This window comes from Babylonia areolata, chromosome 8 (assembly GCF_041734735.1).
Source record: "Babylonia areolata isolate BAREFJ2019XMU chromosome 8, ASM4173473v1, whole genome shotgun sequence".
Classification (NCBI taxonomy): Eukaryota; Metazoa; Mollusca; class Gastropoda; order Neogastropoda; family Buccinidae; genus Babylonia; species Babylonia areolata.
Window position 1 is genome coordinate 22,263,092 of NC_134883.1, and position 60,241 is coordinate 22,323,332.

Genomic DNA, 60,241 nt, shown 5'->3' on the forward strand with positions numbered 1-60,241 from the left:
CGGCTGCTTACAGTTTTAATTGGAAATTTTTGGCAAGGCAGATCAGTCAACAAGACGCTAAGGAACATCAGTAACATACAGAGAACCGTCAACGCTGTGAGCTTTTCGATAAGCGACAGTGACGCATCAACAATGATATCCAGTTCTGCGACAACAGCTTCTGCTGTGGTGGGCCAGACTAACAGCTCGGAGTATCTGGAGGGTTTAAACGAGGAGTTTATATCTGAGGTAACACCATACCTTGTCTACCTCGTGCTGCTAATGCTGTGTGGTATGTTTGGGAATTCTGTCGTGTTTCTGGTTCACTACCGGAGGGTTAAGTATAATCCCACAAGAACATATATCCTTGTTATGAGCGTTTGTGATCTTCTAACCAATGTTGTGGCTCTGATAGTAGAATTTCCTAACATTTACTTTTATTACACGTACTACTCAGATTGGGCTTGCAAATTTTCATTGACTTCTTTAAATGTGCTCACAGTTTTCTCTGGTTTTATTCTTGTAGCTGTGGCCGTGGAGAGGCAAAACGTTGTTTGTGACCAACCTTCAAGAAGGCTGCACAACGTGAAGAGGAAGGTGAGAATCACTGTGTCCACGGGCTGTGGTCTGGCTGTGGCACTTTCTGTGCCTCGTGCTGTTCTGTGTGGAAGCGAGGTGCATTCCAGGAATGGAGGGGTTGTTTGTAGAAATCTGCAATTTTATTCGGATAAAGCCATACCGGCCATCTACCATCTCATTCTTAGTATAGTTTTTGTAGTTTGTTTAATCGTCATGAGCATTTCTTATGGACGAATCGCTCTGCATCTCTGGCGACTGAAACGACGCAAAGTAGACTTGTGCTCTGGAAAGAGAAACAAAGAATACTTCGATGCTGACACTTCAAATGCTAATGACATTGAAAGCACAAGACCCCGTGATATCCCACTTGTCTCGATGGCTAACCAGGCATGTACTGTTCGAGAATTGCACTCCGACAGTCCAGCTTGCACCACACAGACACCAGCTCCTTCAGAGTGTGACCAACACGACAGGTCAGAGGGCACGAGGGGAGCATCGTCCTCCACCACCACTACTGCCGCCACGGCCTGTGTTCCGAGGAAACCGATTCCAACACGTACCACGTTGATGCTGTTTGTGCTGACCGCTATATTCGTAATCAACTACCTTCCTTATTTGATCCAGAGAGCTCTGGTAGTGTCAGGGACAAAAAGCGCTTTATGGGATACAAACAAGAGTCTGTACTATGCCATATATCGTTCTTTTTATTTGAACAGTGCCATCAATGCCGTTGTATTTATTTCCTGTTCGTCAAAATTCCGGTACGAATGCCGATGTCTTTTTCACAGGACAACACGCTGATATACCCAGGATTCAAGCAAATCGTTACTGTACCAAGCACCGAGGAAAATTGCAATGACTTTAGCTGTCTGTTTCCCTTGTCATTCATGGATCCTGGGGGAGCTTTCTCCAGGAAAACTGATCACTCCCCGTGAAATATTTCTTAAGGACTCTGGAACATGACTTTGTTTCTCTTCTCTGTCGGTCTACCTGTTTTTTCTCATTTACCTTACCAGAGAGACAGAGGCGCATCAGACAGAATACCTGGACTTTGTGCTGGTAGCTAAAGCTAAAAGGAGAGGGGGAAAAACGTGAAGTGAAAACGGAATGTTTTATTTGCTTTGACATTGCCAAGACAGTGACGGATACATACCAGTAGCAGTTGTTAGCAATACTGTTCGATAAAAAACAGTCAAAGAACATTAACTTCAATCTTGTTTGTGGTCTAAACATAATCTAACCGTTGAGTATTTTCCCTATTTTAAATCGTCAAGGACAATGATCCATGCTCTTGAGTATTACGAATAGTCACTATTCAAATATGATAATCATCATCATCATCATCATATTTATTTTTACACATCTATTTATGTATATCTGTTTATTTATGTATACTTATTTGTATTTAACGTTTACAAGACAGTTACACTCAACGTATGTATGTATGTATGTATGGGTGGATGGATGGACGGATAGATTGATGAATGAATGGGCCGTATTGTAGCGTAACACTGCATAGAATGAACGCATGTATTCTCTTATCAAAATCATATGTGTTACAGATACTGTCGACTGCTGATTCTTTTCTTCCCTTTCTACGCGAACTCCCATTCTTGTTGTGCTCATGTTCGTCATATTTGTAACTTGCTAACTAACTTGTTTGTGAATGCGCGAGAGTGAAAGTGTACACAAGTGTCAGGAGAGATATGTGTACGTGTGTGTGTGTGTGTGTGTGTGTGTGTGTGTGTGTGTGAGGGGAGGTGGGAGTGCGGGGGGAGGTGGGGTAGAGGATGAGGTATGTGAGTGTATGCATGCCTACACTGTGGGAGCAACAGGATATTGGAACGTATATATATATATATATATATATATATATATATATATATATATATATATATATATATATATCTTTGTATGTACGTGTGTGGGGTTGGGGGTGGGAGATATGGGCGTATGTGTGTGTGCTTGTACAAGTAAGTGTTCATCTCTGTGAGTGTGTGTTTGTGTGTGTGTGTGTGTGTGTGTGTGTGTGCCGTGGAAGCTGCGATACGTAGACTAGAAATGAGTGTGTGGAGGAGGGGGTAGAGGAGGTGCAAGGTAATGTGTGTGTGTGTGTTGGAGCTCATGTACGTTTATATGTATTTGACTGTGCTTTCATATGTGCTTGTACAAGTAAGTGTTCATCTCTGTGAGTGTGTGTTTGTGTGTGTGTGTGTGTGTGTGTGTGTGTGTGCCGTGGAAGCTGCGATACTTAGACTTGAAATGAGTGTGTGGAGGAGGGGGCTAGAGGAGGTGCACGGTAATGCGTGTGTGTGTGTGTGTGTGTGTGTGTGTGTTGGAGCTCATGTACGTTTATATGCATTTGACTGTGCTTTCATATATGTGAAACTGCATGTTTGGTGCATTTCTGTTATGCATGTGTGGGTGTATGTGTGAATGTGTGTCTTCATATTTTACATTTATTCGCTTATTTATCACCATTGTTGTCTTATTTATTTATTTATGTTTTATTATTATCATTTTATTAGTATTACTAATATTATAACTACTACCTTTTTCTATATTATAATTATTTATTTATTTATTTATGCAAGCTTATCTATTATTTATTCCCCCGTTTGTTTGTTTTTGTTTTTGTTTTTTTGGTTTTTTTTGTTGTTTTTTGTTGTTTTTTTCAAGGCCTGACTAAGCGCGTTGGGTTACGCTGCTGGTCAGGCATCTGCTTGGCAGATGTGGTGTAGCGTATATGGTTTTGTCCGAACGCAGTGACGCCTCCTTGAGCTACTGAAACTGAAACTGAAACTGTAACTTGCAATAAATTAATAAATGAAATGGTTTTCAAATGTTGATATCATGCGCATAAAATGTAATTATTGATTGTCAGAGTGTTTCGTTTTGCTACAGACTTTTGTTGATATATTTTTTTCACTCCAATACAAAATGTGGCTACTCGATCAATCTGTGTTCACAAATGCTTGTTCCATGTTACAGTAGATTATATTCTATTATTCTGATAAGATTCCCCCACCCCCCTCCCCCCACATTTTTGTAACTATGTTTGTAGGGAAGCATTTACAGGATGGGATTTTGTTTCATCTTTTTCACAATCTTGTATTAACTCTCTCCATACGAACGGCGAAAGAGACGACGTTAACAGCGTTTCACCCCAATCAAAATATTACAAGCGGAAGGCTCTTACACTGAAGAGGTGAATGTTGACAAAGAATACCACAATTCTGACGACGGAAGCTAAAGGTTGGGTCATTCAGACACCCATTGGACATCCGAGGCGTCTGTGTAGAGGAGAAGAGAGGACTGGCCGTACTGAGTGAGTTAATAAAAGAAAAATTCATCATCTTAATTTCACGTGTACCAGGATTTTATTGTGTAAACTCATGACTAATTTGATTTAGTGGTTTTATTGAGTAACATACTTAGCAAACACAGGTGTAGTTTCATGTCGGAAAGAATCAAAGCGCGCGTGTGTGGGGCTGTGTGTGTGTGTGTGTGTGTGTGTGTGTGTGTGTGTGTGTGTGTGTGTGTGTGTGTGTGTGTGTGTGTGTGTGTGTGTGTGATACGTATAGCATACATTCATTACAGAGCATATCGTTTACAGATGGATTAAATACATTCATTGACATGCTCGTGAAAATGTACGATTGTGTCCCAAGATACACCATCTGTTCCCAACATTAACGAAGTCCTTACGTTTGTACTCATATCTTGACTCCCCTTCCCCCCCGCCCCCAACCCTCCTCCCCCCGCCCCCCAAACACCTTCCTCCCTCACCCCTCCCCCCCCCCCTCCACCTCTCTCTCTCTCTCTCTCTCTCTCTCTCTCTCTCTCCTGCTCTCAACCTTTATCTGATTGTCGTATGTTCTATTTGTGTCTGTCACGTACTAACAGCATGTAATCCGAATGCACAATGTGTGTTAAGCCAATCATTGATTTTGTTCATTCCTTTTGTTTTTGACCAGAGGTCTGTCAATTAAAGCATTAATTTTTTTTACTTTGATTCTGGTTTTGTCTCTCTCAGTGTCTGTCTGTCTGTCTGTATGTATGTATGTATGTATCTCTCTCTCTCTCTCTCTCTCTCTCTCTCTCTCTCTCTCACACACACACACACACACACACACACACACACACACACACACACACACACACACACACACACCACGAGAGCAAGACATGAAAGATCACATAATTTGGGGCTTTTTTTCATATTGCTGATTAAGAAGGAAGATGACGATGATGATGATGATGATGACGATGCTGCTATGGAGGTCCATTTAGTTTTTGGACTACGTGACAAGGCTGTACTCTAGGTTTCCTGTCATAATGATATTTCAGCGTCAATCAGGCCCGAGAGATACAGACACGTGCAGTGTTTGTCAGGAAATTAGAGCAACACACCCAAAGATGCATCCATGAAGTGGATGATACTCGATTGTGTGGTCCCAGTCTTCCCATTTAAGCCCACAGCACACTCTACTGGTTAGGAGCCGTCCGCAGGCCCAAAACCCCACCTCCATTGGGATTCGAACCCGCGTCCTCCCAGCCGTCAGTACGCGACGCTAACCACTTCGCCACGGCGGTAGGTCACTCTCCCCTTTTTTTTCTTTTTTTTTAACCCAGGTTTTGATGGCATCCACCTTTGTGCCCTGGCAAACTGTATTTCAGTTTCGTACACACACACACACACACACACACACACACACACACCTGTGTGTGTGTGTGTGTGTGTGTGTGTGTGTGTGTGTGTGTGTGTGTGCTGCGTCTGTGACAAGGCATGAGAAACTAGAGCCAAATACGTAAAATGTCCTTGTTCTGAACAAATACGTCCATTCTTCCAATGAATCACCAGGAAATAAAGTTTCGCTGGGTTCGAGATGACAACACATGGAAACATAGACTAACCAACGACAAGCAACAAGACATGTAGGATAGGTATAGCTTATTCACAAACGTAATATTATGCCCCACGACGAATATGTTCGGTTTAGCACTTAAACTTCATAGGCCTACATGCATACAACAACAACAAAATAGGCAAGGCCTTCAAGACTCACTTGTGGTACACTTTTTTTTTTAAATTCTTAATAAATTCAATCGTTAAAATGTGTTCTGTGTTTGCTATTATAAAGCTTCACGTTACTTTTTTTTTTATTAAGAAAAAAAGGCCTGAGCGCAGATTCGAACTCAGCATATTCGAGTGGGAAGAAATTGTCTTCGTCACTGCACTCTTGCGGATCGACTGCTTCTGTTAAAAAAAATTATATTTCAGCATGCTTTTTTCAGGGCAATAAATCGATTGCGGTATTCGAAGTATAACCTGACGCTGTTGAAATCATAACATTTTGGTGTATCTCGGGCATTTAAGAATTCTTTAAAGTCCGCGGTAAACTTGGAAGACGTTGCTAATACCGCAATCACACTGCAACATTTAGCCGTTTTCTCTGGATCTACGTAGGTGTACAAGTATAGCTACACTCGCCGGGAATGTACGATACTGTCAATTCAGTTTCTCTTTTATGATTCTAGTTGATTGAGTATCCACTTTAAAAGATTCATATGCAGTAAACACGTCAGTGATGTAGTGTGTCACTGTATGTGTTATGTCCAAAATTTGTATTTCTTTCATTTTAATTGCAAGCAAGATAAACAGGGTCATGCTGTCTTTTTATCAAGCATCGCCAGTCCTACTGCAACTGGGACGCCGTACTGTGGTGTTTTCGGAATCCCGGAAATGGCCTCATCGAAATAAACCGTTAATGATACGAGAAACACGGCTTTATTCGGGAGACTTACAAACTACCATTGGTACGACAGTGAAAAATGTTTTCCTACTATTTTTAAGCCAAATTTGGTATTGACGGACAAAGTATTTCCAGAGAAAACTAGTGGCAATGTTAAAGTTTAGTTACCACGGACACACACACACACACATACACACACACACACACACACACAACCGAACACCAGGTTATAACATAGACTCACTTTGTTTACACATGGGATTCACTAGTGAAAAAAAAAACAAAAAAAACCACGTTCCCTTCCACTTAGTAGGTACATTTACTGCAGCCTGGCACTGAGGAGAAGGAGTTATAATTATATGTAAAATTTCACAACAAAACATAATTCACTCCCTTTCTGCCTTCAACAAAAGCCATGAACCATGAACCACTGCACACATTACTCGAGGCTTTACCCAACAAAAATAGAGACCAGTGTGACAAAGTATAGTGCCCGTATCACCAAGTAATGAGGGAAATCACTTCATAGCTGTGTTTCGCGTTTTCGTTTAGATCATGTCTTTTTCGGAACGCAATATTTCGTTTTAATCGAGACCACCGGAACTTGATAAGATTCATCTGCATTACGTCAAACATACAGATCTCTCTCTGTCTCTGTCTCTCTCAGTCCCTGAGTCTATCGTATGTGCGCCGCGTTGCGTGCGCGTGTGTGTGTGTCTCGTGCGTGCGTGTGTGTCACGCGTGTGCATGTGCCTGTGCGGTGTGTGTGTGTGCGTGCGGTGTACGGCGGAGCGTCAGTGTTCTTTGCGCGGCGTTCGTGGTCTGCACATTGTTGCACGATAAAGCCAGTGACAGACACACAACTGAGTGACCGCCACCTAAACTGAGGCGCACAGCAATACATAACAAGAGAGGCAAGGCCTTCAAGACTCACTTGTGATACACTAAAAAAAAAAAAATTCTAATCGTTAAAATGTGTTCTGTATTTGTTATTATAAAGCTTCGCGTTAAAAAAAAAAAAAGAAGAAAAAAAAAGAAGTCCTAACCAGATTCGAATTAAGTCCCCTAGCATTAATTACAGAGTAATTTCCCTTTTTTACTATCTGCACCAAAAACGTTTGCAAAAATAAATAAAACTTCCATGCTTACGGCAAAAGAAGTTCCTGTTTGAACAAAAAATGATAATAATGACTGCTCTTTTTGTTGGGTCAGAATATGAGATCAAAGTGCCAAGTTTAGAGAATACAAAAAATATAAATATAACAGTAAATGCAGTTAGCATATAATTAGCTTCTTTTTTTTTCTTTTCTTTTTTTTGTGCCCATCCCAGAGGTGCAATATTGTATTAAACAAGATGACTGGAAAGAACTGAATTTTTCCAATTTTTATGCCTAATTTGGTGTCAACTGACAAAGTATTTGCAGAGAAAATGTCAATGTTAAAGTTTACCACGGACACACACACACACACACACACACACACACACAACCGAACACCGGGTTAAAACATAGACTCACTTTGTTTACACAAGTGAGTCAAAAAATAGATGTAGCGAAACAGATGTAGCAACAAATCTGTCGCCATACTCCATGAACCCAACCGAACAAAAAATCCTTGCTGGTTTCCGCGCCACATGAAAGGCAGTCTCAAACACAATCGCTGGTGGCCATGATTACTGACTCATTTCCACCAATTTAACACTTTCTGCCCAGTGTCTAGCGGCTGTTTCCTGACGTCTCTCTGAAGTTCCGACATCTGCTTACAACTTTAAATGCAGAAACAGGAACATAGATGGCATTACATTATACGTTACTTCATGATACCATGCGATGAGTGCGTGCCGCTGAAGGGGCCTCGGTTTATCGTTTCATCCAAATGTTTAGACGCTCATTTTGATTTACCAGTCCAGCCGGCTTGGGAGAAAGGGCGGCGAGAGCGGGATTCGAACCCAGAACCTCGTCCTCGGCCGCAACAGTATCCCACAAACAACCTGGAGAAAGTACAGCGCAGATCAGCTCGGCGAATTATGCACTGATGACCGTCTTCCGCGGCCGCCCCCGCCTCCAGTGCAACCGAGCTTATCACCAGGCTGGAACTCGACCCCCTCAAACCGCTGTGCCGCACTGCAGCGAAGGCCACCATGAGATCATGGGCGGTTTGGTTCAGGTGGCACCCCGGGAAGGTACTCTAGTGCGGACAAGTAGAACTGTCCGAGGCCACCCAGAGAAACTACAGGTCCCCTTCTCCCGCACTGACTCTCACAGACACTCCTTCTTCCCTTCTGCTGTCCGCCTGTGGAACCAGATTCCAGATCATGATTATAATATCAGCCATTTCCCCTCAGTCTTTCAAGACCAGGACTGAGGCCTGGCTGCGAGCCTCAGGCTCAGTATAGGTACAGGACAGGGTTGCTGGGTTTTTTTTGTTTTGGGGTTTTTTTTGTTTGGTTTTTTTGTTGTTGTTGTTGTTTTTTGTTGTTGTTTTGTTTTGTTGTTGGTGGTGGTGTTGTTGTTGTTTTGTTGGGTTTTTTTTTTGTTTTTTTGTTGTTTTTTTGACTGATGCTGTGTGGGGCCCGGGTTCCCCTGGCTGAACGAGGGGGGCTCAACGGTCGTACACAGACATCAGTCACCTAGAGCGCACCCCTCTATCTATTGTGGACTGTTGCCCTGTATAGGGATTACCACAGGATTATAGACAAAACAATACAAAACAAAAACAAAAAAGCGTCGCTCCAACACATACATAACTCCGGCATTCACACAAGGGAAAATACGGAATTCCCATCAGTTTAATGGACACACACGCACGTACGCGCGCACTACACACACACACACACACACACACACACACACACACACACACACACACACACATACGCACGCACGCACACTAACACACACACTGACACCCACGTATGCACTCTCACACACTACACACACACACACACGACGCGCGCGCGCACACACACACACACACACACACACACACACACACACCGGCACGCACACACACACACACACACACACACACACACACACACACACACACACACACACTGACACACACACTTGCTGGCCTCCCACCCATCAGAAAGGCAATACCCTTCCCAACAGATTTTACAAGATGAAGCTGAATGAACACTGCTATCATACCAGTCGCCCGTGCAACACGGTTCATGGCTGGAGTGAACAACTGCTAATTGGTCGGAATATATAGGAAGCCAGTGACAGAATAATAACTCCCTTTTAGTCCTCATGTCAGTCACATGAACCGCACCTTCTGCCTCCCCTCCCCCCCCCCCCCCCCCCTCCCACCCCCCTTTAACCCTCTTGTATTCGGATTCTCTGAAGTGAAACTCCCCTTATTTTGTCATCTTAATTTGCAGTTATACTCTATAAAAACGGGCGTGTATGAACCCGCACTAGCTACATACATACTGTGATGTGAACCTCTAGAATAATTAAATTTGGCAGGTGAGTTCATACAGCCAGGTACTGTATATATAATCTGAACCTTCCGAAGGTCAGCGTCCTGCCCAGCTGTACTGTACCCCTAAGTAGCACAAATTAGAGTTTATTTTCTTATTCGGCGAGTGGTGATTTGCCGTGCACAGTTTTGTTTTTGATAGTCAGTGCCGCATCAACTGACGTCACGGTTTGGGCTTTCGCTGGATTGAGAGGAAGATCTCACTCAGTGACATTGTTTCAGTTACTTCTGGAGTGTCTCAGTGCAGTTCGTCTTTCCAGTTTTTGAAAAATTGGCCATCGAAGACCCCCCTGAGAGAAAGTGGGTCAGGTGTGTGCCCTTCCGAGCGTAGCTTGTTTAGACTGAGCGGGCTTTTGCCGTTTGTTTGTCCGAGTCTGTTTGTTTTTCGGCATCAGTTTGACTGAAGAAAAACGCGAAGAGGAAAAGAAAAAAATCAGTCCGTAGCAGTGTCCGGCACTCAGCCGGTGTGTCGGGTCCGTTCGTATTTGGCAGCAGAAAGTCGGTGACATCGGCTGGCCGTGTTTCAGGTCACCGGGCCACATGTCACACAGTGGCTCAAGTTGCGGCGTGGCGAGGCGGCACGTGGTGTTCGGCGGCACCATTCCACCTTGGCAGTCTTCTCAGTCGTGATGACGGGTGCCATGCTGAATTCTCACCCGAGTTTCCATGCAGAGTTCGATCATCCCCGTTGCAGCTCAGTGGTGGGTGGAGATTGTTCCGATCTCCTGGGTCAACATCAGTATGCGGTACGGCGGACCTGTTAGTGCCTAAAACCTCTTCATGTATAATATATTAGTACTACGCACGCAGAAGATCAAATCCCTGCTTCTGTAACCCATGTCAACGTTCGGTGGGTTATGGAAGCAAACTAGTGATGAACATCCCCAGCATGCACACCCCCGTCTGAAAACGGAGTATGGCTGCTTACATGTCACTCGGGGTAAACAAAGACGGTCATACACTGACGTCGATAAAATGCCGGTTACGTGTCTGCCGGCGCGCGCGCGCGTGTGTGTGTATGAAGTGTGAGTGTGTGTGTCAGTGTGTGTGTGTGTGTGTGAAGTGTGAGTGTGTGTGTGCGTTCAAGGTCTTATCTTACATATTTTTCCACTAATTGCAGTAGCTGATCCAGTTCCTCTTAGATATCAATCATTCTGTCACTGGTAAACTCAGCAACAGAACATAGCCCACAACCGCCAAAAGTTGTGATATTTGGCCAGAAGATAGTTGATGACGTAGAGGAACCCTGGCACTTCTTTTCGCCACAGCGCAGACTACGGAAAGTGATCCTGGCCGGCTGGCTGTGTGAAGCGGCCACACACACCCCCCCCCCCTTCCCCGAGTGCCATCAGTGCTGCGCGGAAGGGATTGAAAACTGTGACTGAGACAACAGACGTGATGAGACTGAGACAACAGACATGATCGGAGACTGAGACAACAGACGTGATGAGACTGAGACAACAGACATGATCGGAGACTGAGACAACAGACGTGATGAGACTGAGACAACAGACATGATCGGAGACTGAGCAAACAGACGTGATGAGACTGAGACGACAGACGTGATGAGACTGAGACAACAGACGTGATGAGACTGAGCAAACAGACATGATCGGAGACTGAGACAACAGACGTGATGAGACTGAGCAAACAGACGTGATGAGACTGAGCAAACAGACGTGATGAGACTGAGCAAACAGACATGATGAGACTGAGCAAACAGACGTGATGAGACTGAGCAAACAGACGTGATGAGACTGAGACAACAGACATGATGAGACTGAGCAAACAGACGTGATGAGACTGAGCAAACAGACGTGATGAGACTGAGACAACAGACATGATGAGACTGAGCAAACAGACGTGATGAGACTGAGCAAACAGACGTGATGAGACTGAGCAAACAGACATGATGAGACTGAGCAAACAGACGTGATGAGACTGAGCAAACAGACGTGATGAGACTGAGACAACAGACATGATCGGAGACTGAGCAAACAGACATGATGAGGCTGAGAGAACACAAGTGATGAGACTGAGACAACAGACGTGATGAGACTGAGACAACAGACATGATGAGACTGAGCAAACAGACGTGATGAGACTGAGACAACAGACGTGATGAGACTGAGACAACAGACGTGATGAGACTGAGACAACAGACGTGATGAGACTGAGAAAACAGACGTGATGAGACTGAGCAAACAGACGTGATGAGACTGAGCAAACAAACGTGATGAGACTGAGAAAACAGACGTGATGTGCTGCGTTTCTGATGTCCAGACGCACTTATGTCATTTCACTCGTCAGGACGCCAGTGTCATCATTGATATTACAAGGCATGGTGGGCCCGGCCATTATACAACTGAGTCCAGTCACAAAAACCGTGACGACCCGATCGACATCCGAAATTAGCGTGGACACCGCTACTGCCGGATCAGCGTCAGTGTCAAAACAGAGACTCGGAAAATCCAACCCACCCATCCCCCGGTGCCTCTCATTTGTAATAATAATGCGATGATGATGATAACAAATATAATAATAATGATAATGAAATTATGAATGATAATCGTCATCAGTGATGATGATGATAAGAACAATGATAATGATGATGATGAAGAAAAGGGACTGAAATGATCCCATACTGTTCAGTTTAGAAAATGCAAACTTCAACACTTGTTTGTTCTTCTTTTAGGTGTTCTGTCGTGCAATGCAAAGCCTCAATCTGCCTGGCTGAGAAAGAAAGCAGCTTCTTCGGGTCACTAAAAGAAATATTTGATGAACCTTCTTTTATCAGTTCAGTTTGTTTTTCACACATTGTTAAATCAGTAGCAAACCAGTTTCATGTCATTTACGTGTTTCGGGGTTTTTTTTTATCGGTGTAGTTTGTGAACTATCAAATTATCTCTTTCACACACACACACACACACACACACACACACACACAATTTCTATTTGTGATCCATTTTCATCTCATTTACATTTTCTTCATCAGTGTAATTTGTGAACTGCCAGATTATCTCTTTCACTGACACACACGCGCGCGCGCGCGCGTTTTCTACATGTGATTAAAAGCAAGTAAGACTGACATCTACGTTTCTAACGAAGTCGAAATGCTCGCAAATTTAATACTGAGCCACAAAAAATCCAGTAGCGGTGCTTTCCGCACGAGCGTGCAAGTTGTTCTTTTTAAACTTACATAAGTAAATGTCTTCAGGAAATCTGAACAATAGCCTACATGTCGGGGTTTTTTTTTTCCATTAGAGTGTGAAGTAATAAGATACACAACAAGCACTGCCGCCTCCCATCAGTTGTTACCATCTTCTCAGTCATGCGGAAGGGAAGCCGTCAGCCAGCAATAACACTCTTAGTGATGGGGGGAGGAGGAGGGGGAGGTGGGGGGGGGGCGGGATGATGGTGGGTTCGCAGAGCCACATTCCGCAGTTGGCAAGTGGCCATTCTTCATCAGCATTGGCTGCTGACGGTGTGACGGAAGCCACAGGGTTCAGTGCCAATTCTGCAACCCTCGTTTTTGCTCCTCACACTCCAGTAACCTCATGTCGGTTCCCCCCCCCCCCTCCTTCCGGTCAGTGCCGAATGTAAGGTCAGAACCGTGACAACCATCACTCTCCATCGCCACACCACCTCTACTCTCTTTCAGTCCATCATATCTAGGTGACGCTTTGGTTGGCTGTTCTGCTGGAGCAGCGTCGCTAACGACACATAGACACATAAAATTCCCGTGGCGCAGACCATAGACACTAATAATAGTGTTAGGGTGCAGACCATCATGGAGGTGGAAGTGTCCGTTGCCAAGGTACCTGAATAATGTCTGGTCTGCTGGGACTGATCGAGTTGCTGCGCTCCTGGACAGCTACTGGACTGAGCTGCCTTCAGTGCATGTTCCTGCCGGCCAATGTAAACCACCACGTTTGTACTTGCCATTGCCCGCACGTCGCATGCACATAAGTAAATAGATCTCGGACGACGAACAGGCCCTTAACGGGGCCTAATAGTCAAGTCTTTCTGCGTACCCATTTGTGAGTCTTCAGCTTCCTCCACCAAGACCACATTTATCGGTTCGTTGAATCGATCGCTGTAGACTGCTGCAGGGAAGGAGAAAGGTTTGCGATGCGAACTCGGTTGTTCACCATGATGTCCTTGGTGCAACTGCTTCTACCGCTCTGCCTCCTTTCCGCTCTGTTGGGCGGGGCGCATGGTGACGTGAGTGTTCATCGAATGTGATGTGTGTGAGGTGACCAATGTGACGTGATGTGATTTTCATTAATGAGTATTGGTTTTGTAAAGTTTTGAGAGATTGCGTCTATTGGGGGGAAAATATATCTAAAAATAAATGAATGAATGAATGAATGAATCACGAATGAATGAATAAATGAATAAATAAACATTATTATTATTATTGATTAGTGGTATATTATTATTGTTGTTGTTGTTGATCTTCTTATTATTATTATTATGTTGTTGTTGTTGATCTTCTTCTTCTTCTTCTTCTTCTTATTATTATTATTATTATTATTATTATTATTATCATGGTCATCATCATCATCATCATTATTATTATCATCATCATCTTCTTCATCATCATCATCACCATCATTACTTCTACTACTTCTGCTGCTGCTACTACTACTACTGCTACTACTGCTGCTGCTGCTGCTATTATTATTATTATTATTATATGTGGTGTGAGGTCTGACAGTGATTTGTTGTGCTTTGGTGTAGTGTGGTGCTGTGTTGTGTGATGTGGTGTGGGTGATTTGATGTGAAGTCTGCCTTCTGTTGCTTCATCTTTGTGCAGTAGTTTACATTCATTGCTATGCAGTGAATATGTATTGCATAAAAGTATTGAGGCATAATGTGACTGGAAGATACTGAGCCACAAAAACAAACCACTTACTGTAGTTTTAGTGCTGGCCATCAGAAACGTGGGAGTGTGTGCATGTGTGTGCTCTTCTGCATATATTCTGTGGTGTGTGTGTGTATGTGTGTGTCTGCGGGTGTGTTTGTGTGTGTGTGTGTGTGTGTGTGCACGTGCATATGGGTGTGGGTATGGGTGTCTGCGGGCATGTTTGTGTGTGTGTGAGTGTGTGTGTGTGTCTTTTGTTTGTTTTTGCTCTTTTTTTTCTCAATTTTTTTGTTGTTAACATAAAAAAAAATGCAAAAAACAACCAGTTTGTGTGTGTGTGTGTGTGTGTTTACATGTGTGTTTACATGTGTGTGTATGTATGTGTGTCTTTTGATTTTGCTTTTTTTAGGTTGGGTTTTTGTTGTTGTTGTTGTTTTTGATTTTGTTTGTTTGTTTGTTGTTGTTGTTTTTGATTTTGTTTGTTTGTTGTTGTTGTTGTTTTTGATTTTGTTTGTTTGTTTGTTGTTGCTGTTGTTTTTGATTTTGTTTGTTTGTTGTTGTTGTTGTTTTTGCGGGGGCAGGGGGGGGAGTTGTTGTCAACATAAAGACAATGTAAAAACTAGCGTGTGTGTGTGTGTGTGTTTCATGAGGAATAACACAGAATAAAAAGTGCTGAACAACGTGATTTCAGGCTGAGGGTGATGCTGAAAGACGGCTGTGGGGAAAGAGTCCCCTCCCAGTGTTCACCAAAGTGCAAATAGAACACACCAACTACAATGCCACAGTCATCAATGTGCGCTACAAAACCAATGAACGTCCCAACTACCAATGGTTTATAGATGATGTGCCCTTTGAAGGTCAGCTCTCTCTCTCTCTCTCTCTCTCTCTCTCTCTCTCTCTCTCTCTCTGTCTCTCTCCCCTCTCTTTCTCTCTCGCCTTTCCTTCACTTCCCTTTTTTCAACTTTTAATTGTGTTTTTCAATAATCTCTTTTGAATTCATTATACAATAGCATGGTTCTGTTTTTGTTATTAGTTCAAATAAGCTTCTCAGTTTCTTCTTCTTCTTCATTTGTGGGTTACATCTCCCACATTCACTCGTATGTACACGAGTGGGCTTTTACGTGTATGACCGTTTTTACCCCACCATGTAGGCAGCCATACTCCGTTTTCAGGGATGCCTATCAATTTAAATGGCACCATTGGTTAAGATATGTAGCTATAAAATTCTTATAAATACATACATACATTCATTCATACATACATACAGTGCCATTGGTTAAGATGTGTAGCTATAAAATTCTTATAAATACATAGACATGTTTGAAAACCATTGTTAATACAACGTCATATACTCACTTTATATTCACTCACATTTCAGGAGGCGTGGGAGATTTTGTGGTTGATAATCACTACGATGGCTTCATGCTCTGCATGACCCGGATTTATGTACCAGACAGCATGGGAACACGCTTTTCTGTCTGTCTGCAAACTCGTGATGCCCAAAACTGCCTCCACCTGCGTCCTCTGATTGCCCCATTCGATGATCAGGAGGAGTTCATAGATGTTCCCTGGCCTTTGCTTGTTCCAGGTAAGATGTAGTCCAGTGCAGTTTGGTTTTTGTTGTTTTTGTTTTGTTTTTGTTTTTTCTTTACTGCGCATCCTCTCTTCACAGAAGCAATTATTGTGTCATCATAATGTTTTGATTTCTTTTGTTTTATTTTAGGGGTTGGGGGTTATTTTTACCCTGCAAAGAAGGTTCTTTTCTTTTGAATTTCATGCATCTCAAAAATCAAATAATTTCTTACACGTTGTAAAGTGAAACAAGAAAACGGATTTTACATTAGAAAACATCAAATGGATCTAAAGCATTCGATAATGAGAAATTAATAACACCTGCAATGAGAGAACATGAAATGCTGAAAAGAATGATGAATTTTCCTGACATATTTACTGACACATATTCAGTCACTTGATCTCTCGCTGCTCCAGTTGGTTCAGTGTTTATGTCCACCACCTCCTCCTCCTCTTTTTTTTTCTCCCTTAACAGACATTCCATTTTATAGCATATGCATCTGGCATGAGAGAGAGTACTTATCATTCTAAATTCAGGGTACAGGCAGACTTTTGTTGCTCATTTCACTTTCTCCTTGAAAATGAAAGCTGCATGCAATATATGGAATGCAAAAATTATATTTGTCATTTAATGATTATTTTCCTGATCCAGTGGCTTTAAAGAGGGTTTTTCTGGGGTTTTTTAGACACGATTTAGAGAGACGTACAGAAACAGGGAGAATCAAGACTTGATCAACATTCCAACTTGTTTCAGCCCCACTTGCACGATACTACAGAGGGCGAAATGTCACAATATATGCCCCTGAAATGGACACTTGGGACTACACCTATTCTGGGCGTTTCATCTACCTCCAACCTGGGCAGGTGAACCAGCCGCAGCCTTTGAGGCAAATGGAGTACAGTCTGACAGGTGGGGGTCAGAATGGGAATGTTGTCACCATGAGACCAGTGACGTCAGGCTCTCCTGGGTGGTTTCTGCGAGTGAAAACCAGCATGGGAGAGTATGAGGGCGAGTTGTTGTTTCAGACAACATATCAGCCTTCACAGCAGGCATCAGGTGAGAAAATATTTCCCCCTTTTTTGTTCTTTTTCAACAAACTGCAATGGGCAAAATGTAAAATACATCATTAACAACTGTCACATAATTATGATTCCGACATATTTATTCTTTTTCATCATCTTCCCACTTCAGTTATTTCTGATAGTTGGCTTTTGCCTGTATGTAGCACTGTTGCAAACATACTGTTGTTGTGTTTTTACTTTGATGAACATATGACTGTCTTTCAGTGCTTGTCCATCTCTCTCCCTTTAAAAAGTATGCTGCATTTTTGGGAGGTACTGTTTGTTCTTAAAGTTTCAGAGAATTGATCTCTCAATGATCTCTCTCTCTTTGCTTTTTGCTCTCTCTCTCTCTCTCTCTCTCTCTTCGAATTCAGACAATCAAGTCCAGTTATAAGAAAATGGAAGCAAATTTTTGAGTTGTTTGTTTCTTATATCTGATGTTTCTTCATCCAAATACCATAGATACAAGAAAATTCTTTTAAGTATGTTTTCTTTTTACAGAGGTCTTAACTTTGTATTTGAGAGTTCTCTCTGTCTCTTGCTGTCTGTATGCATGCTTTCTGATTTATTTTTCAAAATGAAATGTGGTTTTCGTTATTGTAGAACAACCCTGTGACTACTATTATTAATTAATGATGAAATGTTCACATATGTGTTAAATATTACATGTTCTGCCCGATTACGTGATTTACTAGTTTGATATTTATGGTCTCTTTAGGGTATTCACGATTGTATATGAACATATTTAATGTTTTAAGCAGGACAGCTGAACAATCAGAATATAACCAAAATGCTTGGATCACACCTCTCTCTCTCTCTCATATGCACACATATGGAGTAAATTAAAACAGTCGTTTCAATTGAACCCTTGAACTGTAAGGGGTGTTGCACACGCACTTTACCACTAAGCAATTAGCGAACACTGTAGATATAGATCTGACACTAATAAAATGAATTTTCAGCTTCAGTCTTTCTAAACCAGACCTTAGCCAGGAAATTAGGTAACCAGAACCACATAATGCTTTAAGTCTTGCCACACATTTCCATGTATTGTAAACATGCCTTGAAAGCACCCACATCTGCTTTTTGCACCGAGTTCATCCTTAAGTTGGTGGTGGATGTTTACTGGGTACTTTACCCTTTGTGGGAGACCATTCCCTTTCATCATGCAGCACTGGCAGGGTTGGGAGTGATTTAAGACAAGACACAACAACATGAAATGTCATGTTCTTGTTTGGTTTTTAATGACACATCAAATTATCATGCGGGTGGTGTTTTCTTTATCTCTGTATCTAGATCTACAATCCTTTGTAAAAGAAACAAAGATCACAAATAGCAAACTGAATTTTTATTAGTGTATGATAATTTTCTCTTCTTTTTTTGTTTGTTTGTTTGTTTTTTGTTGTTGTTTTTTTCTTCAAATTTTCTTTAACTTGGAGCTGGGTGTTTACAAAGTATTTTACCCCATCAACAGTTTTTAACTCAAAATGGCTGGGCATTTACTGAATACTGGGCATTTACAAATTAGGTAGTTTCCAGTACGTCTTTTCCAGACTAACCTCTGCTACAGGTATTTAAGGGCACCTGGAATAGCAGCCAATTCCTTGAGGTGTCTGTCACAGCAGGTTTTGGAAACATGAATGGTTGGTTGTAGTAGCACTGCACAACATAAACCTGGATATCTGACCCCAGTGGTGTGGCTGCAGTTTTGTGAAGTGTTGCGTCATCTCATATCTTGGCCAAGAGCTTCTTATTTTCCCTCTCTGTTTTTTTGTGTGTGTTTTTTTGAGTAGCAGTTTACGTGCACATGCACACATTAATTTATAATTTCACGTTTTTCCAGCCATAGTGGAACGATGCATCTCGACTCGACCCATCCACATCTACCAGCGAGGCCATTTTACCCCCTTCCCTGGTATTTCCGTGGCTATGTTGCCACACAGTGGAGATGCTCTCTCTGTGACCTGCCGATCACAAAGCAACCTTTTCTGCCTCATTGCCTGTCCATTTGCCTTCAACGGGGACGTAAGGGATGCAGGATTGAGTCTGTCAAGAGTCGAAGACGATGGCGTGACAGAAACCCGTCTAGAACTCACCAGTCTGTCTGCAGAGGCGCGGCAAACTGGGCAGCATCTGGCAGAGGCGAGGTTTGTAATGAGTCCCTCTGATGATGCCCAGCCTGGCCTTTTCCGATGCTCTGTCACCTTGGCCAGTCAAACAGCTAGTGCTTTAGTCCGCTTAACCATTATGTGACAGCTCTGAAAAACAGGCCCTTTGTGGTCATCTGGGTTATTAACCATAAGATTTTATTTGATCTGAACCATTGTGAGAATGAACACCAGAGCTTCAGCAAACATATTTTTTCATGTTCTGATTACATTTTATATAGTTGCAGTTTATATAGTTGCATAGTCGTTTTAATTGCCTGCCATGTCTTTCTTCAGTTTTTATGTTGGTTTATTCGATGATTTTGTTAATCCAGTTCCTCCTGCCAATTTCTTCCCTCAGTGTATCTGTGACATCGGTTTTCATTTTAGATTCTTGGACAGTGAGAACATACTTCAATATAAATCTTTATATAATTGTGCTTATGGTTGTATTCTTTCCTGAGTGTGTGTTGAATGTGGGTGCAACAGACATGCAGAGCATGTCATTGTGCAATGTCACAGGTCTGATGACTTCCTTTATCCCCGAGTCTGACAGTGTCTGACAATGTGTCCTGCTGTCAGACATCATGTGTGCAAGTTAATGAAAAAATCCCACCATTTTGTGCACATTGGGCAGAAAGAGAATTACCCGTTACGGTATCTCCACAAAGCTGTTTGACTGTGTGTGACATTGTGTCCTACTGTCAGAAATCATGCATGCAAGTCAATGAAAAAATCCCAGTTTTATGCACACTGGGCAGACAGAGGATCACCTATTATGGTACCTCTACAAAGCTGTCCTTCCACACAATTTTCCTTTGGGGTAAACTCCTTCACAAAATAAAATCTGTGGTGAAGAAGTTTTATTTCATTTACAGTTACATTCTCAAATTGTTGATAGGCTTAGGTATTGACTGAACCCCTTCTAAGATCATGTTTTTGGAAAGGGGTAAGGGAGAAGGGAAGGGGGGTGGGGTAGAGACAGAGAAAAAGAGCGTGAGTCTGTGTGTTTGGAAAAATGAGCCTGCCTCTGTATTTGTGATCTTTTTATTTTCTTAGAGATTTCTGTACTTCCACCTCTCACAAGCAAGGATACAAAAACTACACCCATTTTCAATAATTTACTGAAATATCTCGGAACAAGACACAACTTGGCCCACCACATGGACACAGACAACATTGTGCACACAGGTACATAAAACACTTGGTCAAATCTGAAACTCACAGACGATGTTCTGTCTCAGTTGCAGCTCAGAGCCAAAGTGGATTGACATGGCAGTTAAACATATGGAAACTCAGTCCCTCTGCAAAGTATTAGTCCTTCCACACAGGTGATAATCAGTACAACACAACAATGCCTCCAATGCAATATTTTAGAACTGCATTTTGTGAGCAAAGCGTACATGGCTAAACGAAGGTGGGTTTGATTGTTTTGTGAATGGGTTTTTTCCCCCATCAAGGGGAATGGAGGGTACTTGTAAACCAAAAAAAATTTTTTAAAAGCTGGTGAACTGAAATTTTCTCATGAGCTGGCACATGATGATGAAATGGTGAAAATAATGTCACAGGTCAACCTAATAACATTCTTGTTCAGTATCAACCAAGACAAAAAAAATACAAAAGAAAATCGACAAGCTATTTATGCTGATTGTGATCAACTAGCAAGATATGTAGATATTATTCAAAACACTGAAAAATAATGATGAAAGAAATCAAATGATTACCTGTACTTCTACTGATACCTCTACCTAAGAACTTCATGTGAAAATAAGAAACCAGAAGATAAAACAGCCATTACTGTTATTCATTGGGAGTTGGGCAAGGGATTAGCATTTGATATATCATAACGGTAATATTTTCAACAACAACAAAAAGTGAAAGACCTGTAAAGCATAGAAGCTTTATTGCAAATTATTACCTGAAAAGCATAGAAGCTTTAGCTTTATCCATTGAAAATCTTTATTCATCCGTCATTTATTTGCAAATTCAAGAAAAAGTGTACTTTTAGTGCATTTTGTCTGAGATATTTGAAGCAATGATGCACTGTTCTTGAATAAAAATCATGCAACAAGTTAACTGTGTCTAACAAAAAAGAATGAATTGGAATTATACTTTAATTTTATCTACCTCCATCAATAAAAAGAACCATCATAAATAACAATAATTGCAACTAATATGATTTGCAACATAATACAGCCTTTCACCATCAACAACAACAAAAAAAGGTTTCTTGAACTTAAATCAACAGCCAAATTCCTCAGAACAAAATTTTCAAACGAAAATCTGAAGATACTGGATCTGGATGAATTTTTTGTTTTCTTTTCTCATTGCAACTAGCGGGGTATTCGAGGGAGTGTTATTTTGAACATTAATGGAATCCCAGTATGTCATCTGTGCACTCCTGAGTTTGAGTAAAGTGTATGTGAATAATTTTTTTTTTAATCAGCTTTTAATGAATATGGATATTCTAGCTTAAACAGGTATGCACAGTTAATAAAAAAAAAAATGTCAGAAGATCGTAGCTTTAAATGTGACACACTGCTTTCAAATATTACTTCTCAGTTCTGACAGTTTGTAATGTTCTACAATTTCTAGTGCAGGGCAAGGTCTGGATAAAAAGTAAATGACTGAATGAACAAATGAATGAATATGGAGGAAAAAAAAAAGACTCATTGTTGAAGCTTTTTATTCAATATGACAGCAAAGACTGATCAATTTGAAACAAACTGCAAGTGCAGAGAAAACGTAATTACAAGACACAAGCTGAAAATATGGAGGGATAAAACAAACTGCTGTACAACAGCTAAACATAGCAAAGAATTGCTGTATCTCTCACATTATCAGACAGCAAACTGTAATTCAGGCAAACCCTGCATTTCAAGTCTTGAAGTCAAACATGATAATTTTGACACTCCTCCATGCCGGAACATTATCCTTATGTAAAATGATATCCTGCATCTTGATTGATTTTACATGTTTCTCAAATCACAACACATACTAGCATTAGAGGTTTACAGTTTTATTTTCCATAAACTCCTTGATGAGACACCCTTTTGAATTCAGTCAATTAAGTCTTGCACTGAAACAGGAGTGGGTGAAGAAGAGGGAAAATAACAATGTCCCATTAAACATTACAAACACGGCTTCTCTTTTATCTGAATTAAACCCTGAAAGACCTAAAGACAGGCAAATCCTGTATTGTATATCTTGTGGAGAGCCTCTCCAAACATCCGTCAAAATGACACGACCATCTGTTGTCCCAGTGTCCAGGCAATAAAGCTGAGAGTTCTCTAGACTGGTCACTGAGAAGCAGGAATATCCTGTGCTGAAAAACTCTACTGCTCGACCTTGTTTTTCTTCCCCTGGGCCTCTTTGTGTTTTTTCTGTTTCTTCGTCTCCTGCTCATCAATCGGGGCTGGCTTCACAAAAGGGATCTTCTCATCCAGTCCTGAAAGAAAAGCAATATTCAGATGATCAATATTCCAAACTGGCATCATGACAAAATCTAAAATCAAACTGCAATAAGAAGAAATGTACTTGGACTCTTTTTAAAAGACTATAAGACTGATAACTGCCCACCATCTTTTTCTAAACACCTGAGAATTTACATTCCTCAAAAGTCTCTGGGATGAGCTATCAAATGAATTTTACAGTCACCACAAAATTACATCACATTCCACAACAACACCAAAATACAATTTATGAGAAATCTCCTTTGAGTTACAGCAAATCCCACAAAGATATCAAGATACATTTGTTTATGAAATATCTCCTTTCATCTTGATTCCTGTTTCATTTTGAAAAGAGAAAAAAAAAAAGCCGTGCAATACAAACAGCATGGTTTAAAATGTCTCAACTTAGGTAAAACCATCTAACACCAAGGTCTTTCTTGGTATTCCCCCCCTCACCCCTCTCCCCCAGAGTGATTTCCTTTCCACACAACTCAATATGTGAACTAACAACAAGAGACTTAATACCTGGAGGCATAAACGGTCGCAGAGGCTCTGGAACAATCACGCCATCCTCAGTCTGATTGTTTTCTAGGATGGCACAGATGACACGGGTTGTGGCACACATGGTGGCATTCAGCATGTGCACATAGGGTACCTGGAGCCAACACAAATATAACTCGTACTTACAAGTGTATCAATATATATATATATATGTTCATGCCAAAATGTATACCATTACTGCAAACACACACACACCCACACGCACGCATGCACGCACGCACACACAAAAGTCTACTCTCAGACAATCACAGATCTACTGAGTGGTAAGGCAAGCACAAAACCAGTTGTCTTTTTTTCTTCTTCTCTTTGAAATCATATCCACATTATAGCCACTTCTGTATTTTGTCACAAAAATGGTTGTATTTGAAAACACTGGTGATGACACCAAGAACATTACCTCCTGCCCCATCTTCTTGGTCTGTCCATAGCGGATGCGCAGTCGGCGTGACTGGTAGTCTGTACAGTTTGAACATGAGACCAGCTCCTTGAATGATGCTGATCCTGGGAACCATGCCTCAAGATCCAGTTTCTTTGCTGCAGCATTGTTCAGTTCACCTGAAAACGGAAAAAAACCCATTCAAACACAGATTCTAAAAACATTGAAACTCCATGTTCAAAAGACAGGTGATCATAAGCAGATACACAGGTATTCATTACACCAACACATGAAGACACTTTTTTTTAAACTTCTGCAGTAAACTTTTTTTCATCACTACTTTTCACTTCTACAGAACTGCTCTCAATTCACTCCTGTCAGACTTTCACTTCATGATAATCGGAAGAAATTCTCAGACAAAAATTAAAGAAATGTAACTAGTCTCTACTGTTAAGCATAATCATCCCTTAACTAGTAAATTCCTTAAGCTGGCAGACCAATGTGATTCAGTTTTGAATCTTTATCTTCATGTGAAGACCTATGGCAGCAGATATTTCACATTGTCAACTTCTAAATGGCACAATCCTTTGTCTGCTACGTGCCAGTGCCTTGTAACAGAGAGGAGAGAACCTTTGCTGACATTCATCAACAGCTGATTTTCTGCCATAAACAACATTCTCTGGCCAACATATACCTGATGGCCCTCAACACAATGGAAGACCATACTCCATCACAGCTTATGTCCTATCTTCAAGCAATTGCTGCTGCTCCCTTTTGTTTTCTCTGCTGCACCCTCCACACAGCAGACTGATTCTTCATCTTGGGAATTATCCACCATTCCCTCCTTCCTCAACCACATGTTCGAAGTATCTAAAGGGTGGCCAGATTCCCCCCTCATGTGAGCCATGCTTGGTATGATGGGGTCCACAGTAATGGGTAGCCTTTGCCTGAGCACTGGCACTGTATTCACTATTGTGGCAGTAGATCTGCTTCAGCTACACACATTCCTAGGGCAGGTGCTTCACAATCAGGAGTGTACATAAAAAAAAGTTAACGTCAGACATCACTTATCACTAATCATTGCCTATTCATCAGCCCAGTTTGGGACTCCACAAAGATGAGTATGTATATGAGTGGGAAGAGAACAAGTTTGGTATGGATGTGAAAAGATGAACAGGATGCTTCAGATGTGAGCAAGAATCAACTGATAAAGCATGGGGAATAATTCAGCTGCTGACTGTCAAAGTTGACAATCAAATGAATGACTTTTTCCTATGAGTTTCAGATGAACACTAACACATACACACACTCCCACAAGACAAAATACAACATAAAGATGCATCCGTGCAAGTAAGCATCATTTCATACAGAGAACATTTATGCACAAACCTGAAACAATGTTGACAACGCGGTAGGGGATTCCAAGTGACTGGGTGAACACCTCAGCATTGCCAATCATCTCATTGAACATCTCCCATGACTTGTTGTCGGTGGGTGCTGTGATGCAGAACTGCTCTACCTATAAAAATAAACATCAATATAACATTACATCTCTATGTGAGCTTTACATTCACGTCTGCATGACCTTCCTATGAAATCACAAAGAAAATTAAATAACATTTCACTGACAACCATAAAGCTTTCAATGACATACGGGTTTAACCTATCTTACATATATATGCATGCATGCACGCTTGCGCACACACACACACTCACACTGTAGAAAAACATAAAATCACGTGTGCATAGACACACACAGATAAACACCCACACTGACGGACACACACACACACACACACACACACAAACACACACACACACACCTTTTCAAACTGATGGACCCGGAATATACCACGAGTGTCACGACCATGTGAACCAACTTCCTGACGGAAGCAGGTAGAGTATCCCATGTAACGCAGTGGCAACGACTCAGTAGGAATCCACTCATCTCGATGAAAGGCAGCAATTGGCTGCTCAGAGGTGGCAATGAGGTATTTTTCGTCCACCACATCACCCTCCTCTTTCTTTTCACTTCCCTTTCCTATCACCTGAAACACAGGGATGAAAGTACAAATGAAACAAAGTTAACATTCTGAATCGAGAACAAAATGTTCAGCCCAGAATGTTAAACTGTGCTTTCAACTGACTGGAAAAGTCCATTCCAGATACAAGAATTGGTGGAAGTAATAAGAACACATTTAACTTTATTCACTAAAATTGACAGCTTTACAGGCTGTATTGAAAAGTAACTCTTTTTATTACAGGAGTGGAGCGATGTAAGTGCACTTCATAAAACAATTGTGAGTCTTTTATTTCTTCTTTGAACTACAGTAACATAGTCTGTAGTCCCAACATAAAGCATTTACTGTAGACAAGAAAAATGTTTTTCCATATATATATTAGCCTTCTTATCCCTCCTTGGAGATAATTTAGCCTCCTGAAACAAAAGATTTCTTCTACCATCCAAAGACCTAAACAAATAACTGTGTTGTAAACAAGACAAACACAATAAGTTTCAAGCCAGTAATGTGAAGCAAAGAGTAACTCCCTTCATTTATCTTGAATATATTATGCTGCTGACCACATTTTTAATCTGTATTTTGCACCAACAAAGTACTCTTTGAACTATTTCTCTTGCCAGTCTAAACCCTCTCTGCTGACAGTCATCTTTACCTTGTAGAGTTCCTCATCAAACTGAGAGAGCTGGGCCACCTCTTGCATGACCTCCTTGCGCATGAAGAAGGGTGTGTAGAGCGGCTGGTAGCCCTTGCCATACAATATCTTCATCGCATGGTTGATCAATGCTTGTTCCAGGAACACCAAAGGGCCCTGCCACAGTTAACACACTATTGATGCACTATACTTGACTGAAAAAAAAAATGAAAATTTTTGGACTGGTTTTTTTTTTTTTAATAATAAAATATATCAAGATAGAAAAATATGCTACTGGAAATTAATGATAAAAATTCTGACGACAAAACACAAAGGAAAACAAGGAAGCCAAAGCTTTTATGGCTCTTGTGTGATACAAACAGATTTTTTTTTTCAATAAGAGGACAATGATGCCCCTCCCCACTCCCCAAGATAATACAAAATTAAAAACAAACAAAATTGCTTCTTCTTTTTTTTTTCGTGGTGAAGGAATATATAAGCCAAATGCTGAACGAAAATTTCCTGCTGATCCGAGCTCACCATGCTGAAAGGATCAGGAGACTTCCTTATCTCATGTGCACTGTGTGCCCACTACTGGCATGGCGCAACATTGAATCCTTGACCATTAAGGGTAATGAGCAAATCTTTGCCCATTACTGGTAATGCACAAGCCACTTTGCTCATTACCGAAATGGGAAGCAGTTGTGCATAACCAGTAATGCGCAAATCGCTATCAAACATGACATATATGTCATGATTTATTACACAAGTGACATGTAGAAGTGGGCCTGAAATACCTGTTTGTCTGCCTGCCTGTCTCGTGTTCATGTACGTGTCATGGACTGACCTTCAGGTAGTAGCCACGCCCTCCAGCAGCCACTGCTCCACGTTCAGTGTCAACTCCATCCACCATCACCACAAGGTCCACATGGCAATACTTCTTCTTTGTCTCTATGTCACCAAATGTCCGCTCTATACCATTCTCTTCCTGCACACATATTCACACACACACACGCACACACACACACTCTCTCAGTGAACACACATTCTAAAATCTAATGCATCACAACTGAATCTTACATTTCATCCCTTCTTGTGTTCTTAAACATGATATGGAGCAAAGCAAATCAGCTAGAAGCATCATATAATGATGTGGAAAAAGATGTGGAAGATGTCGAAAAAAGACATGCAAAAACTTACTGAATGCAAATGGACTGGACAGAGATGGTTCTTTCCTAAAATAAAAGTATTTAAAATACTCCTCTGGAAATAAGCTGCAATTTCTTATAGTACACAGCACCAATAAAGTACCAAAATGGCACCAACATTATATAGTTTCGGTCATGAACCCCTGATTCCTGAATCCATTTAAACAAAAAGGCACAGCGGTATTCTGACCACCCACCAACCCCCCCAAGCCCCTCCCCACCACCCCCACACCATTAAATATCAATTGACTATTAAAAAAAATATTGAAAATTTTTTTTAAGAGATTTTTTTTCAATTGTAAAAACAACAAAGGTGGGATAATTTAATTGACACTGGTGTTGTTCACTGCATCTTCAATGCTGCTCCGTCTATTGTGAAGGAAATAAGCATTTACATGCATGACCTTCGGCCTAGGCCACTCCCTATCATGGATGAAACACAGATGAAACAGCATGAATTGCTCCATGGAAACCATGTTTCGTGTGAGTGCCAATGCTCATATTGGTGCAGTGCCAGTACCGTATCATGTTGATGGATTCAGTAACACAGCTTACTGTTTGTGTGATTCATGTCATATCGGAGCCATTTCAGTGCCATGCTGGTGTAGTGTGTATGGAATTTCAGCTTTAGTTATCATGCCTGTTGCACTTTTCAATAAGCACAGACATTCTCAAGATTTTGAAAAGAAGAGACTATGACCATGCATTTACAGAACTCCTTGCATTTATGCATCTTTCAACAACCAAAGGCAACACATCAAAATACAGTCTGCATTCTTCTGATATTATGTTCAAGGCTTCCATAGATAATAGCTGAAATTCCCATTCTGCTGTGGTTAAAAAAAAAAAGGCACAAATTGAAAAGAATAAACATAAATGCTGTAAAGCTACAATAAAGAAGAATACAGTTTCATAACCATAACTATATAAATTTTTTAAAAAAAGCTTTATAACATTAACAAAGATAATGCAAACTTGTCACTATTTCTTTAATTTAAAAAAGATAACTTTTTCTTTAACAGCAGAAACACTTTCTGGACCATATGAAATCTAGCCTGTAAACAATGGCGAATCCATTTTTCAGTGGAAAATTCTAAAACAATTTAGTTGCGTACAAGTTAATTATATCAACCTCATCATTGCTGACGATGCAGCTATCGTGCAGCATGTTTCCAATCTCCCGCAGTGACTCATTGCGAGCTGATTCTGTGTCCAGTAGAGCCTGATCATTTTCTTTCATTTGCTGGTCAATCAGCAGCCGGATAGCCTTGATCTGGGTCACCGTCAGATCCTGTAATTCCACAGCCACATACTAACATTGCCAGTTTAGTACAACTGAATTCACCAAATATTTGTTTGCTTCTCTACTGGGTGTCTTCCTTTTTTAATCACCTCTTCAAAAAATAATAACAACAATCTTGTGAGTGCAAACAAAAGAAAACACTGTTTTACCAAATGACACTCATACACAGATTCAAATGTATCATGCGTGCATGACTGCATATTTCAATTATTCTGATGTATGATAACTTTTTTTCTGATGTATTAAAACAATCTTTTCTGAAATTATATAAATACAGACTCATTACACAACACAGCTTTGTTTTTGTTTTTTAATGGTTAAGTATCTGAACTCACTCAGTTTTATTTTACATGGTAAAGACAAATCATAAACTAAAGTAAGGGGCATAAATTTAATAATTTACAAGATACTTAAACCAAATCAGAAAGAAAAATCCTGAAAGAATCACACAAGCAATGACAAAGTCCTGATTTTAAAAAGGTATAATTTCAGCAAACATATATACTTGTCAGGAATTAAAGTTGTTTGGGTTTTTTTATCTAATGGCTGTAGAGATCTAACTGTTACTATTCTTACAGAGTATGATCCTGTGCATTGTCTCTATCTGGTAAACTTATTTTCTCATTTGGCATTATAATGTTTATACTGAGAGAAATAAGAAAAGATGACAAAGTAAATCTATATTTTCCATACCTTGATTTTCTCCTGGCTGAGTTCATCAATATTGCCCTTGATCTCTTCAGGGATGGTGTCATCTTCACCCACTGGTTCCTTTTTCTGCAGCAGCACACATAGGACTAAGCTCAACACTGACAAATCCACATCTACAGGCAATACATTACACTTGCTTTATAGGAATTCATAATTTCCTGCTCAACCATTAGATGCTACAGTTTACGCCCTCTCAATGGCAGAGCCAAAGGAAGTGTGTGAGTGTGTGTTGGAAGGAGGGCGTGGGGGGAGGCAGGTACATTTGACATTTTGTACATTACAAACAAAAATTTATCATACAAACTTTTGTTATCAATCTAAAAGAATGCAGGATGTGTTTTGAAATCACCTTCTAAGATGGTTTAAAAAGCAAATTTACTTTATTAGTCCAAAAGGCACATTTCAAACAAAGAATTCAAGATACAAAAGAAAGAAACAAATACCACACTTTTTTTCATTGTTGTGGCATATGATGTACAACTCTCAGACCATCTTAATCATATCATTTGTACATGTATACTGATTTTACAAACAGCTGAAAATAGTTTTGTCAGGATTCCAAGAAATAAAACATGAATATATTCATTACATTTTGAACTGCTGCTTTTACTTTTACCATAATTTTGAAAATGAACAATTCTGCACGTGTATGCAAGTTCACTTCAAGAGGCTTACCTTCATCTTTTCCCCAATCTCTTTGCTACAAACATTTTTCAGTTTGTTCAAGAGATCAGCCCTGAATCTCACTGAAACACAAATTTGTATTTATTGAATCATAAATTCATGTCACTGCAAACTATATGATAAAGCATAATAAATAAAGAAATGTGTCAATGTTGAACACATTATTACGTAAAATCTAACATTGTGTACACATACAATATTACCGGTCTAAAATTAGCACACAAAAAAGAACACACACACACACACACACACACACACACGCACACGCACGCACATACATACACACACCTTGAAATTGCTGCTTATCTAAGATAAACTGGGTCAAGACATATTCATTCAAACACATTAAAATTCCGCTTTCCAGACACAAAACATGAATCCATGTTTTCTCCCTCTCCTCTTTCTCATGCACGTGTGTACTTGCTATGAATACTGGAACTATCATTAGTATCACGCGATGTTGCATGAGAGCTTTGCTGATGACACACAACTTTATCAGTCAGCTTCCATAGCTGAATTTGATGCACTGGCGACTCAAACACAGGAGTGCATTGCTGGCCTAAAGGACTGGATGACTCTCAACAATCTGCAACTGAATGCTGATAAGACTGAATTTATGATAACCTGCCCAAAGAAGTTTCGTCAACATCCTTCCTTTCCTGACTCTGTTCTGATCAATAGCACACCTGTTTCACTTTCTCCTTCTGTTCGCAGTCTTGGTGTAATCCTAGACCAGTCTCTTTCTTCCAACAGCACATTTTGAATATCTGTAAAGCTGCCTATTTGGAACTGTGTAGAATCAGCTCTATCCGCCACTATCTCTCAACCAATGCAACCAAAACGCTTGTATGCTCTGGTTCTCTCAAGATTGGATTACTGCAACTCTCTTTTGGCCGGCCTTCCCAAATATCTGTTAGACACGAATTCAGAATAACGCTGCCAGACTCATTTGCAGAGCTTCTAAATTTGACCATGTTTCTCCTCTCCTTTAGTCTCTCCACTGGTTGCCTGTTTCTGATCGAATAGACTATAAGCTATCCACTCTGACCTTTTCTGCAGTCAATCGATCTGGCCCCAAGTATCTTTCTGAACTCCTCCATATCTATACCCCGTCTCGCCAGCTCTGTTCTTCCTCTGATACTCGAGTTCTCAGGATACCTCATGTCAGAAGTAAGACCTACGGACACAGATCGTTTTCTTTTCCATCGCCAAAGATGTGGAACAAGCTCCCTGATAACCTCCGTCATTCTGATTCCCTCACATCTTTTAAATCTCGTCTCAAAACTCACCTTTTCCCTCAACAATAAGTTCAATTGTGGCAGGTCCACTTGCTTTGCGTTAGCTGTGCTTGACTATATGTGTATACATATGTATGTGTACGTAACTACATGCATGTATATGAATGTGTATTGTGTGTGTGTGTGTGTGTGTTTATGTAAGTTTGTGCCTGCCTATGTGTGCGTATGTGTTAGGGTAGCTGTTAGATACACATGTATGTTAAAATGTATGTATGCAGTGTATGCGTGTATGTGTGTAGTCACATTTTGGTGTGTGTATGTAACATAGATGTAATGTTTTATGTTAACAAAAGCATTTTTGTAAAGCACCTAGAGCAGATTTCTGGATAGTGTGCTATATAAGTATCCATTATATTATTATTATTATTATTATTATTATTATCATCATCAGCAATCAGCTAATTCATAAACTGTATAAAGTCTGGCCAATTTTGTTAACCCATTTTCCTCAGGATTGTAGAAACCATTTGAAATGAATTGCACACTCATACACAATGCATACACACGCACACACATTGGCTTATGCATGCGTGCACGCGCGCACACACACACACACACACTCACAATAAGAATGAAAGATCTACACACACACGCACATGCGCAAATAATCAGTTAACTTCAGTCTTGAATCATAGCATGTTCTAAAGAAGAAGCATTTCACTCATAAAAGTTTAACTGTTTTCCAGGGAAGGTGGGAAAAAACCTAAATAAGCCACAGAAAATTTTATAAATAATCATTGTGGGCAGAGGGGTCATCTGATAGTTGTTGCTGTAGATGGGAAAGAAGGGAACGGCAGTGTTCAACCTGGACCTGAAGCAAACAGGCGGTCCTCCGGTTTGAATTATCCAGATTCAGCTGTTCCTCATATTCTATTTCATCTATAGTTTAACAGCTTTAATGGTTTTACTTTCATTCTAATTTTCTACTGTGGCACAACTATTGTCACAACACATTTTTATACTAATATTAAACTGATGGCACTGAGTAGTCTAGATCTCTCAAATTTTTCCATTTCATTTTCAGGTTCTAATTCACTCAGAATGGATTAGATCTAGATGATCATAATTCTTATTGCATCATGCATATCATCAGGCTGATCAGCTGTCACCGGACTGAATACGAAATATTGAAATCAGAGTATTTGTGTTTATGAATTCATAACAGATAAAATGCAGTTTGAGTAATCGAGATTTGCGTGACATCAATTCATCTAACAAAGTGAAGTTTTGTAAAAAAAAAAATATATATATATATATATATTTTAAGTTGAAACTGATTACTCACGTTTTCTCCAGGCGGTGTCTTTTTCGACAACTCGGTCGACAAGAGTTACATCTTTAAATCTTTTGGCCTGGTTTTCCTTCACTTTTGACGGATCCCCGCCTTTATCTGCACGGAACAGCTCGATGTCCAGAACCATGTTAACTGTTATAAAGAATTTACAATCAGGCAAGTGCCAGTCAGGTATGTGCAATTCTTAAGTCGTCTGCTCGATCAGATGAGGAAATCACCGGCAAACAACGTGGATGATATTGCGCATGCGCGTTATGTATTTCCTTGTGGGAGTGTCCTGTGATTGTCGACAACTTTTCACATTTTACAAGGCCATCTTCGTGATAAGTTTCATGTTTTGATGAATCATTAATTTTTCTAAATCCATACAGTTAATTTTGTAACACATGCAGCTCAGCAAATGTTTTATGATTGATTCAATATAAACTTTGACGAAGTCACCTAATGAGTCAAGGGGACTGGTGCTTGTCAGTTTGTTGGATTGCATCAGATTAATTGTTACAATAAATAAAACTTGCACTCAAGTTTTCCAGAGCTTGGGTTTCACATCATTCCTTCAGTCTGACATCATCACCTTTGAGAGAGTGGGTTTTTTTTCCAGATCAGGGGTGATTGTGCCGATTTTCGTTGGTGAAGATTGGGTTGAAGTTTAGTCTTTCACACGCATGTGTGTGTGTGTTTTCAGCGCAGATGAGTAGACTGAAATGGAGGAAGAGGCGAAGTTGGAGTGGGACGATGTTCAACTTATGTTTAACTCTTATATAAAATACATGTATTGATGTCAGGAGCGTGAAGCGTCGGTGGTGTAACGGTTAGCATGGTTGCCTTCCAAGCAGTCGATCCGGGTTCGACTCCCGGCCGACGCACTTTTTATTTTTCTATCAATTGTTGTCGAAAAAAAAAGCCGTGAATTAATTTTAGAGATGTCTGGCCACACTGACAAAACTCAGGGGAGAAAACATAAGCAAAAACGAAAACAAAACAAACATACAACAAATTGAGATGACCAATATTTCTAACAGGATCAGTATCACTGCAGTAACTCAAAGAGGCGTCACTGCGTTCGCGGCACAAATTCATATACACTATACCACATCTGCTAAGCAGATGCCTGACCAGCACCATAACCCAACGCGCTTAGTCAGGCCTTGAGAAAAAAAATATATACATTTATATATATACATACATATACTACATATACATGATGGAGTCTCCCGTCGGACCGACGGCACGGTGAGCCGGCAGGCAGGCTTATCTGTCGGTGTGTGGTCTCATATGGGAGAAGAGGTTGATTCGGGATGCGCAGCACTTCCCACAGGTGTTGCAAGTGAAAACGTCTCCAGAAGTTGAGCCCTGCTTCCGACTGACTTCGCTCACTAGAGCGAAGAGCGAGAGCGGTCAAGGGCATCAGTTTCCCAGGAAGCGATGTCTATGTCACAGGCTTTGAGGTTTGTCTTCAAGGTGTCCTTGAAGCGCTTGCAGGGTCTTCCAAGTTCGCGGTGGCCTTCCTACAGCTGGCCATACAAAAGCGTCTTCGGGATCCTGCTGTCTGTCATGCGGACAGCGTGACCTGTCCCGCAGCGTAGCTGGCACTGGATCAGCAGGCTTTCGATGCTGGGCAGGCCGCTCTTCTCTAGGACTGACCTGGAGGTTGGAGACCCTGTCCTGCCACTTTATGCCGCCGAGGATCTTTCGTTGGCATCTCCGGTGAAACTGCTTAAGTTGTTGAATGTGACGGCGATACGTCGTCCATGTTTCACAGCAGTACAACAAGGTGGTCAGCACAACAGCTCTGTGGACTTTGATTTTATATATATATATATATATAAAAGAAAAAAATGATGATGAATGAATGAATTAATTAATTAATGGGTTTTTGTTTTGTAGGACTGGCAGTTGGGGACTTGTGAGGTGGGGTGGTGGTGGCAGAGGAGGTGGGGGGAGGGAGGGGGGCGGCGCTGGTCGGTCAGATTCGGGATTGAAGCACTCCGCCGAGGTTGAGGAGATAACCTCGGGAGGCAGGCTGTTCCAGTCCCTGGCAGTCCTCGGGAAGAAGGAATACTTCCTGTAGTTCGTATTGCATGCCGGGAGGAGATACATCTCCCTGTGTGACTGTCTTGTGGACCGTGCTGGGGTGTTTGGTGTGGGCCTGAATGGGGTGTTGATGCTGACCTCTTCACGATGGTATTTGAAGAAGGTGGTCAGCCTTGCTGCTCTTCTTCTGTCTGCTAGGGTGGACCACTGTAGATGTGTTAGCATGGAGTCAACACTTGAGGTGTGACGGTGGCAGTTCACAACCCATCGAGCTGCATGGCGTTGGATTTTTGTCGATGTTTTTGGCAGTGTGGGGGTCTCAGACAGATGAGGCATATTCTAGAGTGGGGCGAACTAGGGCTTTGTAGGCTGTTTCCTTGATGTTGACGGAGCCCACTCTTAGGTTTCGCCGGAGAATCCCTAAGGTCTTGTTTGCCCTATTTGTTGTATTCAATTGAGGTGTGGGTGTTCCAGCTCAGAGGTCTTGGGAGATGGTGACCCCCAGGTACTTTGTCTCTACTACTCTTTTGAGGTTTTGGCCATGGAGATGGTATGTGCCACTCAGTGTGTTTCGCTTCCTGGAGACATGGAGGGTATGGCACTTGTCTGGGTGGAAAGACATATTCCATTTTGTTTCCCAATCTGCCATGTGGTCCAGGTCTTGTTGTAGCTTCCTTCGGTCTTGGGGAGGAAGTTATAGTTCTGTGGCAGAGAGTGTCGTCTGCAAAAAGCCGTGTTGTTGAGGAGAGTTGTTCAGGGAGGTCATTTATGTAGAGGAGAAAAAGGGCTGGGCCCAGGACTGATCCATGGGGGGACTCCTGATTCTACTGGGACAGCCTTTGAAGAAGCTCCATCAACAACCACTGCTTTCTGTCAGTTTGCCAGGAAGTTCTTGATCCATTCATGGACCTGGCCAGTGATCCCATAATGTCGGAGCTTGTGGATTAGAAGGGAGTGGTAGTCCTTGGCAAAGGCTTTAGAGAAATCCATCTCTAAGACGTCTGACTGTTTCCCCTTCTCCATGTTGTAGGATAGCTCGTCCGCAAGCCCCAGCAGTTGGCTTTCACAAGACCTGCTTCGCCGGAAACTGTGCTGTTCCTCGCGCAGGATGTTGTTTGCCTCTGCAAATCCCATGATTGTGCTTACCACAATGTGCTCTAGGATTTTGCACGGGACACTCGTGAGGGAGATAGGGCGATAGTTTTCAGGTCTGTATCGTTCACCTTTCTTGAACACAGGAAGGACGTTTGCCCTTTTCCAATCCTTTGGAACAATGCCTGTGTTGATGGGGGACTGAAAGAGAAGCGTCAGACCTGGGGCAATTTCATCTGCGATTTCCTTCAGGAGGCGAGGGGTGATTCTGTCTGGTCTAGGGGCTTTGCTCGGATTTAGGCCTTTTAGCAGCTTCCTGACTCCTGCTACTGAAATGTGGATGTGGTCACATGTGGGTCCCTTGGGCTCAGGACTCATGCCAGTCCAGGTCTCAACTTCCTCTGGTGAGCAGGACAATTTGCTGCTGAATGCAGACTGAAACTGCGCATTCAGCACTTCTGCCTTGTCCTTTGCTTCTGAGACTAGCTTGCCAGCTACTTTCAATTGAGAGACACTGGCTGCTTCCGTGCACTGAGACTTGATGTATGTCCAGGATGCTTTCTTCGTATGTCTAGAATGCTTTCTTCGTTCCAGGCTTTGTTTCTTGGCTGTCAGATATCCGGTTTTCAGTGTAGGACCAGTAGGCTCTTCGAAGTCTGCACTGAACTTGGCGTTTGACGGTTCTGACGGATTTTCTCGTCTCCGCCATATTCCACAATTGGACGAACCATTGCTTTGTAGGCCAGCTCTTTGGTACGGCTGGAGCACACCTTCAAGTTCCTTCTCAAGAAGCCCAGTCTTGTTGGCCTTAGCGCAGATGTTCTCGATGTGCTGAGTGAAGTCCAGCTTAGTCTCCAGCATGACAGTCTCCACATGATGCCCCGGCTTGTGTTTGTGTGTGTGTGTGTGTGTGTGTGTGTGTGTGTGTGTGTGTGTGCTGGTGTGTCACGGCAGTCAGTGTGTGAGTGTGTGTGCGGAGGGTTATACATCAATTGCCGCCCGCTGTCTTTTTCCATCTTTTGTAGAGTCCATCTCTGCTCCTGATCAGTTTCTTGGTGTTGTAATCCACCCATGGCTTGCTGTTCTTCCGTTGGTCGGAGGGTGGTGACTGGAATGTGTGCCTCGACAGACGAGTGGAGTTTTTCCTTCAGTTCTGTCCACACTTCTTCTGGATCACTTTTGTCATTGTACTTTGATATAATGTCATCAGACAGCTGTTTGGTAGCTCGACGTAGATTTGGCCAGTCAGCCTTGTTGTACTGTGGGACAGGCCGTCGGGTCTGCTTTTGGTGGACTGGGTGGGTTTGGAATTCCATGTATGGGATGTCATGGTCTGAGAGTTCTGGCATGCTCTCAACCCTGGGAACAAGTGAGGGATGATTTGGAAGGAACAGATCAAGGGTGTTTTCTCCTCTTGTGGGAAAGGTCACCATCTGTTCCAGGCCGAGGTCTTGGATGGTGTCTATGAACTTGTGGTGGAGGGTTGGGTACCTGGAGGTGAACTTCAGTCTGACATTGACCCAGTCCATGACTGGGAAGTTGAAATCCCCGCCAATGACAATATGGGCTCCAGTGGCCACCGCTCGTCGGGTAGATATAGTGTTCATAATTCCTCTGATGGGTTTAACGACAATAAATGAGTTTTCTGAGTTCACACACACACACACACACACACACACACACACACACACACACACACACACACACACACACACACACATGCACCACAGGCATTTTTTTTTTTTTTAATTTGAAAAATGCATGCGGACTGATACGGTCAACTCGTTGAGGCTGTACGTTCCGCTGTTTTGTGACAAAAATAACAGTGCTCTCATATTTATGTTCAATTTGCTTTTCATTTTCCAAATTGATAGTAAAGATAGTTGTTTCCTGTTTCTGCTGTTTTGTTTAGTGTTTAGCATCCTAAATTTCTTAAAGTGCCATCGGTAAATATCTCCAGGAATTTAGTACGCTTAAATAGGACTATACCCTACTTTTTTGTGCTGCCCCATCATCTCATCTGCACAGTTTCAGTGGCATTACTCCCACGCCACTCATTCCGAGTCCCCCATACACAGCCAAACCCGGGTTCATAAGTTGCAACCCCAGTCAACCAGGCCCGGAAGATACAGACACTTGCAGTGTTGGTCAGGAAATTTGAGCAACACACCCAAAGACGCATTCGTGAAGTGGATGATACTCGACTGTGTGGTCCCAGTCTTCCCATAAGCCCAAATCACACTCAACGCTGGGTTGGAGCCGGCCGCGGGCCAAACTGAAAACCCACCTCTGCTGGTATTCGAACCCAAGTCCTCCCAGCCGACAGTCCGCGATGTTAACCACTTAGCCACGGTGGCTGGTCCTGCTAATGATTTTGCCTACTGGTTTAATGACTCGTGGCAGTCCTGATTAGTCAGAGACCTGTTTCTGTTTTGTGCTAATGATTTTGTAACAACTCGTGACAACCTTCTCTCTCTCTTTCTCTCTTCATACGACGCCCTTGTGCATGTGATGCTGTTAGTGAGAATGCTGTCAATCAATGAACAATAATATTTACTGTGCATCTTTTCATTAATAAAAAGATAAATGATAATTAATTAAAATCAAAATATATAACATAGGGTTTTATCCGCTGTGTACGGATGCCGAATGGTGAGTTAATTTCGGATGGAGATATCTCTCGCTCTGTGTGTGTGTGTGTGTGTGTGTGTGTGTGTGTGTGCGGGCGTGGATATGCGCACGTGTGTGTGGTGTGTGTCACGTGTGTGTGTGTGTGTGTGTGTCTGTCTGTGATTGTGTGTGTATGTGTGTGAGAGTGAGAGTGAGAGTGAGAAAGAGTGCTAGTGTGAGTTTGAGAGAGTTAGATTGTGAAACAGAGACAGAGTATGTGTGTGTGTGTGTGTGTGTGCGCGCGCGCGCGCGTGTGTGTGTGAGTGTTTGTGTGTGTGTGTGAGTGTGTGTGTGTGTTTGCTTGCATGTGTGCACACGTGTGTGTGTGGTGTGTGTGTGTGTGTGTGTCTGTCTGTCTGTGATTGTGTGTGTATGTGTGTGAGAGTTAGAATGAGAGTGAGAAAGAGTGCTAGTGTGAGTTTGATAGTTAGTTTGTGAAACAGAGTATCTGTGTGTGTGTGTGTGTGTGTGTGTGTGTGTGTGTGTGTGTGTGTGGCAGTGTGTGTGAAAGCAATTAGATAAACAGTTAAAATTGATAAAAGAGTTGGGGGGGTTTCTGACAGTATTTCATATATTTTGAAAGAGGTGCCTTAGGAAGAAACATATAGACCCCAATTCTCAGCTTTTTAGACATTAATTTGGATGTTTACACTGCTCGTTTACGTATTTACGTTTTTTTTTCCTGAAAGCCTTGAACCCCTAGGCTGCCTATATGACGAGATAACTCGTCATGGAAAGCATGTACGCTTCGCTGCCACAATGACGAGATAACTCGTCATCAAAATATTCTGACTTTTCCCTGCTTTGCATTCAGTTCGTTGAAAAAAATGCTGGTAGCTTTAGCTTGAGAAATCTTTCTAGATTCTATTCATAGCTAGAAACACCATCTGCGTCATAAGGCAGTCCTTATTTGAACGTTTCGGTTGGGTTACTGGCCGCAGTCTTTGCCTGGCTCCTCTCCTCGCTCGCTCAACAAAATGTCGGACTGACTCTATGCTCAAGACATGCGATTGTGGCGAACTAAATCAACCAAGATTACTTTCTTTAGCTGAGGCTCAGAAAGAATTGAAGCATTAATTCGAAGGAGAAGACAGTGGTGAACATTTATAGGACGATTTGATAGAAAATTAAGGGAGCAATCAAGAGAGTGGCCAAGATACGTCTATCAGTGTGATGCCGGCTGTTCAGCTCAAGCAGACGACAGAAGTCACCGAATTTTTAGCAGGACACAGTGTGGTCTATTTTCTTGGCACTCAGCCAACACAGTCTGATGAGAACTGGATAAAGTGACCATGTGAAAGGGGTGAAGTGGAGGGGGGTGGGGACTGAGGGGGCGTGGCCTCACATCCATATCATCACTTGCAGAAGTCACAATGCATTATGTATCTATTTCTTTTTCAGTTTTTTTATATTGTGGTTGTTCTAGTATGATTTTGTGTGTGCAGATATCCATTTGTCCAGAAAATATGATATTTTAGTGCAAATTACCTGACTAATGTTTGTAATGAACAAGTTGAAAATGTGACAAAAAACAAAACACTGATTTCAAAACAACAGCATGTCACTAAAATATATATTTAATGGGAAAACATCATGTCTTTTGTATTCTTTATTCATTTCCATTTCAGAAAATATATACTTTTATGGGTCCTTCTCCAATAACAAAGAGCACAGATTTTTTTGAAAATTTATACCCGTTTTTTGGGAAAAAAAACCCTGGCAAATAGATTTCACTTAAATCTTATTTTCCTGGCAGTGAAAGGGTTAACTTTTAGCCAGCCAGAAGGACTGCCGACCCTTTTGACTTAAAGCTTTGGAGTCTCATAATCAACTAGCTTATTTTCTTTCCAGTGAGGATGGAACTTTCAAGTCAGTTGAGAGCAAAAATTTAAAATAGTGATGCTGTACATGAACTGTTTGCTTTCTCACAAAATGCCACAAGCGTTCCAAATGAAGCAGGCTGTTTGACAAAAGATTCCCATTGCGCTTTTTATCCAATCAGATTCATGAATGTTTTACATATATTAATCATTTGTCTATTTATTTTTTATTTGTTTATTTTTGTTTGTTTTATTTTTTGTTTCCTCATCTCATTCATTCCATCCTCTTTGTATGCCTGTCTCCTTCTCTGTCTCAGTCGTCTCTGTCCCTGTCTGAGTGTCTTTACTTTGCGTTTGTGAAAGCATAAATACTTGCACTATTGTATTTATGGGCATTGTCTGACTGTTTTAGAGCCCAAGTACGTTTCCACTTCTATCTAACATCTCCTTGTCAATGGTTTCCCCCTCTCTTCCCTCTCTCATGTCATTTGGCTGGCTCTTAAGGCCTATCATGCCAGTTGGGTTTGTGCATAGGTCAGGCATCTGCCCTAAAAGGCAGAAAAAAAAGGTGTATTAAATGGATCAGTCCACATGATTTGATGCCTCCTTGTAACAGAATCTGAAGTTTATAAATTCTGAACATAGTGTTGTAACTGGTGCCCTTATTTTGCTTTGAGAATAATTTTCATTTCTTCTTCATGTAATGTTCTTTTAGCTATTCGATCTAACAAACAATTTTGGGCCACAAGAATATCAACAGCTGTTACAACAAACACATTTTGTTTGTTTTAAATCACCAGGATCATCATTGGAGGATGCAGCACTTGTTGGTCTCCATTCCTTGTGTGTGTGTGTGTGTGTGTGTGTGTGTGTGTGTGTGCGTGCCTATGTGTCCATGTGTGTCTATGTGTGCAGAAAGAGAATGGTGTATAGCAGACATTTGGTGATACGGATACAAAGAAGAAGTGTGTGCTTCTGTGTGTGCTTCTGTGTCTGTGTCTGTGCAGATTCAAACAATCAACAGATATGTATTTGTTGATTCATTCTATAAATTAGGTTGTGTCCTGCTTCGTGTTATCAGAGCGGACACTGCTGTAGATCTCAGGAGATATAAATGTATGGCTTCATGACAACTTGATATTGATAGTTCCTTGTGACTGCTGGTACAAGAGGCTCAGATAAAATCTGGTGTGGTCATGGAAGTGGGGATGAGTGGCATGGCAGTTGATTGAACAGAAACACACACACACACACACACACACACACACACACACACACACACACACACACACACACACACTTTACAATCAGATGTTTCAATGTTTTATCACAGATCATTTCTTTTACCAAAAATTAGGCATAGCAAACTGTTTGCAAGTCTTTTTCTTCGTGTATTCAAGATAAATTCTACATTAATTAATTCTCACAACATCTATTACATACAAGTAAAAAGTGTATAAAATATCTCTCTCTCTCTCTCTCTCTCTCTCTCTCTCACACACACACACACACACACACAGAATCACACACACACACACACAGATATCATTAATGATCTTCATGGTGGACCCTGAATTATCTTAAATCATCATCATCAAAAAGATCTCCTATGTTTGAGAGCATAGGCATCGTCTCATTGTGAACCTCAGCCTCCACTAGATATCCTAAATACCCTGAGTCTTCAGTAAAATCATCTGAATCATCTTCATCATTTTGAACTATTTGTACAGAACTAGCCCTTTGTTCATCCATTGCAGCTGGTTCTGCCACAGTCATGTGAGATGATGGTACATACTTAGTTGAATCATGTACATCTGAGATGTTAGTCATACCAGCTGGCAGAGGGTTCAGTTCCTGAAAGCAACAAATTATGTTTTATATTCAACAGGAATAGCTTACACATGATACTACAAATACACACATTTGCACTTTCACAAAAAACACATGCACACACACACATACACAATCACACACACATGGCACACACTCATCACACACATACATGCACAGGCACTCATGAACACACAAGCATGGACACACACACACACACACACACACACACACACACACACACACACACAGCACAGCACAGCACAGCACAGCACATGAGTATGCTTATTCACATATTCATGTTTTGAAATAACTGAGCTATGCCACACTTAAAAAGTGTGTGATGACAGTGATCAGCATAATAACAACTACACTTGCTCTCTCCATATTTTTCTTTCCATTGAATGTTTTCCCAAAGAAATTAGTGAATCATGCAATCAACTGCCTGAGACAAAAAATCAGAATCACACCAACAAACAAACGCTACAAAGAAATACCTAAGGTGAGATACAGTGTGGTGCAAGTATTAATATAAGAAAATTTAATACAATATTGTGCATCTCCAGTTTTCTTTGGTTGATTTATACATACCCTGTACTTGTACAGCCAAAGGGCAAGCACTGTAATGGGGTCAGAGGGCTGAAGCTCAGTGATTTTTGCCAAACCCAATGGCAACACCTGGCCCAACTCTCGCTGCAGGTATCCAGTATCCCCCACATCTTTCACTTCACCTGCTCACCAATGATGTGTTTATCTGTTAACACTGGCAGTGAAAAGTACACTTCCAAATTCTGAATAGTTTTTATACCTCACCTCATCGCCCCCCCCACCCCACCCCCACCTCCTCCCCTTTCCCCACAAAAAAAAACTCCTGATATACTCAATATTGTGTGATTTGTTCCTTTTTTTTCTTTTTAGATGACAGTAAGTCATGTAAACTATAAAATAAAACTAACAATGTATCACCCTTTCATCAGTCTAATTCTTTGAAAAAAAGATAATAGTATTTTAATCAGTATATTTTACACTGTACTGAATTACAAAAAACAAAAACAACAACTAACAACAACAACAAAAAACAAAAACAAAATCACACACACACACACACACACAAAGTCAATATCTTCCATAAAGGCCTAGAAGCTGAGAACTATCCATCCAATCACAACTATGTGACCTGCCCTCACTGTGACTGCTATGTGCATTATTTTGGGCTGAGTCATACCTTTCGTTTGGCAACCATTATGATTGTGTGTGTGTGTGTGTGCGAGTTCGTTTGTGTGTGTGAGGAATTACCATGTGCACTTTTATATGTCTTTACACTACAATGTAGAATCAAAATACCTCCAAATTCCCCTGTAAAAACAGATAGATGAATAAATTATAAAAGGGGGGGGGGGGATAAATTGGTGTACACACACACACACATCGCTCAAAACCTGACCTTCCTGGCATGCATTTTCATCCATTACGTTCCAAAAGAAACATCACAAGCTGAACCAAACACAACTCGTTATGTTCGTCTCGATTCATCTGATTGGCATTCGATCCACTGTACGATGTCTGACGGAGTTCCAGTCAATAGTTAAAACACAACCAACTAAACCAATAATCTCAAATTGTTGCATGCTTTTACATACAAATAGGTAGGTTACTCGACTCGAGTTTCTTTGTTTTGATACTTAACATGATAATCACGTGTGCTCCCGTTTTGTTTTGCCTTTTCTTTGTATTACTTGAGTGTTTCTGCTTTTCCTCGTCTGCTTTGCGCTCTCATTTTGAGTTGCTATCGTAAACACTGAGGGAGGTATTTGACTTGTCCGTATTTCAGAAGCTGTTTATAAAGAAAACGACATAAATTATTTCTGAATGTGCAACAGTCAGTAAATCATATACGTTTCAACGACTGAAAGCTAAATTTTTTTCAGATGAAATCAACTTCGGATGTTAATGTGAATTATAAAATAATGGACAATAACTACCCCACTCATGAAAGACAACTCGTATCATTTTATTCGTGGATTCTCGTTGGCGCATGTAGTACCATGATCCATTCAGTTGTCCAATCTGTGTCATCAATCACTGACACACACACACACACACCATTAACACCAAGTTATTCAAAACCTCAGACACAGCATCATAATTATTTTATCGTACAATAACATGCCATGTTTAGGAAACAACTTTTGTAAATGTTTTTGGCAAGGGGGAAAACAAAAGTGAAGAAGGCAAGAAAAATTCAGAAAAAGGCTAACTCATGTCGTCTAAGTTGAAGCACAAAGAAAAAGACAGAATACGGCTATGTTGTGTATATGTGTGCGCGCGCACGCGCGTGATTGTAATATTTTTCATCGTTCAATTTAAAGGGAGCAAACCAAGGTACTACGTTCTCTCTCACTCCTTCAGGTTAAACACGTCCGCACAGAGGCGCCTCCACACCACCATACCGCTCGAACACATACGCAATAGAAGAGGAGGGGTCACTGACCTATAAACACGATCTCAGTGAATACGATCTCAGTGGGAGGGGTGCAGGGAAGGAGAGAGAGAAGGGAAGAGAGACAGACAGAGACTGTGTGTGTGAGTGTGTGTGTTTTCTTTTATTTGTATCCGCTAGTGTTTGTGACGGTGGCAGCGTAGCCTTGGCAGACCTCAATAGTTTGGGCCTACTTCGAGCTGACCAGGCCTTCAGAAAGGAACTCTGGCACGTTCTTTCTTGCTGGGGCATTTAGCCTTATGTGCTGCTACCGAACCATCGAAGCATCCACTGAGATACAGACCTTGCAGTGACAGATTTACCCATCGGTTGTGGCTAACCCGGCAAGCCAAAACCTGTCTTTACAAGCTATTTGTCCCATTTTATCAACATACGTAATAGAAAAAAAAAAAAAAAAAAAAAAATATATATATATACATTGAGATACAGAGACACTATGGCAGATGGATGGATTTAAAGACAGCTATATGGGATTAAAGCCTAAGCTTGCGATGCAGCGGACAGGCAGGTGGCTGTACCAAGGTGCACTGTTTCATCAAAGCATTATTGGGGTTTAGCGACTCCCTTGTATGTTTCACTTTCATCATGTGCCCTGTAATTAGTACACTGCCTATCTTGTGACCCAGCAACCTTGTTACCGCCATTGTAGTAACCCCTTCCTCCCCCAAAACACACACCTCCACCAGCCTCACTCCCCCATGGTCCACCCCACCCCACACATCATTCCACCAGCACAAAACTGACATGAATGACACCAGACCACATGTCTAATTGTAAATGTGTGTCCTGCTAAAACGTGCTCATTATCTGATTGACAGCACTTCTCATTTCACTTGTCCACACCTAACGCTTAGCAATCCTGTGGTGTTCACATTCATGTTCCACCTTCCACCCAACACACACACTTATGCATTCTTGCACAAAAGATTTGCTGGAAAATATCCAACCAATGCTGCCATGCAGAAGAGATATAAGCTTGTTTTAATGCTTCTGGATTTTTTTTCCCCTTGTATGCACAACGCTTTCCTTGTGTGTACATGTATCTGCATGTGTAAGACATAGCCCCTAAATAACTTCATTTTTTCCCCTCAAGATCTGCCTCTCTTCCTTCTCCTTTACCTACATCTTTTCTTCACACATCCCTTTTCTTTTCACTGAATATAATAACCAGGTATGTAAACAGTTTGATGTCCACAAACCTGAAAAAAACCACATTTGTATCCACTGTTATTTTGATACCTTCTGATGGTGGGGTGTATTTTAGCGTTTGCACAAACACCTCTTCAGTTAAGAAATTACTTCCTGATGTACTTTCTTCAAATTCCAGAGACAAGTTAAGTCTAGCATGGTTTTTTTGTTTTGTTTTTAAAGGGGGGTGGGGGTGATGAGTGGTGTGGACAATGTACCAAATCAGTGCTTTCTCAGAGTGACATTACTGTCATGCTGCTTGTCTCCTCCATATGCAGGCTTATTTTGTTACTCTCCAAACACAGTCTACCACAGGAACTAATGTCAGATTGCTTTCAAAAGAAGACCCTGTACTTCTCCCAAGTCACTTTGTTGGGATTGAATATTGCCCGTGCAATTCTGTTTCTTTACCATGCAGAGCTCACTATAAACAAAACAACTCACCGATCATGTTGTTTTTTTTATCAGTAAGCTGGACTGAATGTTTCCCTCAGATGTCACTGTAATATATATGTATGTTTATATTAATGTGTGTATGCACATGTGTGCACGAATGCACATGTTTGTGGCATTGAGGATTCCAACAACAGTGAGATACTAGCAAGAGTGGTGTACATTATCTTGTTTCCTATGCAGATTATGCAGCTTGGTGACTGCCCATTTTTTGTCATTTTGAGCACATACAGTTTACTCATTGGTGAAGTGATGAGTTAATAATAGTTTGCACAGGACAGGAATGTCAGACCCTTGCCGGAGTCTGCACTAGTTGGGTCACGGTTAAGTATGTGTAATTAAAATATTGATTGTAAAGTCAACTGATAAGCCCATCAGATGTTGACAGACAATTGCACAGTCAGTATGATTGCTTACTGGACCAGCCACCGTGGTTAGTGTTACAGACTGACGGTTGGAAGATTCAGGTTTGATTCTCAGCTGAGGTGATTGGGGTTTTTTTGGCCTGAGCTGAGTGTTAGGGGCTTAATGGGGAGACTGGACCAGAAGTCATGTTGAGTATCATTCACTTCACAGATGCATCTTTCAATGTGTTGTTCAAATTTCCAGACAAAGGTTGCAAGTGTCTAACTCTCAGGCCTGGTTAATGCCAGGATATCATAAAAATTCATGAACAGTCTTGTTATTTAGTCCCAAACCTAAAATGGACCTCCACAGCAGCATCGTCATTCAGCATCAATATAGAAATAAAAAAGAAATCTCAAATTCTGTAGCCTTTCATACACTGCTCTCATGGTGACCTTGGGCTCTCCCTTTCATTTCCATGACAAGGAGAATCACGTTGAAAGCCTTTGATAGATTCAAGGGGGACTGTCACTTGATGGTCATGGTGGCCATCCCTGCACTGGGGGGGGGGGGGGGGAGCTCACTCAGTCTGGTTCCATGACTAAGCGATTATTGTCGTCAGTATGGGGCTGTCATGCGTATGCTAAATCGTAACAGGCACTACTGAACTGCCACTAAAGTGACACAGCAGTAGTGCAGGGTTTCCTATGGTGTGTGGCCTCCTGGAGACCTAACATCAATGTTTTCCTGTGGGACTACCAATGCTGGAACTGCGACAGACAAACTCAAGTTAGCTGTGTATGGGGCACTTGGACTGAGGGCATGGGAATATTGCCACTGAAACTGTGATGATGGTGCAGCAAAAATTCAATTCAATGTCCTAAATTCTTTTCCTTTTCTATTTTGCTTGGACTACATGTGTACAGATCTAAGATTGAAAGTGCTCACGTGTAACTGCCTCAAAATCATCCAGGTAATGACTTATGACCAGAAGCTGACTGTTTCTGAAGTATAAACTATTCACTTGAAGGTCAACAGTGAAATACGTCATGCATGCTGGTGATTTTGAAGAAAATGGAATATCCAACGATACACCAAATCTTCGTATTATACCATTGCCAATGTTTTTTTAACAGTACATGTGGACACGCAAAAAATAAAGTTTTGCAGTTGCTTCAACTTTTCTTCAGGGTTAAAAACTACCACAGATGAAAGAGCATTGTATAAACACAAATCAGCAGAATTTCCCTCTCTGTCTTGAGAATGGTGCAGATGGAAAGCTATTTACTATGATTTTTCTGTTGCCCTTAAAATAGTGCCCACATTATTTGTCTTCCTTCCATCCCCCTTCAAGGCCTGATCAGCACAATGGGTTTATGTGAAGGTCAAGCACCTGCTTCCCAACCCCTCTCCTCCCCCAGCATATGTGGTGAAACATATATGGATCAGTCCGCATGCTTTGACACCTGGAAACTCAAACAGAACCTCCCCCTTCACCAATGTCTCACTGAATTTTTCTTTTTAATCTTTCTGTTTGACAGTCAGTTCAAACATGAATGTAAATATGTGCAAAAACCTTAAATTACCACAGACAGGGTGAAAGATTAAAATGAAGTAAACACAAGTCAGTTTACTTTTTCCAAAGTGACAATATTTATTCATGTACAAGAACTTTCTGCAGTTTGTTTCAATTCACCAGCATATCCTCTTCATCCTTCTCTTCCACCACCTCCACCAGCCTCTCCTCCCTCTTCACCTTGGGTGCCACTGAAAGCAAGAAATAACAAAACAATCAGAACCACTTAAAGAAAAATGTATACTACAATCACGTAGCTTTGATAAAACTGAAAACATGGTAACCAAAATTAATGTCACTAGTATCATAAAAGTCAAACTAATAAAGTAATGAAGTTCAATTCTGAAAAAGCTTGCAGCATGTTGAAAAATAATAAAATAATGCCATTTAAATAAATGTAAAAGCAATAAAGAATGTGTTATTTGTCAGGCCTCTGGCCCATAACAACAGGAGAGAGAGAAAGAGAGAGAAAACAAGAGATGGAGAGACAGAGGGACAAACAAATCAGCATCAATGACTGCAAGAGACTGCATAACATTCAATGACTGAATGAACAAAGACACTTTATGACATTTAGTCAAAGTTGCAGCCCACATAGACAAAAGTTGTCAAATAAATTAAAAAATTTTTTTTAAAGTAAAAACTAAAAAAGGTTCAATGCTACTGAAACTGAGAAAAGACAGGAAACAGAGGAGTAAAACCATCACGAACAAGAAAAATATTCTTTGGTCAAGTGGTAAAATAGGAATTCTGATACAAAGGTCAAACACACACACATCTATATATATGTACACACACACACAATGACACATCCACATGGTACTCATATATACCCACAAAATTATATGCTCAGAAAACAAATTCATCACACTGAAACATATCATACAGACACAAAGAGTAGTCAAGTGGATTTTTCAGCACTAGTATATGTTACAACATAGTTGATTTGAACTTGCCATTGGCACTTAAAATGTATAAAGTCCAAAAGGTTCGGATTTTGAAGTCCAGACAGACACATACTAAACAAAACTACGTCTGATAATTTCCGTTAACTATTCTTTCGTTGACACTGTTAACTTTTGTACATACCTGTTTGTGGTTTCAGCAAGTGAATATTCTTCTCCAGGATCTTGGCTCCATGCTCCAAACGTAACTTCTTGCCCTTAGTAAGTCTGCAAATACATGTAACATGCAAGTATATGAACGAGTAAATAAGACATTGCCTTTATGGATGGGCAGCATTTTCAATCCAAGATTTGATACTCACTTAAAAATGTATATGTCACTGTAAGCTGCTCTTGGAAACTAATATATCTAGCAATTCCATACCAGTGAGTGAATGTGAGAATACATTACGATTATGTCTTCAAAAAAATCATCTTTGATTACAATAAGAGGATAGAACTGACCTGATAATAAATGAGAGAAATGATTTTGTGTTTTGTTGCTAAGTGCCTAACTTGTACAACCCTCTTGGATTACAAGTTACAGTCTTCTTGTTTTGTTCCTGGCCATGTTTGTATAACTATCAGACTCAGAAATAAAGACTGCTGCCAAGTAGGTAAAAAGTAAGAACACCTTGGCAATCTTTTTTTTAATAATAAAAAATGTACCCACAATACCAGCTTCAACTATGTTTTTTTCCTTCAGTTACTAGAAGTACAACAGAACATTAAAAAATATTAGAACTGTAAATTGCTACACACACACACATACACATACACATTCACACTGTCTCCCAATCAAGTAATTTAAAATGAAAAAAAAAATGTTACCTTTCTTTAATGTGATGACCAGCTCTTTTCACTCGGATCTTTTCTATGGCTGCCATAGCTTTCACTGTAAAATAAGAAACAAATAACAAATCAATCACTTCAACAAAGCAATCAATAGTCAACAAATATATCAGATGGAAAATAAAACCAAGCACTGAAGAACTAAGAATTAAGATGCATGTGATGTCTCATACACTTTACAGGGATTAAGATAATTGCACACAAGACTTTTAAAGATGGGATAGTGGTCAAGACGACAACATCCACGTCTAACAACAGTAAAATAAACAAATAAATAAATATACATATATATATATATATACACACACACACACACATACATACATATATGTGTGTATGTGTGTGTGTGTGTGACGCAGCACGTGAAAACCCAGCTAAAGTCACAATTTACCATCTTTTTAAATTTGTGAATGTTCAAATACTTCACGCCCATTAGCTGATGCATTACTCTTGGGAACTTCGGCGTAGATCGTGATCAAACTAACATTTACTAACTGCAGTCATGATATGTACTGCCTCATAATCAGCTAACATAAATCAGCTGGAACACAGACAGTAGATTTATTACTAATATTAGTGTCTGTGGCCTGGAAGCGCAAATCCACTGAATGTTACAACTGAAGTGACAATCATGTCGTTTGAATGCAGCATTACCAACAGCTCCAGCGTCTTGACAAGGATAGAGATTGTGTGTGAAAGTGGTTGAGGGAGTGAGATTTCATGCATGCGTGTATGTGTATGTGGGTGTGTGCACGCGTGCATCTACATATGTGTGCACATTTGTGTGTTTTGTGCATGCTTGCATGTGTATGTGTGCGTAGGTGTGCCTTTGTGTATATTTGTGTCTGTGTGCTTGTGTGCCAATGTGTACGTGTGCGGTTTATGGACATTTGTGTGTCTGAAACAATATTTTTTATCACCATCTGATAACAGTGTTTATCAGATGGTGATCAAAAATATTATATGTTTCAGATTCATATCAGTACTTCTAACTCCCCCTCCCTTCCCTTTGTCACTTTTGATTTTGTTGTTGTTCAGCAGGAATTGCGCATAAACCATGGCTTTGGCTTGTTGGCAGAAGCAAAAGAAAAGCAAGGAACACAAGGAGTAGCTGTTTGTAAGCAAACTATCAATGCTTTCCATCAGCCGCTGTGGCGAAGTGGTTAGCGTCGTGTACTGACGCTGGGAGGACGCGGGTTCGAATCCCAGCAGAGGTGGGTTTTTCAGCCCATGACCGGCTCCTACCCAGAGTTGAGTATGCTGTGGGCTTAAATGGGGAGACTGGGACCACACAGTCAAGTGTCATCCACTTCAAGGATGCGTCTTTGGGTGTGTTGCTCTAATTACCTGACCAACACTGCAAGTGTCTGTATCTCTCGGGCCTGGTTAACGCCGGGATATCATTATGACAGGAAGCGTAGAATACAGCCTTGTCATGCAGTCCCAAACCAAAATGGACCTCCACAGCAACATCCTCCTCCTCCTCCTCCTTCATCGTCATCAATATATATATAAACAAAATAGTCTCAAAGTCTTTGGCCTTTCATGCCCTGCTCTCATGGTGACCTCAGTTTTGATACCCCTCCACTTCTGTGCTTGGGGTGAGTCCTGTCAATGTCGTCAGTGTCGGCAGATTCATGGGGGACTGCTGTTTGAGGGACGTGGTGGCGGTCTCCACTCTGGGAGGGACACTCACTCAGTCTGGCTCCGCGACTAAGCCATTATTGTTGTTAGTACGGGGATTAGAAGGTGGTGTCCTAAGTACATTAAAACAGAACAGGCACCACTGAACACCACCAAAGTGACTCAGCAGCAGTGCAGGGTCTCCTCTGGTGTGTGGCCTCCTGGCAACCTAACATCGATGGTTCCCTGTGGACTGCCGACGCTGGAACTGTGACGGACGAACCTGGGTGTGACCGTGTATGGGGGAATCTAAATGAGCGGCGTGGGAGTAATGCCACTGAAACGGTGCAGATGATGGGGCAGCAAAAAACAAAACAAAACAAAACAAAAAAAACAACTATCAATGCTTTCCTGATGATGATGGATAACCAAAGTGCCTGAGTACATCATTGAGCAGTTTGTTGACCTGTTGTTTGATTGTCTGAGCAAGCTGTGTGTCGTCAGCATTGTCAGACAGCCTCTCATCTCTAATGAAAACTTCGGAAAATATTCCACCCACATCAGCAGCTCTTGAACAACACACACAGAGAGCAGTTTATCCGAGAGAGTGCTTACATCTGGAGGTAGAACGGTGGGGATTACAAAAAGGAGAGGGGAAGACCTTTGTGGACCATTTTCCAAAAGCTCAAGAAACTTTATGTGAACTGATTCACTGCTGCACAGTGGTGTGCAGAGAAAGGTGCAAATGTTGCAAGACCAGCTTAAAGTGCACATCCTTGCGTACACGGTAGGGGCTGTCACAAAGACCAAACATTGCCCACTTGGAAAGAGACAACCCAACTAGTCGAGAAGGGTTTTTCATTAACTTTGTGATACCAGCTTGATGTTTTAGTTTTTCAGTCAAGCTGAAACTATCAAAATTGTTTATTTGGTTTTACAAAGTGCACATTATGTACTTTGCGACTCTTCTAACCACACATCCAATGGCATGCAAGTGGGATTTTCATCTCAAGAAACCGTTTACCACCCCTACCCCCAAACTCTCATCATCCCTCCTTTTCCATTGCCTTTTGATGTCTCAAGAGAGTGATGAATAAATCAAAGCCCAACAACCCCACCTAAACATAAGTCTCTGCTACAGATCTCCTTCACAATTTTTGTGATATGGCCTAGTGTCCTAATGGCAGATGCAAGCAGACAGCAACCGGTCTGGTGTTGTGATTGGAATGGACTGGTCACTTTTGTAACTTTTGTTATCACAGTGTGCCAGTCAGTCATATATCTGATCATGTAAGTGTGTTATTGGATCAGTCGTTTACAGTCAAAATCAGTAACAAGATCACTACCTGGAAGAACAGGACCTTGGCTGATGGGTAAAAGCAGAAATACAAGTTTTTAAACTTCTGAGGACTGTGTTAAAGTCATTTGTTGTGCTTTTTAGTACCATAGCAAGTATGATCTGAAACGAGGAGAACAGTCTTACTGTATTTCCCACATTATCAAATATCTGTTTCGATAGTTACAATAGCATGATTATATGCAGTTACCACGACCAAATGAAATGTATGTTGTTGTTCAGACACACAGAGATATCTTTCAGGCCTAATAATGGATTTGCTGGTCAAGGCCATCACATCTTGCTGTGACCATATTACAGATGATTTAATCAATCTCCTGACATGTGGCTGATAGACTTTAAACAACACCAATTCAATTAGATTCCAGGTAATCAGAGTATTTATGAATATAGCTAATACAGATCTAGTGCAACACAGTACTTGTGTGAATGGTCACAAGTAGTGTGATAAACAAACACTGTTTAGAACAGTAGTCACCATAATGTAGTCAGTGTATGTAATGACCTAATTAATTTCAAGACTAAATTTAGCCATTTGAAGAAAGTGCTGGTAGGTCTATATGAACCTCAAAATGTTCAGATAGTATCAGAGTACATATGTGCAACACATATATTTTCAATCAGTTGTCTCTGGCTACAAATTTTATACATGTCTTCAAAACATTTTAAATTACGGGTTAGCCGGTCAAGACCATCTGGTTATACTGTGGCCAAATAACATGTTTAGTGCTAAATCTGTTAAGCAATGTGCCTGAAACGAATAATATACATAACACACTGATTGTTTGAAAGTCAAAAGTGATGCTCAAAGGAAAGACATTTAGATCTGAAGTTACAGTGGCGCAGCCGGTGCGTGAGGGGTAACATACTTTCATAGCTATTTGTAGCCAAATGAGGAAAGTGTCAAGATGCCTATTGCCTAAATATGTTCAGATAGGGTCACAGTTCAAGTGTGCAACAAGTCATGCTTTCACTTCACAACCTAATTGTTGAGATTCGTTGAGAATTGCTGCGAGCTGCTTAGCAGATGTTTTCAAAGACGCCATATTTGTTTCCTTCAAGTTGCGGATATTATGAACACATAGGTCCTTTGACGAATTTTTTTGAGTCACACACACCGCAGAATGAAATACAACCAATTGAACTATTCCACAGAAAGCCTGAACTTTATGAATTTTTCTAACTTTGAGTCAGAAACTTGGCTAAATTTGAAGAATCGATGGGACCCAGCTAAAGTCGCAACTCACAGAGGGTAACCAGTAAAACTGTTGAAAACTGACCACATTCACACACTATCTTGAGTCAGAAGGTCTAGGGGAGACGATCAAGGCCTGTTCACTGCTCTTTTCCACATATTACTCCGCAGACCGGAATTTCCCTGTCTTCGTTGCTTTCAGCATGCAACTGAAGTAGGGCAAAAGAGTGCAGTGGGTTTTTTTTTTACATGGTTTTGACATGCATGCACCTGAAAACATTGAAAATACTACAGTTTCAGGGTGTTTTGTGCAAAGATACTTACTGACAGCAAAAATAAGACTTTGAAGATGCAATATTTATAAAATTTCAAAAACCCCATCTTCATTATTTTTATCCTAACCACTTGTTTTTGTGTACAGCTAAGAATTGCTGGATGCGACTTTAGCCGGATTTTCACGTGCTGTGTCACACACACACACACACACACATATATATATATATATATAAAGTAAGAAAAGTCTGATGATAGAAATTCGTTCTGCAATTCAAATGATTTAAATTTCACACACAGACTAAGCCTCCATTCCACTAGACACTCAGTATTTATTTCATATTTGTGTGCTAATCTTTCAAATAACTTTGAAAATGATAACAAATGATGGTCCTAATAACTGATTAACTAAAATGCACAGTTTATTACTAGAGAGTCAGTTCATTTTTTATTTCATTTCACTTCATTTTATGAAATAAGATTTTCTTTCATTGTGCTGAAACCCTTCTCTTACTTAGTGGATTCACAGTTGTGTGCTAAATGTATAGAACAACATTCCAATACATGAATTAACTGCATTATCATTATGCAAAGGACTAAGACCTGGTATTCCACTAAAGGAGCGAAGAAAACCCAGTTTACATGTGGTCCAACCACAGGGTCCTTGTTCCTGCTAAACAAATCCTTGATAAAAAGATTGACCACCAAGCTGTCACTCCAAAACATGATTTATCCAGGAACATTTTCACTTGAGTGGTTCCCTGGGGTTAGTTGCATAACCAGTCTTAAAGCACTAAGTCTGCTTAGCTTAAAATGTTCTCAAGTCTGTGGAATTAGCACAGAACATTAAACAAAAGTGCTGATAAAAAGTGATATAGTATCAGTGCTGAGATCCAGCCCTGGTTAATGGAAGACACATACTTAATTACTTTTAATATATATCAACAAAAACGAAACAATAGTTGGAAATCTGGAGACTGAGAAGACAGGAACTGGAGGACAAAACAAGAGAAAACAAATTCAACTTAAGAAAAATGAAAGACAGACCGAGTTGGGGATAGGTGAGGTAAAGAAAAAAAAGAGAGCAAAATTATGCAAATGAAAATAACAGGACAGTTTAATAACTTTAAAAAAGTGAGATTTATAAGAGCTATTTCTTATAAACTTACTTGTTTTCTGCATCAGTTCTTGTGAGTGTTTGACTGGCTCATTGCGTCGCTTTTCAAACTCATAGACTGGATCCACTGTCAGATCTTTGCCAGTGGCTTTTCTGTAGGCTTTGGTCCATCTTGTTTTTCTTGGGTTGCGTTTCTTCTGGAATGCCTTATGGCACTTGGACCGGCAAAATCTGAAGATCTGATCATAAGCACCAGCTGACAATCAACATCTTTGTTAAACAAAACCAAAGAATATAGTTGAAAACTTTAAAGACTGTAATCAAATTTTAACAGATGGGCGGTGACTGATTGGTACAGTACAACACTATGATCAAAATGAAAGTAATAAAAATGCTCATCAGCAAAATCATGTCAGGAACTTATGTAACAGAAAATGTTTTTCATTTTGTACCATCTTTTTTTTTTTTTCACACTTTCTTATACCACTATACCCCTTTGCTCCCACCCACCTTCACTGTTTGTTGGCTCATATAGGTAATCTATATTTGAAAATGATTTCAACACTAACTTTCGCTCTATGTGTGTATGGACATACTTCTTTGTTTGCTGAGTGTGGATGCACACGTGTGCCGTGTTTGTGTTTGACGTATGTGTACATTTTTTCATGTACTCATGAGCTCCCTGCCAGGGAGGTTGAGAGTCAATCTACATTATCAATATTATCAGTATCGTCATCATTATCAAGCAATTAAATCACACATAAGAATTTGAAAAAATGGATCAAAATTTCCTAGCATGTCCTGTATCAGATTACTCTTTATCACAATAGGAATGGGCCACGAGTCGTACAGAGTTGACATGGACCTTCGATTTGGAAATGAAAGACTTTATAATATAACATTTATCATAAAGAACAAACACTTACTTTACAATCATTGCGCACAAACTGCATCCCATGTCCAGGATATATTGTAGAACTGCAAAAATAACACTTTTCGAGACGCATTGTGACTCCGTTCGTCCGCCTTCCCAAAACGTGAACAATTAAACGGAAGTTGCGTTGTTGATTGCAACTTCCGTTCATTTCAGGTACCACATGTCGTAAAATGCATGTTGTCGTTATCTATTCACCTCTGTGTGTGTGTGTGTGTGTGTGTGTGTGTGTGTGTGTGTGTGTTTGTGTGTGTGTGGGTGTGTGTGTAATACATATTGTGAGAGGACAATAAATTGGCCTCTCATTTGCAGCAGGTGCGTCTGTTTCCGACTGTGCTGAACTGAGCGGATGGACTAGGTTATCTCCCATCGACCACTTGGCTTATACCTCTGAGGTATCGGAGACCTAAGTTGAGTAATGTCTTGGAATGTCGAGAACTAATTAATGAGGGGTTGTAAGCGTCCTTTGTTAATTTTCCCGTCATTAGAAATGTAGGAATATCTTTCTTTATTCTTTTATACCAGCCTAACTTGGCCTAGTTGGTAAGAATTTTTCTCTTTTTTTTTTTGGGGGGGGGGGGGGGGGGCTTTACGTTTTTGTTTCAGAAACTGATGTTATGTTTATTATTTTGTGAATAATAGTATTGTTGGGACTGAATCTGAGGGTACTACAGTGTGTTGAGTAGGGATGAAAATAGTACCTTGGCCATCTTCTTAGAGCCCTGGGTCATGAATGGACGTGAGTGTGGTACGAGTCTACATGCGGGGTGCACTACACAACTGACACTGAACCCTTCACCACCTCGTCCCCCTGCATTGTCAAAGTCAAAATGATTTTTATCGTGTACAATTCTACAACGATATCAAAAGAATTAAATACCTATCCATACGAAGGGGTCATTTCGTAGAGACACATTTCCAATCTGGCCCCTAAAAGGGTAAGGGATGGGTGGGTGGGTGGGGGGGGGGGGGCGGTTCAGCCTCCCAGCGGTCAGCCCGATACTCCCCCGTGTCGATACTCCTCTCCCGGCCCGATGTGGTTCGACCGTTGGGATCGACGAGGACTATCTAGTCATCCTCGGGGTGGGTGGGTTGGGCTCTGTGGGTGCGCAGATGACTGGTCAGGCCAATCCGCGCCCGGAAGGTTCTGACGCAGTGTGGACAGGCGATGGTGGCGGCTGTCTGGGACTTGCTGGCACTGCTTCTCCTGGCCTGTCTGCGTTGCTCTGCTGCAGCGATTATGTTGGCCTCACAGGATTTGGCGCCTTTCTGGACAGCTGAACGTCACTTTGGTCTGTCCATTGCATTCAGCTCCCATGTGTCGTGGCTGATGTTGAAGGCCTTCAGAGAAGCTTTCAGAGTGTCTTTGAAGCGCTTCTTTTGGCCTCCATGTGAGCACTTGCCATGTTGGAGTTCGCCGTACAGCAGTTTCTTGGGGAGCCGGTGGTCTGGCATGCAAACTACATGGCCTGCCCAGCGCAGCTGGGCCTGCATCAAGATGGTGTAGATGCTGGGCAAGTTTGCACGAGTGAGCACCTCTGTGTCAGGGATCTTCTCTTGCCACTTTATGCCGAGAAGTTTTCTGAGGCTGGTGGTGTGGAAGTGGTTCAGCTTTTTGGCGTGGCGTTTGTAGACCGTACATGATTCACACCCATAGAGCAGTGTGATGAGAACTATGGCCTTGTATACTTTGAGCTTCGTCTCCAGGGTGATGCCTCTCCTGTTCCAAACGTTCTTATGGAGTCTGCCGAAGGCAGCGCTGGCTTTGGCGAGTCTGGCATTCACCTCGTCGTCGATGACAACTGTGCGAGAGAGTGTACTGCCCAGGTATGTGAACTTGTCCACCGCGTTCAGGCGTTCCTGGAGCTGGCTGGTGCATCACCTCAGTCTTCTTTGTGCTGATTGTGAGGCCAAAGTTGTCACAGGCAGCAGAGAACTTGTCGACGCTGTGTTGCATGTCAGCTTCGGAGGCAGCGTTGAGAGCGCAGTCATCAGCAAACAGGAAGTCGTTGACGGTGTCTGTCCTCACCTTGGTTTTTGCTTGAAGCCTCCTGAGGTTGAAGAGTGAGCCATCTGTGCGGTACCTGATGTCAATGCCTACGTCCCGATACTCCCCCGTGTCGATACTCCCTAAGTCGATACTCCCCCGTGTCGATACTCAAAAAGATCCAAAAACAGGCAAATACACATGTATGTATGTATACAGTTGTGACTACTGATAATGCTTTCTGTTTGTTCAAAGATGTGTTGTAGAATGATGAATATGTTATGTGTTCTCCACCAGCCGTCCGCCTTCAGAGTTGAGCAGCAGTACGCGGCTTGTGTGTGGGGGCCATACACACACACACGCGAGCGTGCGCGCGCGTGTGTGTGTCTCAGTAGTGGGGCCCGCTATTGTGTCACTGAGGTGGGCTCGCTGCCTTGTAGTTCTACGGGCTGTATAACATGTAATGGGCTAAAACGCTCTCATCACGACTGAGTGTATATAAACGTGGAAACGCTCTCTCTCTCTCTCTCTCCGTCTCTCATTTTCTTTCTCTGTCTCTCCCCCTCTCTGTCAGATTCTCTCTCCCTCAGTCTCTGTCTCTAGGCTCATTTTCTGTCTATCTGTCTCGATCTCTCCCCTGGCTCCTCTGTCAGATTCTCTCTCCCTCTCTTATTATTATTATTTTTTTTTAAATTCAGTCGATTATGTTCAGTTCATTGTTTTCACCATCATTGTTCAGATTTGTACCCCCATGTCATTAGAGCTGTACATATAATGACATTAAACATCTCAGTGTTAAGCCGTGTTCAGTGTTCAGTGCTCTCTCTCTCAGTGGAGTTATCAAAGAAGGGTGGACACGGAATACAAATGACACCTGGGGCAACAGAATTGTTCTTAATGCTGTTTGCTTATCAGTGATGTTGTTCTCTTGTCTGACACATCCATTGGGTTACAAAATCAATTAAACTGATGCGCTTAAGCAAGAAACAGACAGACTATGATTAACAGTAAATCTCGATAAAACCGATACTATAGTTTTCCGCCAAACACCAAGGGGACTGGTTGGTTTTGTTGGCATAATACATTAGTGTGTTTCTTTGAATCTTTTTTTTTTTCTTTTTTGCTGGTGCTTCAGAATGTACCTGGTCGTTGTCACTTCGCTGTTGGTGTGATTTGGCCCTTGTTTTCTCATAAATCTGTGTGTGTGCGCGTTTGTGCACACATTTGCATGTGTTTGTGCATGCACATGCATGCACACGTGTGTGTGTGTGTGTGTGTGTGTGTGTGTGTGTGTGTGTGTGTGTGTGTGTGTGTGTTCATGCACATCTGTATGTGAGAGACAGAAAAACAGAGAGACAAAGAGAACATGTGAATGTTCACAGCCAGATAATCATCTTGGCGTGAGCTGTAAGCATTGAAAAACCAAAACCAAACAAACCATACCACCAGAATGTCAGTAAACAA

The 60,241-nt window shown here is 41.3% G+C and overlaps 5 protein-coding genes and 1 non-coding gene across 6 annotated transcripts; 2 read left to right on the forward strand and 4 right to left on the reverse strand.

Annotated features, from left to right (window-relative positions):
• The first annotated feature begins 13,372 nt into the window (after nt 1-13,372).
• LOC143284655 (uncharacterized) lies at nt 13,373-19,884 on the forward strand. The gene is made up of 5 exons (XM_076591556.1): nt 13,373-14,024; nt 15,359-15,524; nt 16,046-16,255; nt 16,994-17,296; nt 19,145-19,884. Exons 1-5 carry the CDS (start codon nt 13,932-13,934, stop codon nt 19,552-19,554), a joined length of 1,182 nt encoding a protein of 393 aa, XP_076447671.1. The 5' UTR covers nt 13,373-13,931; the 3' UTR covers nt 19,555-19,884.
• Nucleotides 19,885-20,554: 670 nt separating this feature from the next.
• Nucleotides 20,555-33,232, reverse strand: LOC143284654 (serine--tRNA ligase, cytoplasmic-like). The gene is made up of 11 exons (XM_076591555.1): nt 32,979-33,232; nt 30,387-30,457; nt 29,694-29,777; nt 28,830-28,988; nt 27,337-27,477; nt 26,511-26,666; nt 25,661-25,885; nt 25,227-25,356; nt 23,859-24,016; nt 23,426-23,555; nt 20,555-22,896 (listed from the first exon to the last, which is right to left on the reverse strand). Exons 1-11 carry the CDS (start codon nt 33,112-33,114, stop codon nt 22,784-22,786), a joined length of 1,503 nt encoding a protein of 500 aa, XP_076447670.1. The 5' UTR covers nt 33,115-33,232; the 3' UTR covers nt 20,555-22,783.
• Nucleotides 33,233-33,781: 549 nt separating this feature from the next.
• On the forward strand, nt 33,782-33,853 carry Trnag-ucc (transfer RNA glycine (anticodon UCC)). Its single transcript has one exon. It is a non-coding gene; the product is annotated as a tRNA-Gly (tRNA).
• A 2,041-nt stretch (nt 33,854-35,894) lies between these two features.
• LOC143285011 (uncharacterized) lies at nt 35,895-37,720 on the reverse strand. Its single transcript, XM_076592178.1, has 2 exons — nt 37,277-37,720; nt 35,895-36,965 (listed from the first exon to the last, which is right to left on the reverse strand). Exons 1-2 carry the CDS (start codon nt 37,718-37,720, stop codon nt 35,895-35,897), a joined length of 1,515 nt encoding a protein of 504 aa, XP_076448293.1.
• Nucleotides 37,721-41,920: 4,200 nt separating this feature from the next.
• On the reverse strand, nt 41,921-44,215 carry LOC143285089 (uncharacterized). Its single transcript, XM_076592299.1, has 3 exons — nt 43,878-44,215; nt 43,025-43,164; nt 41,921-42,457 (listed from the first exon to the last, which is right to left on the reverse strand). Exons 1-3 carry the CDS (start codon nt 43,900-43,902, stop codon nt 42,179-42,181), a joined length of 444 nt encoding a protein of 147 aa, XP_076448414.1. The 5' UTR covers nt 43,903-44,215; the 3' UTR covers nt 41,921-42,178.
• Nucleotides 44,216-48,548: 4,333 nt separating this feature from the next.
• On the reverse strand, nt 48,549-56,939 carry LOC143285090 (putative ribosome biogenesis protein RLP24). Its single transcript, XM_076592300.1, has 5 exons — nt 56,783-56,939; nt 55,909-56,095; nt 50,271-50,334; nt 49,585-49,667; nt 48,549-48,686 (listed from the first exon to the last, which is right to left on the reverse strand). Exons 1-5 carry the CDS (start codon nt 56,861-56,863, stop codon nt 48,607-48,609), a joined length of 495 nt encoding a protein of 164 aa, XP_076448415.1. The 5' UTR covers nt 56,864-56,939; the 3' UTR covers nt 48,549-48,606.
• Between the last annotated feature and the right edge of the window lie 3,302 nt (nt 56,940-60,241).

Coding starts and splice junctions, on each gene's coding strand:
- LOC143285090 (XM_076592300.1), bottom strand. CDS start 56,863: ATGCGTCTCGAAAAGTGTTATTTTTGCAGTTCTACAATATATCCTGGA. Junction 56,096..56,782: donor TTGTGCGCAATGATTGTAAA/GTAAGTGTTTGT, acceptor GCTTATGATCAG/ATCTTCAGATTTTGCCGGTC. Junction 49,668..50,270: donor GGTCATCACATTAAAGAAAG/GTAACATTTTTT, acceptor ATGTATTTGCAG/ACTTACTAAGGGCAAGAAGT.
- LOC143285089 (XM_076592299.1), bottom strand. CDS start 43,902: ATGGATGAAAATGCATGCCAGGAAG. Junction 43,165..43,877: donor TGAAAATGCATGCCAGGAAG/GTCAGGTTTTGA, acceptor ATTGGTGAGCAG/GTGAAGTGAAAGATGTGGGG. Junction 42,458..43,024: donor TTTGGCTGTACAAGTACAGG/GTATGTATAAAT, acceptor TGTTGCTTTCAG/GAACTGAACCCTCTGCCAGC.
- LOC143285011 (XM_076592178.1), bottom strand. CDS start 37,720: ATGAACACTATATCTACCCGACGAGCGGTGGCCACTGGAGCCCATATT. Junction 36,966..37,276: donor ACAAAAGTGATCCAGAAGAA/GTGTGGACAGAA, acceptor GTCATGCTGGAG/ACTAAGCTGGACTTCACTCA.
- LOC143284655 (XM_076591556.1), top strand. CDS start 13,932: ATGCGAACTCGGTTGTTCACCATGATGTCCTTGGTGCAACTGCTTCTA. Junction 16,256..16,993: donor CTGGCCTTTGCTTGTTCCAG/GTAAGATGTAGT, acceptor AACTTGTTTCAG/CCCCACTTGCACGATACTAC. Junction 17,297..19,144: donor GCCTTCACAGCAGGCATCAG/GTGAGAAAATAT, acceptor ACGTTTTTCCAG/CCATAGTGGAACGATGCATC.
- LOC143284654 (XM_076591555.1), bottom strand. CDS start 33,114: ATGGTTCTGGACATCGAGCTGTTCCGTGCAGATAAAGGCGGGGATCCG. Junction 26,667..27,336: donor GGCGTGGCTACTACCTGAAG/GTCAGTCCATGA, acceptor TAACTGTGGCAG/GGCCCTTTGGTGTTCCTGGA. Junction 25,357..25,660: donor GGGTCCATCAGTTTGAAAAG/GTGTGTGTGTGT, acceptor TTATTTTTATAG/GTAGAGCAGTTCTGCATCAC.